Source organism: Marmota flaviventris, chromosome 6 (assembly GCF_047511675.1).
Source record: "Marmota flaviventris isolate mMarFla1 chromosome 6, mMarFla1.hap1, whole genome shotgun sequence".
Classification (NCBI taxonomy): Eukaryota; Metazoa; Chordata; class Mammalia; order Rodentia; family Sciuridae; genus Marmota; species Marmota flaviventris.
The window spans coordinates 144,852,028-144,913,370 of record NC_092503.1 but is presented as its reverse complement, the minus strand read 5'-3'; the positions used below and the strand labels follow the sequence as shown (position 1 = coordinate 144,913,370).

The following is a 61,343-nucleotide window of genomic DNA, read 5'->3' as shown; positions in this document are numbered from 1 at the left end:
CTACCACAGGCAAAGATGAAGTGGGCCAGCCGGTCCCCAAAGCAGCATTTGCCACTGACTCGGCTTTGACCTTCGTGTTCGCTCGACAGAGCAGATGGATTCAGTTGCCATAGCAGTGGTTTCACTTAGTACAGCTTTTTTTCTTAGTTTTATTCTCAAATTGGTATATAAAACAGACATTTTGAACTTAGGGGGCTATTCTATTTAAACCTGCCACCTTATGGACTGGACATTAGTACTGTATATTCCTTTTCAAAAATAATGTTATCAGCTGCTGACATTTTTATGTATTTTATGGCTTTGTAACAAATGTTAATGTAACTGGTTTAATATTGTGGGCATTATCCAAAGGCATTATAAAATAATGATATTTTTGTATAGAAGATTCAACTGTTCAGGTTTCATGCTGAAATTTAAAGGGCAACATACCTGTCAGTAATGGTTATATGTAAAGTTTTAATGTCCCAAAGCTAATAAAAATTATTTTGTTTCTGAAAAACTAAAACTCTGAATAGATATTTAAATAAATATGGCTAACTAGTATTTTCTTTACATTTTTAAATTTTATACCCTGAGACCTAAATGTTGTTGTTTTTATTAGTAGCCTTTGGGGGGGGGGGCAGTTTTGTTTATAGAAATATTCATCAGAAAGTACAAAGGAGTGCCCATGTATCCCCTCTTCCTCCTCCTGTCTCGGATATGCCCTAGTAACCTCTATGTCACTGTGGTACATGTTACACTGATGAGCCAATATTGACACAATAATTGAAATCCATATTTTGTGTCAGCTCTTCATGTTGTACATTCTTAAGTGTTTTGACAAAACGTATGTTATGTATCCACCATCATAGTACCATGCAGAATGGTTTACTGCCCTAAAACACTTCTACCCAATCATCCCTCCCTACCTCCCCCCAGATTCCTGGCAACCACTGATCTATTTACTGTCTCTAGTAACCATTCCATTTTCAGAAGGCCATATAGTTGGAATCATATGTTAACTTTTTTAGATCGGCTTCTTTCACATAGCAATATGCATTTAAAGTTCCTCCAATAAGCTTGAGAGCTTATTTCTGCTTATCACTGAATAATATTTCAATGAACAAATGTACCAGTTTATCCATTCACCTACTGGAGAATATCTTGGTTGTTTCCAGATTTGGGCAATTTTGGATAAAGATGTTATACACACTTACATGCATGCTTTTGTGTAGACATCCATTTTCAGCTCATTGGGGGAAATATCAAGGAGCATGAATGCTAGATTGTGTGGTAAGACTATGTTTAGTTTTGTAAGAAACTGCTAAACTGTCCTCCAGTATGACTATGACTTTCTGCATTCCCACCAGCAATGAGAGTTCCTGTTGCTCTTCATCCTCGACAGCATTTGGTGGTGTCATTTTTCTAGATTTTGGTCATTTTAATAGGTATACAGTGGTGTCTCATTGTTATTTTAATTCACAATTCCCTAATGACATGTTTTAGAGCATCTGTTCACATGCTTACATGCCATCTAAATATCTTCTTTGATGAAGTGTCTGTTCAGATCTTCTGGCTAGTTTTTAAATTGGGTTGTTCATTTTCTGTTCAAGTTCTCTTTATATTTTGGGAAATAGTCATTTATCAGGTATGTCTTTCGCAATTTTTTTCTCTTAAGTCTGTGGCTTTTCTTTCTTGACAGTGTCTTTTGTAAAGAGGAAGTTTTTATTTTTAGTAAAGTTCAATTTTTTTTCATGGATAAGTACTTTTGATGCTATATTTAAAATATCACCACCAGGGCTGGGGATATAGCTCAGCTGGTACAGTGCTTGTCTTGAATGCACAAAGCCCTGGGTTCAATCTCCAGCACCACCAAAAAAAAAAAAAAAAAAAATGTCATTCACCAAACCCAAGATCACCTATGATTTTCTGTGATGTTATCACCTGGTGTTTTTATAGATGTGTATTTTACATTTATATAAATAGATCTCTGATTCATTCTAAGTTAATTTTTATAAACAATGTAAGTTTCTGTGTCTTCTTTTTTATATCAATGTCTGGTTCCAGCATCTTTTGTTGAAAAGCCTATTCTTTCTGGATTGAATTAGTTTGCTCTGTTGTTAAAGAATAATTGGCTATAGGTATGTGGGTCTATTTCTGGCCCCCTTCACTCTGTTCTGATCTGCCTGTCTTTCTTCTCATTAATACCACACCATACTGTCAGTTCTCTGACTTTGTTTCTCTCCTTTGATATTGTGTTGATAATCATGAGCTTTTTGCCTCTCCGTATTACCTCTAGAATCAGTTTATCAACATCAAGAAGATAACTTACTTGGAATATTGACTGGCATTGGGTTGAGTCTATCAACTTGGCTAAGAACCGACATCTTCACCTTGTGTCTTCCTAGCCATGTACATGGAATCTCTCTCCGTTATTTGGGTCTTCTTTGATACCTTTCATCAGTTTTGTAGTATTTCTCATACGGATCTTGTACATGTTTTGTTAGATTTATACATAGGTGTGTATGTGGGAGTTCTTGGTGCTAATGTAAATGGTGTTGCATTTTTAAATTTGGATTTCAATTGTTCATTGCTGGGATGTAAGAGACCAACTGATTTCTTATATTCATCTTATATTCTAATAATTACTAGTTCCAGGAGTTTCTTTGTTGTTTCTTTGGAACTTTCTACAGATGATCATATCATCTACAAGAAAAAAGTGTTTTATTACTTCCACTCCAGTCAGTACACCTTTTATTTCCTTTTCTTGTCTTGTTGGATTAGCTAGGATTTCTGGTGTGAGTACTGAGAAGAAATGGTAAGACTGGACATCCTTGCCTTGTTTCTTATTTTAGCAGGAAAACATCTCATTTCTCCCTATTAAGTATGATGTTGGCTGTAGAATTTTTGCAGACATGTTCTATCAAATTGAGAAAGTTCTCCTCTATTCCTCATCTCTGGTAGTGGGGGAGGGGAGCTTGTTATGAATAAGGTGTGCAATTTTGCCAGATCCTTTTTTCTGCATCTATTGATGTGATCATGTGATTTTTCAGCTTTAATCTGTTGATATATGTTGGGTTACATTAATTTATTCTCAAATGTACCTCACATGCCTGGTAAAATCCCACTTGGTCATGGTATGCAATTCTTTTTATATACATATAGGTTCAGATTTGCTAATATTTTGTTGGAAGATCTGGTTTATAGATGCAGAGAGAGAGAGAGAGAGAGAGAATGTGGCAATGTTATTGGTGAGCTGGTGAAATAAGGGAAAGGCATAAGGGTGTTTATGAGAACTGCTGAGACTTTTCAGCCAGTTTGAAAATTTCCAAAATAAAATATTAAAGCAATACAAATATATAAGGCAAAGATCTCATAAGTTTGGGAAAAAAACTGTATGACCATGATCAGAATGGGGGGGGGGGGATTGTCCCAGAGAACAGAGCTGGTGGCCTAATCTCAGTCACCTGAACATGAACAACAGAGCGAAGCTTGTCCAAGGCATGCGGCACACAAACACTCACCCAGTCATGCTCTTCTCTCACACGTGAAGCATTCACAAAAATGTGGCCCTATAGTAAGCCACAAAAACTGAATTCTCCAAAGTGGCCACATTTTCTTTCCACAATATTACTAAACTAAAATGTAATAACATATCAATTGACTTAAAAGTCAATAATATTCTAAGCACTCAATTATTTAAAATGGAAAAATAAAAGATGGAATGAAAAACCCTTCAAAATGGACAATGACAGATCTCTATATTAAAACATGTAAGTGTAGCCAAACAGGTCTGAGATAAAAAAAATTACACACTTGATCCATTTGTGGAAAATCAGGCATACATACTGAATATGTTAAATTTGAGCTTTTTGCTCAAATAGAGTTAACAAACAGTAAAAAGCTAGGCTTGGGAGGCTGAGGCAGGAAGATCACAAGTTCAAACTTAGCAAGGTCCTGTCTCAAAAAATAAAAAGGGTTGACGATGAAGCTCACTGGCTAAGCACCTTGGGTTCAATCCCTGATACAAAAAAAAAAAAAGTATAAAGATTAAAGTCTAAAACAAAATTTTTTTTAAATATTTATTTTTTAGTTGTAGTTGCACAAAATACCTTTATTTTATTTATTTTTTATGTGGTGCTGAGGTTCAAACCCAGGGCCTTGCATGTGAGAGCGAGCGCTCTACCACTGAGCCACAACCCCAGCCCTAAAATAAAAAGACTTTAAAGGTAGATTTCAAAGCAGTAGTAAGTGTGTGTGCGCAGAGTCTGCGAAGGCCAAGAGGAGCCTAGGAAACAGAAACTAATACAACGTGGTGCCCTGAAGCAGATCCTGAGGAGAAGCAGGATATTAGGCCTGGGGTGTAGGTCAGCGGGAGAGCAATAGAGCAGGTGCTTAGTACGCACAAGGGAAACTATTAGTTTAAAACTAAGGAAATCTGAATGAAATATAGACTCTAGATAAAAAGGACTTGTCATTAACTGTAACATGCAACATACTATAATGTAAGATGTTCACAATGGGAAACTAGGTGCAAAGTACCCAGGAGTTCTGTATAAATTGTCTCAGGTATTCAGTAAATCTATAGCTATTCAAAAATTGTCATTTTAAAAAGATTTAAGCAATCTCTCCAGCAAATATTTACTGATGTGGCTTTCTCCTAATGTAGTATGTATGGAAATAACAAGAGGGTGGGTCTCCCTGTCCGCATGGAACATATCCTCAGGCAGGAATTAGACACACAGAAGCTGCATATTTTCAAATTATCAGAGTGCTAGGAAGAAAACAGGACCTTTTTTAATATTTACTTTTTAATTGTAGTTGGACACAATACCTTTATTTTACCTATTTATTTTTATGTGGTGCTGAGGATCGAAGCCAGGGTCTCGCACATGGGAGGCGAGCGCTCTACCACTGAGCCACAACCCCAGCCCCAAGAAAACAGGATGTTATAAAGAGACTAGAGGAGGGATATCACAGACTGAGAGGCTTCTGAATGGCTCTAAGTGCAGGAGTCTAACTACACTTCACGTACACCTCTGCCTGTGGAAAGAATGATCATAGGGCCAAAGCATGGAAATAAGGAATCCAATTAGAAGCTTAAGAAACAAGTAGAAAATCCCAACTACTATGTATAACTATAGAGCTCTAAGCAAACAAACAAAAACAAGTAAACCATAGAGAGGCTTGAACTTGGGTGCTACAGTGCTGTAGGAGTAGTCAGAGTAAGGCTTACGTTGTGGCTACTGAAGGAAAGCCATTAGTTTTTGGTGTTGCCATTGTTCCTTGCTGTTTTATAGAACTTTATTATTCTTATAGATTTTTAGCTGTTGGTCTTGGATTTTCTAGCAGATAATGAACAACCTACTTAAAAAAACAAAACATCTTTTTTCCTACTGTTCATTTGTACCTCTCAATTAGTACTCATTTTATTGCTTTTGTCTCATGTCTCAAGGACAATGGCAAATCTCGACAGTGACAGCAAAACCCCCATTATTTCTAAGTTTAATGTAAAGCCAGAGGACTCAGTAAAGTATAGCTAATAAAATCCTAAGCGAGCAGGATCAGCAAGGTGTTGAATGAACTAGGACGTCTCAGGCTCCCCATCACCTCTCAGAAGGTTCAAGTAGCAATCATCCAGAACGTCGTTTTGAAAACCCACTACATGTGAACATGCCTGAGACACCACAGGGCCTGCAGAACAGGACAAAATCCACAACAGAAGCCTTACCCTGCCTACTCCACAGCTCCCTGTGCCTCATGTCTGTGAGACCAGGGCAAAGGAGAGGTAGCTCATTATCAAAGAAAAGGCAACAGGTAGACAGCACTTCCCAAGGACCCTGTTAACAGCCTCCAGGGGAGGTAAAGGGTCGTGCACTTTCCAACACAAGCAACCACCCGCTAGAAGGCTCTCTTTCTGCCTTTTGATCACATAGGCATGAGAAGAAAGGAAACCTAAAATTTAGAAAGGGCAAAACACCCCCACTCCCTGGGGCACCAGCTCTGGCTCCCTCCTCTCCAGAGGAGAGAGTGTGTGTCTCTTTCTCCTGTTACTTTCTGCCCTTGCCTTGGCCTTCACCTTCAGCACTGGGGGAATGATCCTGACTTTGAAGACTGGTATCAACACACCACCAGGCAGATGTCCTTGGGCCACTGTTTCCACAGGGGAAAGGAGAAGCAAAGCCAGTCGTGCAGTGTCCCTGGCATTCTGAGATGCCTCCCAAGAAGCCCACTCCAGCCCCCCTCATTAGGAAATATTAGAGGAAAGGGCATGATTAGACCACCAGGGTTGCAGCGGGCAAGGCGACCTGGGTGTGCATCTTGCTCATGCCTACCAGTTCCTGCCAGCTGTGGTGCCAGTTAGAGAAACCGGGAACCTCACAGCCCAGCATCTCCTGTGAAGCTGAGCTGCAGAGCACAGTGGGAATTCCAACCTAGCTTAAGTGTCTAGACTGCTTGTCTCCTTGTCTAGCCTCAGAGCCCACTCCAATGACCCAGGCAAAGAGATGCCCATCCCTGTGCATTTCAAGAAAATGAAGGGGACAGACCAGCTGGATCCAGGAAGTCAAGCAACAGCTTCACTTAGCCAAAAAGCCTCCCCAGTGACCTCACCCAGGCAAGGAGACTTCTGCCACGATATATTTCAGAGAAAGAGGAGGCGAGGCCAGCTTGATCCAGGAGGTCAAACTGCCATTCAGCTCAGTCAAAAGCCTGTACACCAGGGCTCCACCCGGGAGGCAATCCTAGACTGCACAGTTCTAAGGAGCACAGCCTCTGGCCCTGCCCATCCAAAGAAACAACCTAACCTTGGAGTCCAGCCTGCAGCCCTGCCCAACTGCAGACCCCAACAGCAAGATGCCCAGCCAGGGAATCTATACTGACCCAGAGCCATCTCTGTACCCAGCTCTGCCTCAAAGCAAAGCCCAGCCAATGATCTCACCCAGCATCAGAGCGAAGTTAGTGGCTCAGCCAACTACAGAATTCACAATAGGCTTGTCACCAAGTGGTCCTTCCAGGCTCACTAAACAGTGAAGTCTATCCCTGCCACAGAGCACCTGTAAAGGCCAAGACAGGGCAAATGCACAGACAAAAATGCATGAACATAATAAGGATTATGAGCAATGAGGGAATTGCAATACCTCCTGAAGAAACCAATAAAACACCAAAATGAATGCGAAAGAAATGGAGGTCTATGATACGACTGAAATTCAGTAATCATTTAATATTGTAACAGATTTAAAATATCTACTGAAAATACAATTAAGTCATGCACAGTGGTGCACACCTGTAATTCCAGTAGCTCGGGAGGCTGAGGCAGGAGGATCTCAAATTCAAAGCCAGCCTAAGCTACTTAGTGAGGCCCTAAACAGCTTAGTGAGACCCTATAGCAAAATATAAAAAGGGCTGGGGATGTGGTTCAGTGGTTAAGCTCCCCTGGGTTTATCTCCAGTACAAGGCAAAAAAAAAAAAAGGGAATAAATTGTAAAGAAGTCATGATGAAGAACTGAATATGCTTTAAATGTCAGCAGCTATATATCATGTCCAATTAAATAAGCTTTCTTTCCATGTGAAAAATAAGTTTGGTGAACTACAAGAATATACAGGTAGAAACAGTCGTTTCTTGCAGTACTGGCAACTGCACTCAGGAACACTCTACCACATAGCCACGTCCCCAGCAATTTTCATTTCAAGACAGGGTCTTGCTAAGTTGCCCAAGCTGTCTCACCATCCAGAAGTTCCAGTCCAAAATCAAGTAGTTTCATTTCTCTGTGCCTTTGGTGAGAGAAGCACATCATGCAGGAGCATGTGGTGGAAGAGATCTCTCACCTCATGAACCAGGAAGAAGAGGAAGAGGTCAAGGTCCCATGATGCCACAGTCCCTTTTTAGGGCACTCCTCCAGTGACCTAAGGACTTCCACTGGACCTCACTTATTAAAAGTTCCATCGCCTCCTAATAGCACCACCACTAGGGCCAGGCCTTTAACACATGACCTTTGGGGACACATCCAAATTCTGGCAGAGGGCAGTAAGTCACAACTGAGTCACCTCCCCTTGGTCTGCACACAGTGGAAGTGTCTGGGGATACAGGTGTAAAGATGAAGGCCACCTTCCCACGCCGCCCCCTACACGCCCAGCCCATACCACTCAGAAACACCTGCACCACCTCCAGGTGTCCCCACCATTGTGATACTCAGGATCTCAACCAGTTGTTTCCTTCCTCCCAAATACATGTCCATAAACATCTATTTTTAAAATATCCAAAGGACAATGAGGCATTTGCCTGACTTCTTCTGCCCCTTTTCCTTTATTCTATACAGGACCAACATTTAGAGAAAAGGTGTATCTTGCCTGGCTCATGGATCTGGAAGTTCTAGTCTAAAATCAAATGGTTCCATTGCTTTGGGCAAAGAGCGACCTATCACATTACCCAAGTAATCTGACTCTCCAGGGCAGGAAGCTGAACTCACACCACTGAACTGTTTACAAATCAGTGTGTGTGTGTGTGTGTGTGTGTGTGTGTGTTGCTCGGGATCAAACACAGGCCCTTGCACATGTTAGGCAAGCCCTTCACCACTGAGTTACATTCCCAGCCCTTGTCTTTATTTAAACTGTTGTGTTCCTACGACTAAAACACTCAGGGTCACTCCAGAACTGAGCTGCACGAAATAACCACACAAGAAGCAGGGATACCTTTTTCTTTGGGGTCCTGTGGCGGCTCCTCTGACCTTAAGGGTCCACAGAAAGAGAGCAAGAGAGCACCACGTGCTGAACCCTTTTATTGAAAAGAAGCCATTCAAATGAGGCAAGGGGTCAGGTTTCAGGGGATTGGGTCTAGCTTCCTGATGTCTGCTGTCAACAGGTTGACTGACATCTAGGAAGGCCACACCCAAAGGCAGAGCAAGAGAAGGGGACACCCAATGGGCATTTCCATGGAAACTTCTATCCCAAACAGGGCAAAGGGGTAGTATTACAAAGGAACAGGTGAGTGTAGCTCAACTCCAAGGGTGACATTCCCACATCTAAAGACACACCCTCTACTTCCTGGACCAGGACAACATCCAGGTCACTACAAAAGGTAGTGACTGGTCAAAGCCTCTCGCTTCAGGATGGAAGGCGCAAATCATTCAGAATGGCTCCCACATTAAATCATGAATTTGGTACAACTAACTATATGATGAAAGGCAATTCAAATTAGAAACCGGGGAATCATTTCTAATTTAAAGTATTTGCAAGTGTTTGCCATCAACCATCAATCATTTCACTATAGTGACCACTGTCCATAGCACCTGGGTCCCAGGAGACCAAAAGCTTAATGAGTCAGTGTTGTGATGGGGCTGCCCAAATTCTCATTTTGTTCTTGGCTACATTAACAGAACTGTATATCCAGAATACAGTACCCTGGTCACATCCCTCACAAAGTTCTAGGCACTGTGGTTTAAGGGCGGCCTTGTCAAGCAGCATCCTGTCTGGAGAGCCGGAAGGTGAAGGTACACATTAAAAAAGGATGTCACATTAAAAAAGGATGAGGGAACTGGGGCCACTTTCAGGCTCGAGGTGGCTCAGCAATAGAACACTTGCCTAGCATGTCCAAATCCCTGGGTTCAGTATCACAAAAAAAGAAAAAAAGTTTAAGCAAATACCTAAGTGCCTGAATTAAACACTCAATTCAACCAATGTAAGAGAGAAGTAAGTACCCACCTCCCTTTTTTTGGTACTGAGGACTGAATCCATGGGCACTTTACCACTGAGCTACATCTCCAGCCCCTTTTTAAAATTTTTTGAGATGGTCTAAGATGCTGAGAGTCTTGCTTAATTGTTATAGCTGGCCTCAACCTTGTGATCCTCCTGCCTCAGCTTCCCAAGTTGCCAGGATTAGGTGTGTGCCTCCATGCCTGGCTAGCCTTTCCTTTTTTAAAGAGGGAAAAACCACCTGGTGGTGTGTGACTATAATCCCAGCTACTCAGGAGGCTGAGGCAGGAGGATTGCCAAGTTCAAGGCCAACCTGGGCAATTTAGCAAGACCCTGTCTCAAATGAAAAGAGCTGAGGAAGTAGCTCAAAGGTAGAATGTTCCTGGGTTCAATTCCCAGCACTGTAATTAAAAAAAAAAAAACTATAAAAAAAAAAAAAGAAAGAAAACCAAACAGGGGATAAGGTTAGTAGGTTAATTCTCAATAATGAACATATTCAAATAAAGTAAAATAAAATGTGCCAGTATCCAGTCACTGTGTCCAATGCTAGGTAATTCAAGCTCTGGATAGGTCTTTCAGTTTCACATTTACAGATGAACTACTTAAGCAAAATTTCTTTCTTTTTCTTTTTTTTCCTTCTGATAGTTCTTATCTTAGAAATCCTCAGAGATCATTATTAAAACAAACTCACAGGCAATGTATACCAAAATAACTATCCTTGGTCCTTATTCAAAATGGGCAATTAAAAAACTTTCACATTTACCTCCTTCTATATTTCCAATCTCCTTCTATATTTCTATCCAATCTCCAATCTCCTTCTATATTTCTGACAGCTCTGGTAAAGAAGACACCAAAGAAAATGTTATTTATAGTAAAATTTATTTTCACTGATATTTCATTTTACATAATTTCAGAGTAGGGCTGTGCTGTAAAATGAAAAAAGAACACACATCTGAAATCTCACCATGACACTTTTTCATACTGTTCTTCTGGGTTTCAGGACTCCCAATGTTGACACCTCACATTTAATACCCTGATTTCATCAATGAATTGAACCATACAAAGGAGCCAGTAAGCTCTTGTGCTATATCGTCGCCACCTTTGAAGGGCTGTGACAGTAATGACTAATTTTTCCCCCCAGCGAATTTGGTGTTGTTTTGGTTTGGTTTTTGAAGTAAAATGTCAGAGCGTGTAAATGTGCTGCACTTCTTTCCCTCAATACACTGAGAACAGTGGAAGTCTGGAGATTTCTAATTCTTCGTGAGTCGAAGCTGGGATGTGACCCTATGGTTCGGGTCTATTTAACATACTAATTCCAAGTTTGGCAACCATCAGCAAACTGTTCAAAAGAAACACAAACAAAAAACATCAGGAAAAGGACAGAACAGGTGACCATTTTTTAAGGGACTAGTACTCTGCAGGTCACAGCTCTCCCTTACAGCTGCACAGGAAGGGAGGTACCAAGGTGGAACAATCCTCCCTGGGAAGAAACCAGAAAAAGGAAACAGCACCACACAGCAACACTGCACTTAGGTCTGAGAACAGCATGTGGTTCCAATCCAACTGCCAATAACATGAAGAGATGAAGAAATTGAAGGCAAGAGAAATCAAGCTCTCCCAGGTCACAGAGCTAATTAGTGCAAAATATCCAGTCGGTTTACAGCCCTTGCTTGACAGACAGCGTACTACGACCAAAGATGGGGACCATGACTTTTTCTGAATCAGATTTTTTAAAATTCCCTTGCCTTCAGGATGTCTTTATTATAGGCAAGGACTACAATATTTAAGACAATTGTGTTTGTTTTTGATAATAAAAGTTGATTACAAAACAGAGGAGTCCATCAGAATTTCCTTTTAGCAGTATTTTCAGTATCAAAGAACAAGTATACAACCAAGAAATGTGGAGCCCGGGCTGAAAGCCACGTGGCAGCCACAGTCACAGCTTTACCCTGAGGCTTCTGCACCGTGGGAAGGCACCTGGACCACCAGAGAGCAATTTAAAAGCAAAACCATTTCCATAGTGAATGAAGATCCTTAGACCGTTGTGACATATAAATCAATAACTGCTCTTGAAGCCTGTCCTATTTATGTATGAATTAATTTGAGTTGACATCTAGGATCAGGTAAAATTTACTCAAACATGTAAATTTCTGAATGTATAAAGTAGCTCTGGCAATAAACTGAACGGCATCCTGGTAAGTAAGAGCAACAGAAGGCGACATACCTGGCCCCTGCGATTAAACCCGCAGGCATGAACTTCCCAGAATGGTAGAATCTCATCCCCATGATGCCAGCCAAGGTTCCAGATGTAGCTGGTGAAAGAGAGTCAAAAGTCTTTGCATCTTTTAGAAGAGCATTGGAGTGCCAAAAGTCCCACCCTGCTTTCAAGCCCTGACCCCATCCTGCACTTTCTCCTCCTGCCTCAGGCGGGGCCAGCTCCACAGCTGCCCACATTCTAAAGGTCTAGGCACAAATTCTGACCAAAGAAGACCCTTCACAACCTGGGCCCAGCCTGCCTTTCTGGCCTCAATTTCCCAAAACTCTTCTGCAAAACGCACACTTTAGCCATAAATGCCTTAGTTTTGTCCAAAATGTTACATGATTTTTTCATGCCTTGTGTTTCTTCCCTCTCCATCTTTCTGCTGGGGATCTATCCAAACACTGACGACTGCTAAGCAGAGCACTTGGTGCTTGAGAAGGCAACTGTATCAACAGGGTCTCTACCCTTTCAGAGAGTCTCGAGTCTGCAGGGGTAACCAGGGTAAAGAATCACACAAGCCAGCCATGTAACAGCCATCGCACACTTGGAACTCCTGCTACTAGGAAGGCTGAGGCACAGGGAGCACAACCTCGGCCACTTAACAAGACCTTGTCTCAAAAAAATAAAGGGCTGAGGACGTAGCTCAAAGGTAGAGGGACTCTGGGTTCAGCCCTCAGTACCCCCCCACACACACACACACACACACACTCAAGAATCATACAAAAAGTAAGTAAAATTTGTATTCTAGGTACAATTAATGCTACACACATAACATAATGGGGGACCAGGCTTTCAGGGAGCTCAGGCAAGGCAGAGGGAAGAGCGTGTCACAGGCACTGTGGGGAGGAGGAACGCGGTGCACTCAAGGAAACAAAAAGTGGCTGTGGCACCCATGAAGACATGGCTAGTGAGGAGGAGGGGCCTGACCACCTGCAGACCCGAAGGCCACACCAGACTGTGGTCCTCCTCCTAACAGCAAGCAGCCCTTCAAGGCTATTAAGCAGAGGGACATGTGAGCAGAGTTGTAGCCCCAAAATATAATTCTAGCTGTGTCCAGAGAACAAACCGTAGAGAAACCAGAAGGTAGACACGGGTATCAATGAAGCAATTTCTTCAGGAATACAGGCAAGAGGTGAGAAGAACTGGGGGTAAGAAGGTAGCCGTGGAGATAGAGAAGGGGACAATTTAGAGTACTACTGGTATTAACAGGACTTGCCAGTACATACCAGACAGACTGCAGGAAGAGAAGAACCAAGACCCAAATAAAGGAAGAGAAGACCTAGTGAGTGAGATCATGCAGCCAGGTGTAGGCAGATGCCCTGAGACAGTTAAAGACCACTCAGCCAGCTAGCTGCTGACATGGGAGCACAGCTAGGAGGGCATCATTGGTGACTCCCTGTGAGTCTTTGGTGTTTATGAACGATCTTCCATGACATTGTCAAGTCAAGAGAGTATAAAGAAGACAAAATGAGCCAGGTCTTAGGAATCAGTATTTAATGGATAGAAAGGAAGATGGGTACACAGGAGAATGAGAAGATCAAAAGGAAAAATCAGGAACAGAAAATGACAGGTCACACGTGCTGGGAACAGCCAACAGCCCATGTAAAACGAGGACTGACAGTAGAGTTTGCACAAATGCAGGTCACTGGCAGCCTCAGGGACACCTTTCCACGGACAAGGGGGATAAAAATGGGGACTGAAGCAGGTTGACAACGTGTGAGATGGAAAGAAATGAAGATGAAGAACAAATGGATTTTTAGAGAAGTTTCTGAAAAAGAAGGAAAAGCCAGCAACTGTAAAGGGAAGTAGGTCACCCCAGAGGTCCTTTTGCTTTTTTAAATGGGGGAGAGATGAGCACATTTGAGCACCAATAAGAGGGATCCACCAAAAAGGGGGAAAACAAATAACAGGAGGGACTCTTGATAGTGCACAGTCTGAGGAAAGTAGGGAGGAGATCAGAGCCCAGGTGGAGGGACTGCCCTGGAGAGGAGGGGAACAGGGCAAGGGAGGCCTGGAGGCTCATGGAGGCAGGGCAGTCTCCACCCGGAGGCCACTGGTTTTTCCCTTAAGTAGGTAGGAGGTGAGTGCTGGGAGTGGAGGATGAGATGGGGGAGAGCAGGCTCACAGTCAGTCCAGAGCATGAATGAGGAAGCTGTTCAGCAGAGCAGAGCCCAGGCACATCCTCCTTTCCCAGCCTGTCTCCAGCCAGCCATTGCTGGGAAGGGAGCTCCCCAGGGAGATGTGCACAGACCACTGTGTGAACATGCCTGTCCTCCCTCCCACCCTCATAAGGGCCAGAGCAGCACCTGATACACTGTGGGCTTGTGGAGGCACTCGCATCCTCGCAGTGTCTGACACCTGGGTGGAGCCCAACAAATAAGTGTCCAAAGCCACCCTGATAAGTAATCTTCCCTTTCCCCACACTCCTCCCTGCCTGGACTGCTCACAGTTCCACATTTCTACATCTGTGTCTGACTTCCTTAGATCCGAGAGCTTCCTGAAGGCAAGGCCTATGTCTTACACAATTAGCCGATCGCTAAAGAGCAAGGCGATTTTCAAATAGGAAAACGCAACATGGATGCAAAGCTACTTCAGACAATTCAATAATGCTCAAGCCGACTGTGGTTAATACCCAGCTGCAGTGAGTAATAGATACATACTACCTTGTGCAAGCTTAAAATTAGTCTTTCAGGGAAGATAGACATGAAACGCTCTCCATATTCCATACGTGAAAGATAAACAGAAACCAGCACAAATCCCCATTTTAAAATTTGCCTAGGCCTTGGCAGAGACAGGAAACTTGTGAGTGTAAAGAATCTGCCACATCCCACCAAACCAGGGCCTTCTGGTAAAACGAAGGATGGATACAGACATGCTCTATGGAGACATCAGGGCAGACATACCTAGGAAAACCCAAATGTTCCTGGGATCCTGAGACAGCTGATATGCACCCAGGCCTGCTAAACTTCCAAAGAAGAGCCCCGCTGCCAGGGACGGCACACTACCTGGAGGGAAGCAAACACATGGCTGTATTATGATGTCTGACATTTGGTTCATCTGCCAAATCAACCAGTCTCCCCTGGCCTCCAGGGGAGCAGAGCAAGAGAAGCTTTCTTCACATGGTTCTTAACCAAGGAGTCCTTAAGCAGGAAAACGTCCATCTTACCAGAGAAGTCAGGGTCTCAAGCCCCATTCTGCTCTCCTCTAACAGTAGGGCTCTTCCAATCTAAGGAGAAATGGTCATCTCCATCCAAGAAAGGAAGCAGCGCCCTTCCCTCCTAGGTGGATCTCTGGTTAGGCTTTTTCTTAAACAGCCATTACAGGCTGATCAACCCACTACAGGCTGTGCACAGGCGGGACTTTATGAGAATCACAAAAGGGAAATAGGGTCAATCAACTACAAACGAGAGAGAATAAGAATCCCAGTGCATGCTTGCCAAGTGGGGACACAGGCAAACAAGCATACTGATACCCCCCCATGTAGATTAATGAGGAGACTTCAAAAATGATTATGTGAGGGCTACAGCTCAGAGGCAGAGTATGTGCCTACCACGAGCAAAGAAAGCCCTGGGTTCTGGCCCCAGCACAAAACTTAAAAGAGTAAGTGAAGACCAGAGGTCTCATCCTACTCGAAAGGAGCAGAGATGGCATTCTGGGGTCAAGGCTGATGTATGGCAGGCAACGATAATAACAACCCATACCACCCCTGCCTTTATCGTTAGATAAAGAAGCAAAAACAAGAGGCCTGGCTCAGCTTGGCCAGATAAACAAAAGGCAAGTACAGAAGTCTGACTCTTTTGGTTGCACCCAAGCTCTGGGGCCTAAGGCAAAGTGGCCCCACAACATTGCTGCTTTGAGAGCCTAGGGGCTCACTCTCCAATGAAGCAACGTGAAGAATTTAAGCAGCTACGTGACAGTTCTTACCTGCTTTTGCATAGCCAATGATTCCACCAGTAGCAACCAGTGCTGCATAGCCAAAGCCAAAATAATGTAAAGGCACCCTGAAAATAAAAGAGGGAGAAATGAGTGTCAACTATGTTTAAAACAAACAAACAACAACAACAACAAAAAAAAACACGTAAATCATTAAAGTCATGGTTCCAGACAAATCTTACCACTATATAAGTCAAAGTAAAGCTCAGAGAGGTGAATGACTGAGTCAACACAACTAGTCAGTAGCAGTGCTGGGACTCAAATCCAGGCTCCCAGCCATGTGTTCAGTGACCCACTCATACCCCATACTGCTCCCAGGCAGTCCACTCTAGGGCTCTTTTCAGATGGAACTCTGGTTTTAGAAGGCCCTGGCTATTCCACTGTCGTTGACTGTGCACTTACATTGGGCCAGTGTTCTTCTGCATTGCACTCTCAAGGCAATCAGCCAAGACTACTCCAGGCCTGCACCTGTGAAGAAGGGGCTGGATCAGAGGTGGTTAAAAGCCTGGATCTCCAACAGTCAGAAGAAGGTACAAGTTCCAGCTCAAGACCTTGGTAGCTAACTGGGTCTCAGGCTACACCTCTCCAAGCCTCAGTTCCAATGAAGATAACAATGGCACTAAGTTCCTAAAGCTGTTGTGAGCACTGCAGGATGTCCGATGTCGACACACAGTAAACACTCCCTCAATGCCAACCATTTTTGCAACAAGCTCCTTTCTAACAGGCCCACAAGAAAGTGAGCAAGATTCTCTGGACAGATACCCGATTTAACCATTTTCATGAGTTAACCATTATGATTAACTCAGAAAGCAAATACTCTTTGAGCCTAAAGTTCAACTATTTTTTAATTTCTTTAGCGGACAAGTGGGATGCTACTTTTCGTCTCTGCCCCCAAGAACTTCAATACTCAAGGCTTGTAAAACTTGGAATCTTTGGATCTAACTCACTGCTCCTTAGACTGTGAGGAGGGGACGATAAAAGACGGAAATTCGAGCCATAATTACCTTTAACGCTGCGCCCTTAAAAAAGTTAACTCCTACCTTTCTTAAACTTTTGGCATTCATGGAGCCTAACGAGACTGAAAGCAACGCATACCCCTCTTGTCCTGTTTAAAGAATTAAGTTTCCACAGAAAGGGGAGGCCTAAAGGTCAGGCCGTGTCATGGGTTTGAAGTGGCACTCTTTTAAGAAATGCGGGAGCGGGGGGAATCTCCAGGAAACGAAACAATACAGCGCTACACAGGAGAGCATTTGCTCGGAGCTCAGGAGCCCGGAGGACTCCCAACCCATCTTAAGGAAAGCAGAAAATGCGCAAGGAGAAAAGCACCTAGACGCGGCCTAAAGCTCTCGCCAGGATGGTGGGGGCGAAAAGCAGCTGGCAGCAGAGCGTCTTCCCAAAACTTAAAACTGGAATAAAAAAGAATAATCCCCGAGTACCCGAGCAGCTCTCGCGAAGGTCTGCACCGGCGGACGAGGCGCACGAGCAGCAGGGACAGTAGACGCAGGTCCGAACCAAGGTCTCGGGACGTCGCGGCGCCCGCTGGGCGTCTGGGGGCGGGGTGGGGCGGGGCCTAGGGCGAGGCCCTGGAAGGGGCGGGGCTTGAGGCCAGAACTCTGCGCGCGCGCGCGCCACCTCCCGGAGGCGGGGCAGAGTTTGAAGCGTGAAGTGGCTGCGCGCGCAGTGTTCGGGGACCGCAGGGGGAGGAGTCAAGGGGGCGGGGCATGAGCGGGGCATTAAGGCTCTCGCTGTGCTGGGGAGTTGGATTGGAGATTCGGGAGTTGGGTCTGCGCCGGGCGGGTTAAGGCCAGTACCCAGCTCCAAACTATAGTGGACTAAAGCCGGAGACTGAGCGTTTAACACGCGTGTTGCGCCAGGTCAAGTGCGCTGGGCAGGGCTGAAGGTGGAGGCAGGAGAAGAGCATAGAGGCTGGACTCTGAAGGCCCCATTAACGGAGGTGTGAGCCAGATGCGGGTATCGGGGAGGACCGATAACCGTGAGGGGCCGCTTTCAACCATCAGAGAACGTGGTGGCCTTGGGCTGAGAAATGAGGCTCGCAGCAGTGTTTCTGTTTGTTTTAGGGAGTGAGGTCACGCAAGAAACCTAAGGGGGAGACCGAGTAAGTTAAATACATCTGTGGGTCACGAGTCCACAGCATGGCTTTCTCTTTATTCCTACTACAGATTTCCTTCTCTGCGTTTCCTGCACACTCATTCACTCGTTTACTGTACACACAAATTTAGTGTCGTCCATGACTTCTCCCTCCTTCATCCCTTACCATTATTGATATGCATAATCTCATAACCTTCAATTTAAGCATTATCATTTTTGAAGCTTTGAATATTTTGACTTTACAGATTAACAGCTCCCCCCCCCCAAAAAAAAAAAAAATCCAAAACAAGTCCCAAATTGCAATGTTTCAAATCGGTTCATGGCTATCAAGTATCTACAATTTCAATTTCTACAATTTTAGAAGTAGTTTATAGCTTTGTTTGAAAAGCAAAATGATCCATTCAATAAACTTTGCTCCAAGAAATTAGTAAAGAGTATGAAAAAAAATCACCTATTTTTTTCAATCTACCTGTCTGGCACATGCTTCTTGATCTAATGTTGAAGCCATGTAATATCAGCATATGCACATGCCATCCTAATCTATGCTTTATATAGATTAACTCATTTAATTTTAACACCAACCCTATGCAGTAAGGACTAGGATTAGCTCCTGCTTTTCTTCTTGGAGGAAATTGAGGCAGATAGTACAAAGTCACACTGTTAAATGACAGAGCAGTCCTAACTTCTTTAGTGTGTTTGCAGTAGTGTCCACAGCATTCGTGTTATAAGTCTGACTCTGTCATTCCTGAGCTTAAAACTCTTCAGTAGGTCCTTTATCTTATGCCATGGCCTAGGAAGCCCTGAGCATGACTCAGCCCTATCTTCTCTCTCCTTCTTGCTCCTGCTGCCCCAGCCTTCTGGCTCCTGGAGGATTCATCTGCCCAGAATCCTCTCCCCAGGTAACTTCCCTGCTCATTCCCTCATCCACTTTAAATCTTTACTGTCACCTTCTCAGCAGAGCCCCTTCCTGATCATCTATTAAAAAAAAAAAAAAAAAAATGCAACTTTGGAAATAAAAGAAAAAATAATAAAAATTAAAATGCTACTTAGGAAATAAAAGAATTTTTAAAAATACTAAAAATAAAAATGCAACTTGAGGGTTGGGGTTGTAGCTTAGTAGCAGAGCACGTGTCGAGCTGGCATATATCCCCAACAACATAAAAAACCTTCAACTCAATTACATTTCCCTCCACAGTATATTTTTCTTCGTGGCACAGACCTCCTAACATGCTGACTTACTCATGGCAAAGTTCACCTCCCCACTCCATGAGAGGGAAAACTGGTATGCAGCATTTAATGTAGGGCTTGGCACAGAATGGGTGTTCCATAAACATGCACCAGACAGACAAGGAGATGCAGAGTGAGAAGGGGTAGTCAGCAGAGGGAAGAACCAAGACAACCTGCAAAGTCAGGGACAAGAGGGAGAGATTACCCTGGCTGCACCCTCTCCCTGCCTTTTCCTGCTTTAAACTTTTGATACTAAGAAGTCTCTGAAAATAAATAAGTGAGCTACACAGAATGGTAGGCAAAAGGTTTTTGGACCTCCTGGAAAAACATTCCCTAACCCACCAGCAACATGTCCAAACAGCCTCTGGGAAAATGTTCACTGCACCTAAAGGGTTGGGGTGTTTTATGATAAAATTTTGAGAAGAAACGTAAATCATTTACATTGAACCCACATTGGCTATACATAAGAGGGACAGGATAACAAAGTGTGCCAAGTCCTAGGATAGAAGGTTGGTCCATAAAGAATAGTTTTGCTACTCCTTGGTTAGTTCCAAAAATAGAATGAGATGTGGCCTTGTTGGGCAATATTCAGCATACGGGGGAAAAAATGTGTAGCAGGTTTTTTTTTATTTGACTTGAAGCTGTGAGTTAAAATGACCTTATTTCTCTTCTCCCTGCATTCTCTGGCCTGCAACTTAATTGAGGACATCTCAGAATTCTTAGCACTTCCCTGGTCTTGGTCACACACCTATGGCTTCTACAGATCCACTGCCCCGCTTTGTTGAAGTCTAGGATAGCCAGAGGGCTTTAATTTCTTGAGCTGCGTCTTTCAGAACTGAGAAAAGCACTGTGCTCCTTCTATCAAAAATGCCCTTTCATCTGCCAGGCTCGGTGGCACAGGCCTGTAATCCCAGTGGCTGGGGAGGCTGAGGCAGAGGATCATGAGTTCAAAGCCAGCCTCAGCAAAAAACAAGGTGCTAAGCAACTCAGTGAGACCCTGTCTCTAAATAAAATACAAAAAGGGCTGGGGATGGGGCTGTGTAGTCAAGTGCCCCTGAGTTCAATCCCTGGTACCAAAAAAAAAAAAAAAAAAAATCAATCAAGCTGCTCCTGATCACCCCAGGCCATTGCACGGAATACATTAATGCAATTCCGTAGCTTTTGACCTTTGGGCAAGGATCTTATTTTTCCTTTCAGCTCCCAGGACCTAGGATAGTTCCTGGCACTCCTGGTGAATACTCAACACATGGCTACTGAATCAACACTGGAAGAGGAAGATGGAGATGGCATATGGGACATTATAATATCAGGAAGGAGAGGATTTATGATGAAAATTTGCTTCTACATAAATATCAAAGTAGATGGTTAGGAATAAATGCAGACCATACACGCCTGACAGAGACCTGACACCCCCAACATGAATTCTGTACTTTGACATGAATTGTCACATGGGAAATGCAACAGAAGTCTTCAAGTACACTACCAGGCAGGCTCCCCAGAGGACACTGAATACAAAGACTCACAGACTAGATTGAGAAGTTTAAATCACACAGTTTATTAAATCAATTTAAAACAAAAAGGGAGCCCAGGTGACTCAAAAGCCGAGGCAGGATTGCAAGTTCGAGGCCAGCCTGGGCAACATAGTGAGACATTATCTAAAAATAGAAAGGACTGGGGATGTAGCTCAGTGGTGAAGTTTCAATCACCAATACGGGGGGGGGGGGCCAGAAACCGGGAGAAGCAACTATGGAAAAACTGGTATAAGCAAATGCCATCAGTGTGTTTGCAAGCCTGGTGAAAGAGGCCTGCTATCTAAATCCTGAGTTCCACAATGTCTTTGGACCTCCATCCTCCTCACACCCCTTCCCCAGCATGGCTCTGTATCATCAGCTTTTCTGAAGACAGATCTGAAGACGAGGGGATTTGAGCAGAGACCCTCAGGTATCCCGAGCCAACCACACACACTTGCTATATCAGAGAATAAGACTGGCAAACGGCTGCCCTTTGTCTGATGGCCTGTGGAGCACCCATGGGCTTTATTGTTTTTTTTGTTTTTGTACACAGGACACATGGGGACAGAATGAGTGATCTAATTAAGACTTCAAGACTAATGTTACTCACCTTTTATGTATTTGACTATTCAGTGCCTCTTGAATAGTAATGTTATAAATCTTGAGGGCTTGGATATCTCACATATATTGAGTGTCTAGTAGGAGTACTGGGTACCTTAGACCTAGTCCTATTTATGTATACCACAGGCTCCATTTACTACTTATCTTAACCCATTTATCTATTTATGCTTAACACACCCTAAAAGCTTTCCTATGTATTTTACAAACATATTAAGCTTTAATAGAACCTAATTTTCTCAAAAGTAAATGCACTTTCTAACGTTTTTTTAAATGCAACATTAAAAAAACAAAAAACACCAAAATCCTGCTACCTGTCAAAGCCTAAGTTAAATAATGCAATCTGAGCCACATAATTAGATTATCAACCCCTATTCAGGAGCAAAGGAGAAGACCTAATGAATGCATTAAGGCAGAAGAGAGGAACACATATATTTAGTAACTAGGTTTTATGCTGGTGACTTGTAAAATAGCAAGACAAGCTGTCATCAAATATGAGGCCTGGGAGGAGAACCTAGTCCTGTCCTTCACAAGTCTACTGGCGTGACTTCAGTCTAGTTTCATTAGACTAGCTATGTACTAGTTACAAGGTGCATGAGAAAGCAATGACAGTGGGCTATCTTGCCAACAAGATGTTTAAAAAGAATGTGAACAATTATAGATGAGTTGCATTAAAAGACAGGTAATAGAGAAGAAAATATCTGTAAATCATAGATCTTAAAAGCAGTGTACAGAATAAAGAGCTTCTATAACTCAAAAATGAAAAGACAACAACCCAGGTTAAAAAAAAAATGGGCAAAGGACTTCAACAGATGATTCTTCCTTCAGAAAAGATATATAAATGGCCAACAAGCACATGAAAAGATGCTCAACATTATTAGGCATTAGGGAAATGCAAATCAAAACCACACTGAGATTCCAATTCACACCTAGTAAGATGGCTATAATAATTTTTTTAGGTGAAAAAAAGTGCCAGTGAGGATGTAGAGAAATTGTTAACTCTCAACACATAACTGGTCAAAGAGTAAAACTGTACTGCCACTCCAGAAAACTGGCAATTTCTCCAAACATTTTGACCTAAGATTGCCATGTGACCCAGCAATACCACTCTTCAGTATATATCCAACAGACTTGAAAGCTGGGACTCATGCACATATTTTTATGGCAATGTTCATTACATTATTCATAATTTCCAAAAGCCAAAAACATTCCAAGTGTCCATCTATTGATACACAAAGTAAGGTATCTACATACAATGGAATATAATTCAGCATAAAAAGAACCAAGATCTGAGACATGCTACAACATGGATAAACCTTGAAATAATGCTAATGACAAATACTGCATCATCCTATTTATATGAAGCAGTCACAAAAGGCAACTCCATAGAGACAGAAAGCAGGACAGAGGTTACTAGGAGACTGGGTGGAGAGGGGAATGGGAATGGTTACCTAATGGTTACAGAACTGCTGCCTGTGGTGATGAGAATTTGGAAATGGTAGTGGTAATTGTTGTGCAACACTGATGATTAACGTCAGTGGGTTGTACTCTTAATAGTTCAGGGTGCAGTGATGGTTCCCATTTCCAATGAGACCATCCCTCTATCATTATGGATATGATTATGGTTGAGACCACCAAGATTCTGGAAGACTGGAACAAAAGGGCCCCCTAAATAAACTGGGATCTGATGGTAGGTGCAACTCACTTCTATGCACCAGGAAAGGGCTTAAAGTTGTAATCAAATGGCAGGAAATTGGCGTTCAGAATTGCTACAAAATCTCTTGACACAACAGATTCCAATTTACATTGTTATTAACATACTAAAAATCCCTAAGTCTACAGAACCTCTTTCAAAATCATACTCACCTTTTATAACAATACCGAACTTTTATCATGTTATCTCTTTTTGATTTCTAATCATACCACCCCCATTGCAGCTCCTCACCCTTTGGTATCTCAGACATACAAGTACTTAACACCTACTGAGGAGTCATTTTTTCCAAATGACAAAATATACCATTACTATAATGATAATGGTAGTAAAAGGGCAGCCTTTGTTGAGTATCAACAATGTGCCAAGCCCTATTCTAAGGGCTTCACACATACTGATATATTTAATCCCAAGAACAATCCCACGAGGCAGAGAGGGATTATCATTGCCATAGTTGGTCAAACTGAGGCAAATAACAATAAGAAAACGAGCCCAGGGCTGAACCCAGGCTCCCTTGCTCCAGGACTCCTGCACCCAACTTTGCAACTTGTTCTATAGCCCATGTTCTGAATCAGAAATTGGGCATGAGAACATGGATTCCAAAGCAGCAACTCTCCAATTCTCAAAGAACTGTTTCCCCAAAAATGTAAAAAACAACCTCTTCCAATCCTATGTTTTCCCCAAGTCTTGAACCTATCTTGAAACTATCAGAAATTTTAAAGGCCAATGATTAACAGAATAATTAATTTGCAAAAATTAAGCTGACTTTACCATATAAACCAAAAGGCAAGTCAGTGCTGAAATTTGACTGCCACTGTGGTTGGTGGTGCTGGGAGATGTGGTTTTTAAAATGTGATTAAGTCTTTGTGAAATTGCCTTCACTCTCTGACCTGGGTTAGTTACCTCAAGAGTGGGCTACTTTAAAGCAAGGCAGCCTCCTGGTTTTCCTCAGCGCACACACTGGCTTCCTGCTTTCTACCAAGAGGCAGCATGAGCACCTCACTGTCATGCTCTTGGACCTCCGGGACTCCAGAATCAACAGATTTGGCCAATCTCTGTTCTTTAAAAATTACTCAGCAGGGTTCAATCCCCAGCATGGGATTGGGGGGCTGGAATTATGAGGTCTCAAGTATTTTGTTAAAGCAGCAACGAACACACTACCTATCTCCACCCTGTAGATCTAGGCATTTCAATTAACAAAGAGTTCATGGATCAACATCAACTTCTAGCAAAGGTGGGTGTGTGGGGCGGGGAGGGGAGGCTCTGGACTTCTACCCACGCATGTCAACAGGTGCCTGCCTGTTAACACTCCTGCTTGTGTCAGAAGACCAAGCAGAGAGCTGGTTCATCCTTCCATTCCCAGTAACTGATATCAAGACCCCCTCATGACTGTGGTATCAGTAGAAACCAAAGTGAAGCCCAAGCCCCAAGCCCCAATCAGAACTAAGTGAGGAATCTCTCTACCTCCAGGGGGCAGTGAAGGTTAGAGAAGAAAGCTCAGCTGTCACCAAAAGGTTCACTTCCACCTGCAGCTGGCAGTATGTCTCTTCTCCTTCCTAAGCAATGTCAGAGGAAATCAATTAACACAAAAAGTTTAAATAAGATATATAAAACACAATTAAAAAATGTCCAGGTTCCCACAGAAATCACTCAATATGCCTAGAACCAAAGACGATCAACAGATACCAATGTGAAAACCACATACTATCATTTCACAAAGACTTCAAAGCAGCCATGATAAATACATCAACAAGCAATTACGAGCATGCTCGAAACAACAGTAATAACAGACACATCAGCAGAGAAATACAAAGTCTTAGCAAAGAAACAGAACCATATAGAAATTTTAAAATTGAAAAATACAATAACCAAAATAAAAATCTCATTGGATGGGCTCAATAACAGTAAGGGGGGGGGGGGGGCGGTTACAAAGAACAGAATCAGCAATAGAGAAAACAGAACAACAGAAATCACCCAATCTGAACAACACAGAAAAGAGAGCCTGGGGGAAAAACATGAGCAGAGTCTTAAGAACCTGAGGGACCACAAGGAAAGGTCTATTTATTTATGTCAATGTCCCCAAAAGAACAAAGGCAGAGTAGAAAAGGTACTTAAACCAATGCCTAAAAACCTCCCAAATTCGGCAAGAGACACAAATCTATGGATCTAAGAAGATGAGCAAAACTGGTTAAAGGATAAAAGGGGCATGGTGCACACCTACAGTCCCAATTACCTAAGAGGCTGAAGCAGGAAAATCGCTTATCTCCCAAGTTTGAGACCAGCCTAGGCAACATAGTGAGACCTTGTCTTAAAAAAAATACAAAAGAGGTAAATCCAAAGAAATCCAGAGCAAAACACCAATTAATTAAACTTTTGAAAATTAAAGACAAGGGAAAGACCTTGAAAGCAGCAATAGGAGGAAAACACAGAAGAAAAACAATTAAAATGATTTTTTTTTTTCATCAGAAACCATGAAGGCAAGAGGGAACAGCTTAAGAACTGTCAACTCAGAATCCTACATGCAGCAAAAATGTCTCCAGTGATAAAAGGAAATCAAAGCATACTTAGATAAAGGAAAATTAAGGCAATTTCACATCAGCTGACTTACCCTAAGGATGGCTAAAGGGAGTTCTCCAAATACGAAGTGACAAAAGAAGGCATCTTGGAACATCAGGAAGGAAGAACATGCTAAAATCGTGTAAGTACAACAGGTCTTCCTTCTCCTCTCGAGCTTTTTAAAAGCAAAATTATGGCACTAATGCAATTCTAAACGTTTAAGACAATTTACGAGTAACATACAGGGTATAAAAGGAGGCAACGCCCTAATATCCAGAGTATACAAAGAACTCAAAAAATTAAACAATAAGGAAACAAATAACCCAATCAACAAATGGGCCAAGGACCTGAACAGACACTTTTCAGAGGAGGACATTCAATCAATCAACAAGTACACGAAAAAATGCTCACCATCTCTAGCAGTCAGAGAAATGCAAATTAAAACCACCCTAAGATACCATCTCACTCCAGTAAGAATGGCAGCCATTATGAAGTCAAACAACAACAAGTGCTGGCGAGGATGTGGGGAAAAGGGTACACTTGTACATTGCTGGTGGGACTGCAAATTGGTGCGGCCAATTTGGAAAGCAGTATGGAGATTCCTCGGAAAGCTGGGAATGGAACCACCATTTGACCCAGCTATTCCCCTTCTCGGACTATTCCCCAAAGACCTTAAAAGAGCTTATTATAGGGATACAGCTACATCGATGTTCATAGCAGCACAATTCACAATAGCTAGACTGTGGAACCAACCTAGATGCCCTTCAATAGATGAATGGATTAAAAAAATGTGACATTTATACACAATGGAGTATTACTCTGCACTAAAAAATGACAAAATCATGGCATTTGCAGGGAAATGGATGGCACTAGAGCAGATTATGCTAAGTGAAGCTAGCCAATCCCTAAAAAACAAATGCCAAATGTTTTCTCTGATATAAGGAGGGCAACTAAGAACAGAGCAGGGAGGAAGAGCATGAGAAGATTACCTTTAAACAGGGACGAGAGGTGGGAGGGAAAGGGAGAAGGGAAACTGCATGGAAATGGAAGGAGAACCTCATTGTTATACAAAATTACATATAAGAGGAAGTGAGGGGAAAGGAAAAAAAAATGAGAGAAATGAATTACAGTAGATGGGGTAGAGAGAGAAGATGGGAGGGGAGGGGAGGGGAGGGGAGGGAGGATAGTAGAGGATAGGAAGGGCAGCAGAATACAACATACACTAGTATGCCAGTATGTAAAAACGTGGATGTGTAACCGATGTGATTCTGCAATCTGTATACGGGGTAAAAATGGGAGTTCATAATCCAATTGAATCAAATATATGAAATATGATGTCAAGAGCTTTGTAATGTTTTGAACAACTAATAATAATTTTTTAAAAAGAGGCAACGTTTTTATATTCAACTGATAAAATGATAACACTAATATACTGTGATAAGTTAGCTGTGTACTATCCGTGAGTGTTAGGGGGACAAAAAACTCTAAAATGAGATATACTCAATACCACATTGGGTACTGGGTAAGGAGGTAGCTGAGTGGCAGAGTACATGCTTAGCATACACAAGACCCTGGGTTCAATTAGTACCCAGCACCCCCCACCAAAAAACCTCCCATATTGATAAACAAGAATGGAATTCTAAAAATTGCTCAAGTAACTTACTGGAAAGTAAAAACAGAGAAAAGGCCAGGTACAGTGGTACACATCTGTAATCCCATCAGATGTGGAGGCAGGAGTTATCACAAGCTGGAGGCCAGCCTCTGCTCAACTCAGCAACTGTGCCTCAAAACAAAATAAAAAAAGACTGCAGATATGACTCAGTGGAAGAGTGTTCCTGGGTATAATCCCCAGTTGGGGTGGTGCAGGCTGGGTGTGTGGGGGCGCAGTCAATTAAAAAAAAAAAAAAAAAAGAACAAAATTAAAATGGCAGTCTTAAGTCTAAACACATTATTAATAACACAAATATAAATGGTAAAAATATAACAATTAAAAGGCATACTATCAAAATGCATTAATAAATGACACAAACTGGGTGTGGTGGCATACAACTACAGTCCCAGCTACTCAGGAGTATGAGGCAAGAGAAATCATTCAAGCCCAGGAGTTCAAGGTCAGCCTGGATAACACCAAAACCATTTCTCCAAAAGGGAAGTGGGCAGAGGGAGACAACTATTTGCTGCCTATGAAACTTCAGATGTAAAAGTATAGGCCAGCTGAAAGTAAAGTTTGGAAAATATCAGCTGAAGTAGACATGAGAGCCAAGAAATATCAGACAGTGGTATTACATAATGAAAAAAGAATCAAAACGCCAACACAGTAAAAATTCTAAATGTGCTATGTATCCCAGTAGACATGCACAAAATGTGAAGCAAAAACCAGTGGAACTTGGCAGAAGAAATCAGCAAATCCACAACTGCTAAAGTTGGAGTCATTGACACGCCTCCCTTCGTAATGACAGAACAAATAGACAGAAAATCATCAAGGACATAGAAAAACCTAACCCCATCAACAGTACGATCTCATGACATTATAGAACACTTTGGCCAACAACAGCAGGATACAGGTTCAAAATATCTACCATGACAGATAACATCCTGGGCCATGAAACCAATTTAAAAGAACTGCAGTCATATCAAGTATGTTCTCAAACCACAATAGAATCAAATTAAATCAATAAACAGAAAAATAACAGGAAATTGAGAACTTTAAAATAATCTATGCATCATAGAGAAAAATTCAACAGAAAAAAAATACATTGAACTAAATGAAAATACAGCATATTAAAATGAGACAACTAGCACAAATGATCTGAAAATGAAATCACAAAAAAGATTCAATTTGCAATAGCATAAAAAAAAGAGTTTAACAAAAATACAAAACTTAGAAGCTGAAATCATTCTTGAAAGATAACAAGGAAGACTTAAATAAATGATATCCTTTGGCCAGGTTTTGACATGCAATATGCCCAAATTTGATCTATAGATTGAATACAATTCCTTTTGAAATGCTATCAAGATTGTTTACAGAAATGACAAGGTGATCTCAAAAGCCCTACAGAAATCCAATGGATGAAATAGGCACAAAATAATTTTCAAAAACAAAGTTGCAGGAATCACACTCCTGGATTCCAAAGTTTACTACAAAGTTAAAGTAACCAAGACTAATGTGACACTGGAGCTGGACTGAAATAAATCAGTGCCTTAGAATCTGAAAGTAAACCGCACATTTAGTTTTCTAAGACCACTTTGGTTAGATTAGCCAAGTCAAGTTTGATACCTGAAAGGGATGCAAAAATTATGGGAAATGTCATTTTCCTGCCCTTAAATTTTCTTGCCATTCACTGCTTGGAAGAATAGTTTGAAAAATAATCTTTATTTATCTCTAGTAAAGAATGTGTTCAGATGACTGGGGGTGCAGCAGCTTAAGAGGTACAGTGAGTGCTTGCCTAACATATTCAAGGCCCTGGATTGGATCTCCAACACTATGTTCAAGATTTCACATTATTTTAAATTGCCATATTTGGGGAAAGATCTTTATTTTATACACAATAAAAATTACATATTATAATTAACATATATACCTCTCTATATAATTAATAACATGTAGGCCAAAGGTGCCAAAAATAATTTTAGCACATTAAAAAAAAACACCTAAATGTGGTTTTCCAAGCTGTACATTTTCTCCAGAAAAAGAAATTCCTTGCCTTTACTCAGAAAAAAATAATATTTAGATATATTTAAAAGATGAGTCCATTAAAAAAAGGAGTTCTTTTGGGAATCAATCAATCTGGGATTCAGTGCATCAGTTATATTTTCTTTTTTCTCTTCTTCTTTTCTTGCATTTCTACCATCTTCCTTTTCCTGGCTGACAGGCTATTTCCTTTCACTGGCTTATTACTGTCACCACTTAAAACACATTTCTTTGAGTTAGGTTTTAATGTGTCTTCTTGCTGCACCACGTCACCAGAGTCCTTTTTGCTGATCTTGGACTGTTCTGTATTAACTAAAACACAAGAGACAGCACATTTAGACTGTTTTCCCCATTTATTAATGAATTAAACAGGCTCACAATAAAGTGACATTGTGTGGATATCCGCCACTTCAACAATTCAAAAGGTAACAGAATTTGAATTTTTTAAATGACCAATTTCACTTACCAGAAGAAGGCTCTGCTGCTGGAGGAGGCCTCTCTTTTGTGTCTGTTCCTCTGTCTAACCATACTCCAAGACACGTCAGCCTGGCATTTGTGTTCACTCCACAGAGTAAAGATGGGGGATCTTTCTAAAACAGAAGGGGGGGAAACTCATATCTAACAGAGGAATTCTGAATAATTATTTTAAAGAACCAAGTTACCTTAATTTAAAATTTATTGTACAATCATACACAGCAAAACAAGGTTTCAATCAATAACAGACTACATATACAATGGTACATGCCACAGGGCCTAGCTCTGGGGTTGGCTCTACCGTTCAGGTTTGTATATACTCCACGATGTTCACAAAATGCTAAAATCATCTACAACGCACTTTGTGGAATATAACCCCACCCTTACAAGATGCATGCCAGTATTTTCTTGAGCATAAAACATGCTATTTAGAAATAATCTATTGTTTTGATTCATGATTGGTTCAACTCTGTTGTTCACAGAGCCAATTTCTGAGAAGTATCCAGAAATTACAGATTCTAAGGAAATAGACTATGTCTTATTCATTTCTAGATTTAACAGGCTTGCACAGTGCTCACACTTGATAAACCATATCCACAGAATAGATATCAAAGAATGAAAAATAATAAACTAGATCTACAGAAGGAAATTGAATTTTTTAGTTATTTGGTTCTAAGCTTTTGTTAGTTCCATAATAGACTAAAACCTTCCCAATTGTTTTCAGTAGTGGTAGTCCTCCCACCTAATACCTTACAGAGGACCCTAATACATTAAAAAAAAAAAAAAAGACCAAGTAGATGGAATGCAGAGGGAGGTCTGAGATCCTGAGCTCAGATTCACAAATGCCAGCCCTAAGGCAGCTCTGTGGGAACCTAACTCTAAAAGTATAAATATCAATCATTTCTGGAAGAAATTTATAAAATTTACATCTATGGTCTTTATCCTTTAAAAAATTCCACCCCGCTCAACTTAAAATGACACTAGCAGCAAGACTTGCATTACAGTGTATTTTTGTTCTGTTGTACTAAGATACTGACCTTATCTTGCTTTAGCTTCCACATTTTGATGAAACCATCACTTGATGCTGTAACAAGAACATGATGCTCTGGAATTTCAAAACTGAAAATGTCTTTTACCCTAGGATAGAAATATTAATGCCATAAAAGATCTTTTCTCCAGAGTGTGATCATCATTATAAAACTTATAAGCTAGTCTCTTTTTTTCCAATGCTTCAGTATTTGCAAACTGCTCAATGAAGCCCTAAAATGTAATTTTGCCACACATTCCCTCTGGTCAGTGAGTTGTTTTCAGGCCAACTATAGGCTAAAATGGACTGCTTGATTAAGAATAAACCAAGGGCTAGGGATGTGGCTCAAGCGGTAGTGTGCTTGCCTGGCATGTGCAGGGTGCTGGGTTCAATCCTCAGAACCCCATAAAAAAATAAAATAAAGATGTTGTGTCCACCGAAAACTAAAAAATAAATATTAAAAAAAAAAAAAAAAGAATAAATCAAAATGATGATAACTGTAAACAATCTCAGGAAGTAATGATAACAAAACCCTCACCTCAAGCACCTCTGAGAAGTGCAGTGAGGAGACAATAGGAAGGATGATCAAGGTTCCCTTTGATGCACCCAATTCCTTCATCTCCAGTGCCACTACTTCCAAATTGCTTTTTTCTTCTACATTATGGAGGTCACCTATTTGGCCTTTCTGCTTCCATTTCTTCCCCCTAAGTTTTCTTTATTATTTTTTTCTTTTAATGAAATCAAATCTTATTACTCTCAGGCTTAAAGCCCCCCAAAACTAAAATCTGCTTTAGAAGAATATGGGAGAGGAGGAAGTAGCTGGTGATATGAAAGAAGCCATACAGGCCCTAAAGTGGCAACTGCTAAAGCTGGTAGTGGGTCTATGAGTTGGCTCTTTATAAACTAGTTTGTTTGCCTTTAATTTTCCTTAAGAAGTACACAAAACGGGCTGCAAAATAGCCCAGTGACTGAACATTTGCCTGCCTCACATGCAAGAGGCCCTGGGTTTGATCCCCAGCACTCCACACCCCCCCACAAAGTAAACAGAATAAAATCTGCAAAGACACAGCATAAAATTCAAATTCCTCACTCTGCCAATGAACCCAAGCACCATTTGATCCCCAAAATCCTCTCCCTTGCTCACTCTGATGGAGTCATGCAGGTCTTCTACTTGTTCCTAAAATACATTAAGTTCTTTCCTCCCTCAGTTCCTTGGAGCTGGGGAGTATATCTTAGCATCAGTATGCATGAGGCCCTGGGTTCCATTCTCGGGACCATGGAGAAAATAAACAAAAAACAAAAACATCTCACTCTTTTATAATCCTTAAGGACTTATTTAACCCTTGAAATTCTCCCCTCATCAGCCTATCTAAGTAAATTACCCTTGTTATAAAGATCTACTTGTTTGAAACTTATTGCCTCATACAATAGAAAAGCCATAAGAGTGTAAGGTCTTGTCATTTTTGTTCATTTTTAAATACCTAGTGCAGAACGGAGCTATAACTCAGTGGTAGAGTGCTTGCCTAACATGCATGAAACCCTTGTTTCCACCTCAAGCACCACAAAAAAAACAAACAAAACAATCCTAGTACAGTACTACAAATTGGATGTTCAATGAATACTTGTGGAAACAAATGAACAAACAAATGACTAAATATTCTTTTAGAAATACATTTGAAATGGCTTCCTTGAATGTGATTTATTTCCAGTACAGGGAAAAAGTAAGGCCTATACATTGACTGCAGGACTCTGAGTACTAAGACGGATTTCTAAAAACAATCAAAAATGAGAATTAAAACTTGAGAAGTAGAAGAACATGCAGAAATGCAGATGGACCACATTAATATATAACCATTGTCACCTTTTCACTTTTATCATCAATTTTTCAAAATTACAGTGGAAAAAGCAGGGACACAAGTCAGATGAACTGGGTTTGGACTAGCTCCTTACCTCTGGAGTAATCTCGGCAAGTTAATGAACTACTTACTCTGAGACTCAATATAATTGCATTAAGAGATAGAATTCAATGATAGTATTTCATTTTTTCCTTTAGGAGAAAAATATAGCATGGAAAGGAGAAATTGGACAAGGGGGACTAAGTAAAAGGACAAGAGTGGCCAGGGACAAAGTTCAAGACTACTTAGTTTATGATTTTTCAAATATGCTTATTTCAGGCTCCAAGTCTAACAGACTTATCTGAAATAAGTGCAAATGACTAGTTTTGATCACAACTTCTCCACTTTTGCATTACAAAATCCAGGAAGATAACATTTTCCACTATCTTTTTAAACTCCAGAAATTGTATATACATATGTCTGATTATCTCTGTGGTTGTTCATAGAAACATTCTGCTTCATAAAATGATTCCATGTATAACATTTACTGAGACTACACATATACACACAGGTTGGGGGAAAAAAATACCTGTTTTCATGTGCTTTAAATTCACAAAGGCACACTAGTGAATCACAGTCAAAAAATCTGACAACCTCTTCATCTCCAGCCACTGCAAGGACAGAGTCCTAGGACAGAAAATAATATCCAGAAAGTCATAAGCAGTTCTGACCATCTCCATAAACTTCCATCACTGATTTCTGATAACTTACTGAAAGAAAGGTAACAGAAGAAATCCTTTTTTCATTTGTGATGGTGCCACTAATGGATGCAGTGTCAAGCTGATAGACGTCTATTTTATTCAGTATAACAACTACATATTTCTCTCCCCTTGGGGACCATTCTACTATGTGAGCATCTGTAAGTTAAAGAAGCCAAATTTACTTATTTTAAAAATAATGAGAAATAGTAAAAATATTAAGTATTTGCACTGTATTTTCACACTCATTTTCCTTTTTGATCTTCCCAAGAAACTTAAGGAATACATTGTGAAAGTTAAATTTTAGACAATGAAGTGAATTCAAAGAATTATTGAGATAATACAGCTGGTGCATGACAGAGCTACAAGAACTCAGATCTAAAATGGTAGAAGTAACCTAAAACATTTGTTTTCAGAGGCAACTATAATAATGCAGGATATAAATGTATACACATGCGCATGTGTTCATACCTATCAAGTAACTGTAAAATATATTTCAAACAAAAATACTCACTTTGTTTTATATTTTTTATGAAGGCTGATCTTCCCTCCACAAGATTCCAAGTTCTGCAAAATAAGAAACTTGCTTATGGTATGAATATCAATTAACATACTAAATGGAAAAGCATAAGCATGATAAAGCTTTGATCAAATTTATTAAATACTGGCAATTTAAAGGGCCTGCCTTCTTTAGTTTAGCAACATCTTCAATTTTTTATTATCAAGCAGGATTAAAGTTCATTCCATTCTCATAGCTATTTACTATTTCATATCAATTGTTATTTTCAAAAGGTTTCACCTCCACAAACACTCCTCTTTGGGAGCACCTTGCTCTTCACTTCACAGCTATGGACAATTGAAGCATAACAGCATGTTTTAATATGGACCATTTTAATCCCATTATCATGAAACAGTTCGCTAACTTTCTACCTTTTCTTTGTATCTCAATATCTTTTAATGGGTGAAACTGTGGAACAATACAGAAACAACAGCCAACTGACATAGTAAAAGTTACATAAAGATGCTTTTGAGAATTACTTACCTTAATGTCTTATCTGTACCAACAGACAGGGCCAACTTGCCAGATGGATGAATAGAAAGGAAGGTCACATGTCCTCTAAAATGAAACCAACAAGTTAGGCCCCAACTTGACTGGCATAGTGAGAATGCCAATGGAAAAGAGCCAACTCACTTGTGAGCTCTGATTGACTTGAGGCATTCCCATTTCTTTGCATCCCAGACACAAATGAGTCCATCTTCTGCTCCACTGATTAAGTGCCTGCTGCCATAGAATTTCAGGCAAGTTATTGTACCTGTCGAAAAACCAAGATGGGCAAAATTATCTTCATTTTTAATACAAACTTTATTTCCAGTTAAGTACTACACTGGGCTGGGGATGTAGGTAAATGTAAGTGCTTACCTAACAGGGGCGGGGAGAACCATACAATGTCTTAGTATTATAAAGTAAACTTCATCTTATCTAAACTTAGTTAAGTAATACTTGAAGTATTAGTAATAATCTTCAAGTGTTAGATGAAATAGTTCAATTGTTTCATACCAGAAAATATAGTTTCTTTGTTTGTTGGCTTGTTTTGGTTTTCCTAGTGCTAGGGATTGAACCCAAGGCCTTACTTGTGCCAAGCAAGCATTCTACCACTGAGAAAACACCCCAGCTCAAGGACATACAGTTTTAAGTCTATGCAAATAATCTGAGATTCTTTCAGCTTTAGTTACAGATTTAAGCTAACTGGACTGGTTCATTTTCTTACTTTGTCTCCATAATCATATCATAGCCAGATGGCTAGCCAGGATAATTTTAGCAGAAATAAAACAAAACCAACTGAATTAACCAGCTAATTTAGAGGAAAGAACAAAGAAAAAAATTTACAGCCATGATTCGCACTTTCTAAATAACGAGTTATCTATATCAGCTATAATTCAATCATTATTGACCTAGAATTATCATGATTTGACTTTATACTCTGCTCATTCACTGCCATGAGAATATTTTAGAACAATTTTATAAAAAGATCATTTTCCAGCTATTCCTCTGGAAACTCCTTCCCAGGGTAAATAAATTTTCCATCACCATTTCAACCTGTTAACAATACTTCCTTCCCTCCACCAAAACTGAAGCCTGGATCTCCCACACATTTCCAACATCTTTTAAATTCCAGAAATCGTATGCACATGTTACATCAAATTCTAGTCCCAAAGTAGTCCATATCATTACAGCTTTACCCTCAAGTAAAATCCTCTATTCCTTTGACATTTGTGTCACCTCACCTTACTCTACTGCTCTCTATAGCTCAAGGGTCAAAAACTTGCTGCCTGTACGCCAACTGTGGCTGGTATTCTGGCTCTGCAAATGTAATTTTATTAGAAAACAGCCCCAGTTCATTCAGTTAGAGCATATGGGACTGCTTCTGCACAGCAGCAACACAAGCTGTATGGTCCACAAATATTTACTATACGGTTCTTTACAGAATTCAAATGAAAACCTGTGGGTCACATTTCCCATCTATATACCTGCCGGTCAATTCTTTATACACTTTATATTGAAAAGAACCAGAGACCTCCAATGAATAATTTTGCACGTGACAGAAGCACTAATATGTGGGTTCATGTACACCTTCTTCTAAAAGTAGAAGCCATTAACCACTTTCCTCTCTCCCTGTCATGCTATTTCTTCTTTGGAAATGCTGCTCTCCCACATCTTCTGCTCCTTCTGCCCATGACTCATATGCTCCCTAGAAAAGAGTTTATCTAATACTAAATGTTAGAAAAAGGAGTTTCCAGGAATTATGCAAGGAAGAGAGGAAACCAGGAATCCTACTTCATTCCTCCCCCATCTAACTGCAAGTAAATCTTTTTTTTATTCTGAATATTGATTTGAACAGATCAGATTTGTTTAGCATATTTCTTCTAAGCCTAAGAAAGAAGCCTTCCTTGTATGAACTGGGATTGGGAGACACAAGGAAAAAGGAATTTATGTTGAAATCACTCAAACCCTAGCTTCTGTTGAGGAGCATGACACCTGTCAAAGGGTGAGGAATGTGAAGAAGGCAAACATTTATCACTCCAAATTAAGTGCTAAAAATCAATGGCCAGTGACCTCTGAAATATATCAAAGTGAGGTGAGGAAAAGGGGAACACATTCTATCTTTCTTTGCAGGAAACCAACCTCATTGGCTGAGATTCCCCAAACTAATATGTAGCTAATCAATTCTAATATTTTGAGTTTCACCTTTACTTTTCCCTCCTGAACACACAATAAGTCCCTTATCTTTTTCCCCTGGAAAACTCAGTGACTACAACATAAAATGTTTGGAACTGAGGGAAAAAAAATTTACCTATTCAGTCTCTCTACCCTCTGATCTTGCCACTCTCCCAGGCATCTTCAGTCGGTGTGGTAAATCCAACCATGAATGGTTAAGTACTAATCCTTAACCTCAACTCCAGTGCAGGGAAGTCTGCCTCCTCTATTTTAGTTTCATACACCTACAACAGTCAATGGGAACAGTGTGGTGCTCTAGGTGTACAGGACTAAAATACAAAAGAGACCATCTACCTCCCAATAGGACAACTGTAACCTACTCCAATAGGACTGTGAGCAACCTTTTTGATCCCAATTCTGTATCTCCTAGAACAGAATCTGCTGACACATAACAAACAGTCCAACAGAAGTCTATACAGTAATAAAACCTCCACATTATCTTAAAGGATACAACTTCTCACCATTGTGATGTACTAAGGCTCCATGTTCTATCTTCTTTTTCATATCATAAATGTGAATTGTTTCATCTTTGCTCCCAGTGACAACAAAACGACTATTCACAGCCACTGCTGACAAGGAGGCCGTGTGAGCATGATGAGTGAAGTCAGCCACAGGAGTCCATTGCTGCTGCTGAGTAAAACAGGAGATCAATACTAGTCACATCACAGTTCTCTAGAAATACAGGTTCCTCCATCCATAAAAACTACCAATGGATCCTACAAATGGAGAAAAATTACACAATGACGTGGATTAAAACAAAGATCCTGAGAAGTGAATAAGGAATACAAGGAGGTGAGAAGCAATACTGAGTACTACGACTCCAGAACCCAATAATGGTGACAGGACTGGGTACTTTAAAATACCACCCAAATCTTAAACTCTTATTATATCTACACGTGAGCCTTCCATATGACTCATTTATTCAAATATTTAAAATTTTATTTGAACTTATTTATTCAAATAATGATTATCTACCATATGCTTGGTACTACTTTAGGTAGTTAACTTAGCAGTGAACAAAAGTCCCTACACTAAAGAGCTTCCACCTCAGTGGGAGAGACGTAAACACGTTAAGAGAAAAACAGTATGAGGACGTTTCCATTAATACCAGCCTAAGCCCTAGAGAATCGCCAGTGATGAGGTCTCAGGAACTTATTGCCTCCTGCCATGTATGTGTTGGGTTGAGAAGTGTGGCTGGTTGAGTCAAAGAATGACAGAATACATACGCTTCTTAAATTAAAGGAGTCACATCAGGGGTGGAAAAAAAGGTTATTAGCAAAACAAATCAAAGGGGGAGGGGGGAAGCCACCAAACTTCTTTGTACATGATTAAGATGTATTACTGCAAAATCAGTCCTAAAGACCTATAGGAACAGATACCCCTTCCATGAGTCAAGGTAAAGGGGCTTTTTCTGCTCCAGGAGGAGCTACTATGGCTTTAAATCAAATAACCTTTATTTATTTGCATCACACAAATTATACTAGTTATATAGGCTACTATCTAGATTTAGAATCATTAATGGCCAATGGTTAGGGGATTGATGCAGGATCGTACAATATAGAGGTCCCTGACATTTTGTGTCAACTCTGCCATACTAATAGCCCTGAGTAGTCACTTAACCTATCCCTAAGGAACTTTCCCTTTCCTCATCTTAAAATGAGAATGACTCTATCTGCCTCTGAGGGTTGCTGTGAGGACTATTGTGTATTTGGAACATAGTAAAAAAATTTACTACAAAGAAAACACAGGAAAGAAGTACTTGGTGATACGGGTTCCAGGAGATACCCGGAATTGCATCAGGAATAAAATAGTTCTGAACTAGAAGTTAGGACATCAGATTTCTAGTCCCAGGCATAGTCCTATCTACCTGTTTGACTACTATGTTAGCAATTCTATATTCCTACATCTATTAAAATATATCTGCTACAATTTCTCTCCATGTATTTGTCTCCCTCCTCTATCATTCCTTGTCAGGAAGGTCCCTAAAGCAGGATCTGGACCTCTGGCTTCTTTTCAACTGCCTCCTTACCTACATTAAGTACTGAGAAACTAACGTGACTCTATTTTTAAAAATGAAAAAATAACAGCAGCTTCTACCTCAAGGACTGTCCTAAGGAAGGGGGTGTGACCCTTGTCCTTGGAAAAACCCAGAGCACTCCTAAGCACATACCCACCCTGCTGAGTTGTTTGTAAATAACAGGAGAGATCCGTGGCACCAGGTGTCCCTAACTCAGTTAGGCTAGGTGAGGACCCATAGCAACCCCCCTAGCAACCTCCAATCAGCATGAGACAGGGAAAATACCTGGAATGCCAGATGACCCCCAAGTAGTTTATAGTGGTTGATAACACGTTGGGAAACCATGTAGTTTAGCACATACTAATAGTTTAGCACGTACACCCCTCGTGGCCTAAACCAATCAGTTCAAAGGAATCCCTCTCTTGTATTAACCAATCACCCCTACCCAAATTGTTCCTGCCATTGAATGTGCTAATCAATGTTAAGAGTTGTTGTTTGACTTTCCCGTGGTATGGAATGATTTGCTGTGTGATGTTGTGATGCACAGAGTATCCCCCCAAAACCTATAAAATCTCACTGAACAAAGGACGGGGACTCACTCCCTGGGACCGCTGCGTTGGGAACGATTGAGAGTCCGGGCACCAGCTTGCAATAAAGACTCTTGTGTGCTTGCATTGGATTTGGCTCCTGGAGGTCTATTGGGGTCCCACGAATCTGGCATAACAGTACCCAATAAATGAAGGAATTGGTATTACTTTTTTTTTTTTAAATCTACAAAGAGCTGATCCTGATCCAGCCCTAACTTTTTTTTTAAATTTCATTTACTTACTCATTTTAGATGTTGATAGACCTTTATTTTTTATTTACATATGGTGCTCACACATTGGAGGCAAGCGCTGTGAGCCCTCGAGCCACAACCCCAGCCCACAGACCTAACATTTTCTAAAATATCAGGACAGAAACTTCATGAAAGAGCAGAATATTCTTTCACTGGATCCTGAATACATACACTGGTTGTCAACTTAAATCTACAAACTACAACTCACCACGTACAGAAACACCAGCTTCCTTCCTTTGTGGATACTGTCTTTATTTTAAATTTAGAAAATTTAGTGTGACACTTCAATACTGTATACATTGTGTAATAAAATCAGGGTAAATGGCATACTCCAAATCAAGCATCACGTATTTGTGTTGGGAATATTCGAAATCCTCTCTACCAGTTGCTTTAAAGTACACAATTGTTGTCAATTATATTTATCCTGCTACACCAAAAAACATTGGAAGACATTTCTCCCGCCCAATCGCACCCCTGCACCGCCCCGATACCCTCCCTACCCATTCCCAGCCTCTGGTAACCACTGTCGGTTTCTTTGAAGTCAACTTTTTTACTTTCTCCCTTAGCCATCTTATCTACTATAATATGAAAATGCTATTTCATATTGCAAAATGTCTATTTTGTTTTAAAAGATGGGCTTTTATTCAAGCTTCCATCCGTGAACATCAGACAATCAACAGAAGCGCGGGCATGTTTACCTCGGCCGTGTGGGAACCTGGCCTTCCCCGTCCCCCCTCCCGCAGTCCCTCCACTCGCCGAATCTCACCTCTTTGTCGCCACTCGCCTGAGGCTCCGGATGTACTGTGAACCCGAAAAGGACTTGCTCATAGCTACCGGCGACCAGCTCCATTCAGCCGCGCACGTGCCTTTCCCGGGAACCCTGCGCGGCGTTAGAAAGCTGGCGGAACCGGAAGCGAAGCGAGGTCCTCCCTGCGCAGGCGCTCCAATTATACGTCACATGGTAGGGTGCCTGTTAAGCGCCTGTATCCGTGGACGTGTTTAGAAATCACGTGACCTTTCCAAGCGACGAATAAAGGAGGATGCCATGTGCTAATGTTCTCATTTCAAGGATAAAAAAATATTAGGAGCAAGCAGGCCAATTCTAAGAAGCTTTGAACCCGGCTTATCTTAGGGGAGTAGGGACGGGGCGTACCCTGCGCAAGCCCCTCACTTCCGCCACTCCCAGAAAGGGGCGGGGCCGGTTCCTGGCGGGCGGGAGGTCTAGTTGCATCGCGTGTTGTGTGTTGTGGTGTGATCAGTATCTCGATGCTTCGTCACGGGCAGTGATAAGAAGTTAGGTTTTGTTTTTGTGCAGGCAGCGGTGGAAGAAGGTTTTTGGTCGTTACAGGACGAGAAAGTGGGACTTGAGCTTCGCGGTTCCCGGAGCCGGCGGTGCCAGCGCCGGGGTCGTAACCACAGGCATGAGCGTTCAGGACTCAGTTTGGGGCCCTAGAAGTAGGCCTCCGGGGTTCTTGCCGGCCCTGGCCGGGTGCTGCCGCGCGGCACACCTTTCCTTCTAGCTTGGTTCGCGCGTCTTCACCCCGGGGTCAGATCGGCCAACGTTATGGCGCATCTTGAAGAGGGAGGATGACCCCGCACCTGAAGGGTACAAAGAACAGATGACTCGAGGGAGAAGGGCACGGTCATCGTTGGTGAAGAGTCTAGAAGGAAATCTGACGTTTATTTCAGTTACCACCTCCCTCTCCCACCTGTTTCCAGTTTAAGGGCAAACGTTTTACAAAAGCATTTTACATTTGAGGTTTTAAATCGTAAGGTTTAAGTAGAGATTTAGGGATGTGTTGGGAATTGCAGCTTTCTCACGAGCTCCCATTAGCGTAAATGTTAGATCCTACAGTTCTAACTCCCATAGCAGGTTCATTTGACAGGGGATCTTGCGTAAGTCCATTTCTAATCTTCAACCCCACCCCCTTTGAATGGTAATAAATCCTTCAGTGCTTAGAGGCTTTTGTTTCCTAATGTTTTTGTTTTCTTTGGTGTTCTGAATTGCCCATACCTATTTAACTCAGTACATATCTTAAGTGATGCATGTTTGGGTCTTGTGGGAACGATTTCGCTTTGATGCTTTGTCATGGCAGCGCCAGGAAGGGCCTGTATTCTGCCAACTTTGGCTACTCCACCTGTAATCACTCAAGACACTGAAATGCTATAAACAAACGAATCTATTCACTGTTACAGAGCATTTCCTTGAGTTGATACTAATGTTACTGTTACAAAAAGTCAAATTATTTGACTTTAGTTTCTATTTACTGTAATGACATCCTCCAGAACACTACTAGAATCCCAGGAATGGGAAAGTGTCTCTTTGACATGGGACAGATAATGACTAAGGATGTTTCTTTGAAGTCTCATTTTATCTTAAACATGACTTTTGGCATCTTACTCTATGGCAGTTAATGCAATAGTAGTAGTCTCTCATGCAAAAAGGGAAAAGAAACTTTTAATAAAATTTTCAATATCACATATTTTAAAGTGTTGCTTCTAGAATGTCCCTCACCCTGCCTTATTTCCCCCAAAGAAGTCTCAACTGCTTTTTGAGAAGTAATGGTACTCCTTAATATTTATTGAAACTAATTTTAAGTTAGCACACAGGATAATTACTGTTGTTAAAAGGAAAATTATTTAGACCAATAAGTGTAGTAGTTTTTGTGATTAGCAGATTGGGCAGGTCCCAAAACTAGAGCAAGTTCTGAGAATTCCAAGCAACGTGATCAGACAGCAATAATAGGAAAATGGTTGTGGGACATGAAAAATAATTAGTTATAGGTTAGTCCACTGATTGGCCTGTTTATCATAACTTAATCCGTTGATTGACTGTAAGGCCTCCAATTACCAAAACTTGGTTACTGTGATTAAACTCTATTGGTTTGGTCTGTGGGACTTAGTCAAGTACCCACTTCAAACCCATTGCCTCCCACAAATTTTAAGATTATAGCACCTTTTACTGTCAGATTTTTACCTGTAGAAATATTTGTTAAGTTTTAGAGTACGTTACAACTCAAAAAACATCTTTTGCTTCAACCAGGAATCTTAGAATATAGTTGGTTCTACAGTGGAAACTGTAGCATAGGCACCATAAACACAACAAAGTGATTTTCCTCTTTAAACTGTTAGAGAATCATGAACATAATCAGTTCAAAAAAACTTAGAATTGGGCTGGGTTTGTGGCTCAGCGGTAGAGTGCTCGCTCGCCTAGCACGTGGGAGGCCCTGGATTGGATCCTCAGCACCACATAGAAATAAATAAATAAGATAAAGATATGTGTCCAGTTAAAAACAAAAAATAAATATTTTAAAAAAGAAAACTTAGTGTTTAACACAATGCTAAAGATAGCAGGCAGGGAGAGGTTGTGGAAAAATTTCAGGGGTTTTGAATCCCTTGTAATTATATGCAAAATGTGCCTATAAATTTGAGGAGGAGAATATTGATAAAATTTCATCACATTTTCAAAAATATGCCTCCTGAAGGGTAAACACCCTAACTCAGTCTTTGGTTATAAATGCTGAAATGTGTCCAGAATCATTTTCAAGGCCATACAACTAAGTATCAGCCACTATTGCTTCTGCTGCTGCTTTTTACATTTCCTTCTCTTGAACATTCTCTTACACAGAGAACAAAGCAGCAGCATTTCATTTCATCCACAGCCATGGCAGTAGTATGTTCATAACTTGCTCAGGTTGAAATATTCACTGAAGAAGAACAATGCAAAATTACACATCTGTTCAACTGGATTTGAACTGAGCTTATTTCCTTTAAAACCTGTTTTCTTCCAAAAGGATGTTAAAAAAAAAAAATCTAATCTCATGAAAGCTGCCATTTGCCAAAAAATAACAAACTATAGAAAGTTCTGTAATCAACAGTAAAACAACAAAAATTTTTTTTTCCAAATTTTAAATTACTGATTGAAAAGGTTTTTTTGCAACTTGAGTCATGTAATGATTTGTTCGTTCATTCATTCAACAGGTAGATATTGAGCACCTGGCTTTGATTTGGCAAGGAACCAGCTAGTTTCCTTTTGTGGTGGTGGTGGTGGTGATAAGGTGGATATCTTAGGCTAAAAGCTGGATAGAGTGGAGAAAAATCAGCTCTTTTAGAAGTATCAAAAGTCTAATATTCCTGTCCAAATACCTTCCTTTCTTAATGTGAAAAGTAGTAATTTTAAATTGCAGGACTGCGGGGTTGCCTGTGGTTGTATTCCCGGAGGACTTTGATCTTTGTATTTTACAGCTAAAGGAAGCAGAGATGGTGGTGCCTATCAGCTTCTCATTGCTGTGACAATATACTTGTGGAAAACAGGAGAAAAGATTTTGGGAGGATTCAGAGTTTCGGTCAATAATCAGCAGGCTTCATTGCTGTTAATCCTATAGCAAGGCAGAAACTTGGCAGAAGGGTGTGGTGGAGGAAAGGTGCTGTCCTCCTGACAGCCAGGAAGCAGAGAGAGAGAAAAAAGGGTGAGGACTCCCCAAGAACCTCCCTTTAACTAGGTCTCACTTCCTATATTTCTGTCACTTCTCAATAGTCCATTCAGCTATGAGCCCATCAGTGGATTAATCCATTGATGAGGTCACAGCCCCATGATCCAGTCACTTCCCCAAAGTCCCACTTCTGAACATTACTGCATTGGGGACCAAATCTTCAACATAGGAGCCTCTAGGAACATTGCAGATCCTAACCATAACAGTAGCCAACTTTCCCTGGACACATCTTAGTGTCTATTGTCCACCCCTATATAACCTTATTTCACCTGCTTCATGGGAGTACACAGGGTTTGCAGTTGAGGATTTTAAGAGTAAAACATTTGTGAGTACTCTATCACTCACTTCCAGGGCCCCTAAATGCCTATTCTCATCATGGAACCTTGCTCACAGTCATCTATTCCCCAGCTCCTGTCATCTTGGGTGGTTTTAACATTGTACATTGGCTTCTACCTTCCTCAACCTCCTTACACCTTATCAATGTTCAACTTCCACATTCTAGCTGTGGCCTCAACTCTGACCCATTCATAGTCACATTTCTGATTTTCTTTCTATAAAATAAGACTAGTCCTAAAATGATAAGGAAAAAATAAATTTTTTACAGAAAGAACCTTTAATATGTTTTATTAGTTATCTAAGCTCTTGTAGTTAGGGATTTTGTTTATCGTTATGTTATAAAATAATAGTGGAAGAAACCAGTTTTAGTCGTTAGGGAGCCAGACCTGTATGTCTTCCAGACTGTTAAAAGATAATGTTCACTGATACTTGCAAAAGCACTGTTCAGGATTATGTGTTTAGTATAGGGACCCCTATAACCGCACCTAGCAGTGGAGGAGATTGGACTGAACTCTGAATTCAACATTGGCAAGTAGGAATTTATAGTTAAGAAGCAAGGTGAGGATCAGTGGGTGAAAAATCAACTAAGATGAAGCATTAGGGGTGAGGGGGCTTCTGGCTAAACCCATCTAACAGGATCCTTGTTGAAGACAAGCCAGGGTGATCAGACATCATCTGGGAGATGGAGGAGGGTGAGGAATCAGATCAGATAATGCACATGATCAGACATCCAGGATGAGGGGTTCTGGCTAAACTGCTTTAGTGGGGTTCTTTTGCTAGCACTGGATTTTATAATTGTGTGTACAAATAGGCCTAAGAGAAGGGCCAGAAGCCTGAGTAAAGTTTGACTAAGCCAAAAATAATAATAATAAACCTTTAGAACCCAATGTTCTTGTGTATAACTCCTCGTGTCACTTCAAGGCTCCAAGTTTCATATCTGTAATATCTGCATTAAGCCTGGGAATAGGATGGAGGACAAAGAGACTTCCCATCTAAGCAAATGTCCTTTGTCCACATAGCTTTCCTCAGTCCACCTGGCCATATCCAGCTTCAAGGCAGGAGCTAGGAAAGAATATGCATTGCTTGGATCTATTATGCCCCAAGTAAAACAAGATTTCTTTTATTAAGAAAGAAAAACTCATTGTATCTAGCAATGTCAGCCACAGGTGCTGATCAATAAAATTTATTGAAGACAGAGAGATCAGCTAGAATACAAACTCCAGTTACCACCATTGCCCTTAGTCCTGCCTTGCAGATGGTGGGAGCTAAGGAAATAATTGATGAATAGCTACATAATCTGAATTCATCATGTTTATTGTTTTTCACATAATAGGTCAATATAGACTACATTAAGCATTTGAATAGCTATTGACAAGCTTCAGGGAATGGCCCAACCATAAGTGCCTTATTTATACCCAAAGTTATGTCAAATTTTCACACCTTGCTACTCAAAGTGTTGGAAGTTGGCTAAAAATGTAGATGCTGAGGCTCCACTCCAAATCTGGATGGTTTAGGACCTGTGTTTTAAACAGCATGCACAGGTAATTTGTATGCACATTAAAGTTTGGAAATACCACTTGCTTTATCATGTTTTCACCTTTTAAAAATTGCTCGGGAGCTGGGCGCAGTGGCACACACTTGGAATCCCAGCTGCATGGGAGGCTGAGACAGGAGGATTTTGAGCCAGCCTCAGCAACAGTGAAGTGCTAAGCAACTTAGTGGGACCCTGTCTCTAAATAAAATACAAAATAGGGCTGGAGATGTGGCTCAGAGATTGAGTGCCCCTGAGTTCAATCCCGGAACCAAAATAAAAATAAAAAATTGCTGGAGTTTGGGGATTTAGTTCAGTGGCAAACACTTGCCTCATATGCACAAGACCTGAACTTCAGTCCTCAGCCCTAAAAAAACAAAAACTGAACAACAGAAATATTGCTCTAATTTTTTAAAACATTATTATTATTATTATTATTATTATTATTATTATTATTATTATTATTATTATTTGCAGCACTGGGGACTGAACTCAGAGGCTATCACCAAGCTACATCCCCAGACCCTTTTATTTTAATAGTTCTGGGATTGAACCCAGTGGTGTTCTACCACTGAACTATACCCTCTGCCCTTTTTATTTTTTCTTTTGAGACAGGGTCTCACTAAATTCCCTGACCTCAAGCTTTTGATCTTCCTGCCTCAGCCTCAGGGTTGCTGCTGGGATTATAGGTGTGCGCCACCATGACTGGCCTCTTTAAAATTTTATCCTGTCCCTGCATTAATGTAGGGTGTGTGTGTGTGATATACACTTCTCTGCCTCTTGATTTTGCAGCTGGTTAGGATAATGATTTCAACCTGTAGGGGATTAAAAAGATCATTCAATGCCAGTTCTAATCGAAGATAACTTGGGGAAAGAATATCAGATTCTGGTAGTTGTCTTAAGGTTTTAGTTATTAAAAGTGATTCTTACCTATGGCAAGGGTGCTGTGGAGACGTCTAGGTTCTCTATAGTTCTCTCTCTCTCTCTCTCTCTCTCTCTCTCTCTCTCTCTCACACACACACACACACACACACACACACACACACGCTTTTGCTGGCTTCCCAGGCCTGCCATTTGGGAAGGGGGCTGATTGCTGGAATTGAGGAAGTTTGCAGAAGTTTCCCCAGCTGACACCAGTGCACCCTGCCTCTACCCCACCCTTGCCCCCTTGCCAGGAAAGTCAAGCAATTAATTGCCTAGCAGGAATTGCCACTCAATGTAATGACGCATAGGTTGTAAAAACAGTTTGTAAGGATTAGCACATGCTGAAATTTTTGACACAGGAATCAAACTGTGGATTTCCGTCTTCCTTTGTCAAGTTTCTAGATAAATGGCCAGATGGGAGAATTTTGCAAGTTTTGCCATATCTCAACAAAATAACTATTACTGCTGCTGGAAAAGGTGTGTGAGTTTCTCCCCTCTCCTACTTTAAATGGAAATGAAAGCCATTACGTTCTAACTAATATAATACTTTTGGCAACTGATAGACTAATTGCTTTGAACATTAAGTGTTTTTGAACAATTGAAGTAGAAATCATTCTTACCTGAAACTTCCTTGAAAGAAAAAGGCATTGTGCGTGATTCTGCCTAGGTTGGCATGGTTGTCATTCCTCTGCTATTAGAGTGGGCAGCCAGAATCCCACACTGGCCAGGGTTACTGTAGTGGTGACCGATATGAGCAGCCACAGCTCTCTTATCCTCTTTCCTGCTACAGCTACAGCTGCGCAGTGAGGGGGAATGGACCCAGCCTTTTTCCTGCACCCAAGATTTCTGAACACCCAGCTGGAAATTCACTTATGCCTCAGGTAACCCTCCCTGAAATGGATCTTGTCATTTGTGTGCGCAATGGTGTAAACATCATTTTTCCTTCTTGACACATTCATGTCCTCTCAAAGTCTCACACCCATGACTTTGGCTCTCTGTTTTTGTTTTGTTCTGTTTTGGTTTGGTTTTGGTGCTAGGACTTGAACTTGAACCCAGGGACAATTTACCACTGAGCTACATCCCCAGTTCTTTTTATTTTTTTACTTTGGGATGGGGTCTCGCTAAGTTGCTGAGGCTGGCCTTAGATTTGCAATCCTCTTGCCTCAGCCTCCCCAATTTGCTGGAATTATAGACATGCTATGGTGCCTGACTGGCTCTCTGTTTTAATACCAGACAGTAAAACTGATGACCTAAGGAGAAAGAAATTAACAGGCTTGTTGAGGTATAATTGATATAAAAGGTCCCTGAAAACTTCTGCACATGTTGATCTGTATATGTTCCTCAAATTGTATATATTTGATATATTTGGCCATATGCATAACCTAAGAAATTTTGACTTACAAGTGATTTAAGAGAAAAGAAAGCTCTTTTCTGGAAACAAAATAATGAGCTTATGAACTCTTGACCTAAATTCTTGGTACTAAAGTGTGTGTGTTGCTGGAACCCAGGGCCTTGCACATGCCAGGCAAGTACTCCACCGTTGAACTACACCCCAAGCCCTCTAAATTGTATATTATCATCCCCAAATAGATTTTTACTCTTTTCACATTTAAACAAGGATAAGAAGTAGCTTTGGGATTTGTTTGACTATAACAGAAAATATGAGCACCCTTTAGAAACATTTTAATATTGCCATTACTAGAATAATTTTTTTTGGGGGGGGGGGGTACCAGGGATTGAACTCAGGGGCACTTCACCACTTACCACATCCCCAGCCCTTTCTATTTTAAATTTTGAGACGCGGTCTTACTAAGTTTCTTAGGGCCTCACTAAATTGCTGAGGCTGGTCTTCAACTCACAATCCTCTTGCCTCAGCCTCTTAAACTGCTGGAATTACAAGCATACTCCACTCTACCCAGCTAGAGTAACATATTTCTAGTAAGGAAAATCTTCTCCATACCCTCCCTCTTCTTCATTCCCTCCACTTCGGGGCGGGGCGGGGGGGGGGCAGCCCTGTTGGAGTAGATCTAAGTCTTTTAGATCTTTCCCCTTTACTCTTGCTGAATCAGTGAGGTTAGGCCCTGTTTCTTTTTGGGGGTCAGGTGGGGTGCTTTGGTTAAGAATATAGTATACATATGGCTTGTTTCTTGCTTCTGTTTATACGTTGTTTGCAGAGAGCTTTCTTTAAAATTTTCTAAAAATCCCCAATCGAGGGGCTGGGGTGCAGCTCAGTGGTAGAGCTTGTGCTTAGCATGCAGTTCAATCTACAGCACCAAGAAAAAACCCTAAAATCTCCCATTTAGATGTTCTGTGTTTTTATCTCATCCTTTATCTGACTTTTGAAATGTTTTCAGTGCTTCAAAAAATTTCCTTCAACCTATCTTCAAACATGTTCCTGAATGTTTTGTTTCGCTAAGAATAACTTCTCTGGAAGAGGAAGGGCTGGACTAAAGGATATAACATTCAAAATGTTAAACAGGAGATTAGCCATGAAAAAGCCTTCCCTTTCCCTTACCGTGGTGGGCTGTGCTTATTTCTCCTGGATCTGTGTATGATTAGCCAGTCTCACAGGCAAGGGAGGCAGGGCCTTCTGTTCAGGGCAAACATCTTTTGTAATGTTCACTGGTGTCTGTGTCCCATGACCTTGTTGCTGTCCTTTCTCTACTTTTTCTGGTTGAGGGGTGTCCCCTTTGCTTGATTGCATAAGTTACTTAGGGAAATTCACACTTTACACTCAAAAGGTTATGGACTTTCCTTCTGGGTTTGTGGTGGTTGGGTGATGGCCTTGGCCTTAACATCAAAATTGAATTTAACATCTATCTAGACCCTTGGTTTCTAAAATTTACATTTGGTTTGCATCTTTTTTGCCCAAACTCTCATTTTCAATTTTGTTTTTAGTCTGTTTTAGGCGCCTCTTATGTAAAAATTTCTCTTTAGATTTCTCATCTCTTTTTTTAAACTCAGTTTGGGTTTCTCCTTTTTAGCAGATGTTCAGTATTGCATCACTTTTTACAAAAAAACAAAAATCATAACTTTAAGTGTAGTGTGCTTTCTTTCACATCTTCCTTTCTTTTCCTCTTAGTGGTTACCTTTGTATCTTTAAATAGGGAGATCTGGGTATGAGTATATCATCAGCTTCAGAAATTGTTTTAAAAAATTTCTCTTCCAATCATGAGAACATTAAAAAAAATTAACATCCTTTTTTTCCCTCACCCTACTAACCCTTCCCTCCATTTTTCTAATCATTTTAGAGTTTTTTGATCCCCTTCTGGATTTTTTTGATCCCTTTGTCTAGTTGAATTATTACTTATAGAATGCACTTGTTCCTTTAATTATTATAAATATACTGTCAGTGACTAGTTACCACACTGCCATCTGCCAGTCATCCTCGTGGGTATTCCTGAAGGGGAAGCTGGAAGTCTCTGTGGTGGGTTTCTCACTCCCAAGACCTTATTTTGGTCTTGTCTGATGACATGTATTCTCCACGAGATGCTATAATTTTATTCCCCACCATGTTCTGCCTGGTCCTTAGCCCCCCAAATTCATGGGTTAGTCCAACACCCCAAAGAGGCCCCTCCTTTACATTTTGACATGGTGACTTGCCCAAGATCAGAGGAAATAATGTGTTCAGAATGATTCTCAGGTCTTTGGGGTCCATCAGCACAACTTCTCTAGGCTACCTCCAACCATTTATATAGGCACTTTTCTTTAAGGACAACCTGGATGGGAAAAATGCTCTGTCTCCAGGTAGTTTCTGCTTATCCCACCCTGGCCATTTAGGATTCATGTTTATCAGAGCACACATTGAAAAGGAGGACATGTGAGACCTGGACCTTATATTTTAGGAAAGACCTCCTTTAAGCAGATTTTGGTGATATTGGCCATTTCCAAATAGAAAAAAGACACAGATCATGTGATTAGATTTATGATAACTATATCTTTTATTTTCCAAACCAAGACATATTTCAGAGTGAAGAGGTGACATACTTTTAGATGCACTGAAGAGAGAGATCTTTGGCTCTCAATATCACCTTTTTCTTATTAGCAAGGGAGGTTTCATTAAGCATTGTTACAGGAGTTAATTTCTGGGTTAGGACAGTTCCTTGGAATAGCTGCACATGCCTGAAAATGAAAGTTCCCAGCAGGTGTGTAGAAGGGGTCAGTAACATGTGTGCTGCTCCAGAAGCGCCAGTAGAGTCTGAGTTAACCAACAGAGATTGACTTCAGGAGTGCTTCTGGAATATACTTCTCTTGGGTAAAAACCATGATTGATTGGTCTGCTCTTCTGCAGCCTCTGCATTTCCTTGAAAACTTTAATGTCCCCAAACTTAGCTGAACCATGGGTCTGGGTCATGAGGAAAATGTGTTTGTGGAGACTGCAGGTTGTGTTTTGGAACAAAAGTCGGGGTACAGGTGGAGAGAGTGCCATCTAGTTTAGGAATAAGAAGTCAGGATGCCCAGGGATCCAGCCAAAGACCTAAAAGGTCAATTTTCAGAAGCTCCAGACAGGCCAGAAGCCTCTGCCAGGCATGTCCCTCCTTAGTGACTTTTCTTCTGTTGGCTCAGTTCACTCATTTCATAATTGTAGTATTATAATATTTAAAGATTCTTCTGATCAAAATTCAACCTAAATGTGCTTAGTGGAGCTTAGACTTTTAAATTTTATTTTTGAGAGCTAAATATTTTTTTCCCAAGAAAGCATGTATTGATGTTCAATCTTTATAATTTTCTTTTTTTCTTAAGATACCCATTTTTCTTTGTAGGAAACCACAGCTGCATCTGAACACCAAGATGAGGACCCACTAGAAGGTAATGTGAACCTTGTGTCACCATGATTGAAAACAAAACTTAACCATGTTTCTTGCTTCTTCACCCACTCAGCTTGCTGGAAACTGAGATCTTCCTGGAACATTCCAGCACAAGTTGCTGATGCCTTTCTCTTCAGTAATTTGTCCTGTTTGGGGAATCTGTTTCTATAGAATCAGTGTCAGCTGATCAACCCCTGAGGGGGTTTCTGAAGGATGGAGGGAATGGAGACATTTCCAAAAACTAAGACAACAGTGTGTAGTTTAAGATCCGTTCCCTCCATACGTTTAGACTTTGCGTTCTGCTGAGTTCAAATGGTGTCTGCCAAAGTTTAGGCATTGGCAACCCAAACTCAAAAGCAACAGTGTTGGGAGGTGGGCCCTTTAAGAGGTGACCGGATCTTGAGGATTCTGCAAGGGTTGATGCAGTTACTGTGGGAGTGGATTCATGACATAAGGATGAGCCAATCCTTGTCACCTGTTGTCCTTCTGCCATGGGATGATGCTGCAAGCAGAGCCTGGCCAGGCGCTGCCCCTCAATCCTGCACTTTTCAGTCACCAGAAAATGAGCTAAATACATTTCTGTTTATTATAAATCACCCAGTCTCAGCATAAAATGGAGCATGACAGGTGGTTCTAAAATGACAGGCAGGTGGTGGTTTCTATTGTTCTACTTTGAAAAGAACAAAGTTTTTCTACTCAGGGAAGGACCCAGTTTTCTGAATATGTCCCTTTTGAGGAAGGAAAGAAAATATTTTGCTTGTATTTTAAGTAATGGGAAAGAGACATAGAGGAGAAATACAGAGAACGCTGTTGCCCGATTCTTGTCACATGTCTCTCTGGTCCCTTTCTCCTACATGAGCTGCTGCCTGACAAACCCACACACTGCCTTTGGGATCCCCATCAAAGATGGGAGCAAACAGAATTTTCAGATGAGTAGGTACTCAAAGTACTTATTTTAAGGACAGGAAATAGTTGTTTAAAATAAATCTTTACATGCTATTGGGCAGTTCTAGTTTTTAGTACTTTAATTTACATATTTACTTATTTAGCTTGCTGGGGGTTTCTTTGGGGTTAAAGTATGAGCTATTCTCCATGCCTTCGTTAGCTATGCAGACATTAAAAATAATAGCAGAAGAGCTTATAGGAAGAGTGAGCTTTCTGAATCCACAATGCCAGGACTCAGATCCCACTGATTAGCTCTGTAATCCCCCCAAATCTCCAGTGTATGGGTTTCCCCTACTTTAAAGCAGGGACATTCATACCCCTCTCATAGGGTAGCTAAGTGTGGTTTCTTTCTTTTTTTTTTTTTTTTTTTGTACCAGAGATTGAACCCAGGGGTACTTAACCACTGAGCCACATCCCTACTTCTTTTTATTTTTTATTTTGAGACAGAGTCTCATTAAGTTATCTAGGGCCTCACTAAATTGCTGAGGCTGGCTTTAACCTCTCCATCCTCCTGCCTCAGCATCCTGAGCAGCTGGGATTATAGGCATGCACTATGTGTGATATCTAAATTGCTCTTAAGTGTCTTAGCAGAAGCTGGCACCTAATGACCAACTGTTAGCTAGTCATAGATCTGAAGTAGCATGGCTCAGTGATGACATAAAAAAAAAAAAAGAAATGTCTCTAAAGAAAGGTCCAAAGAGTTCTCAGAAACAAGGTAGAGCTCAACTCAGAAATAGCAGTGTTCTTGTCATAGTTGATGGAAAAACATTTCAGCAAGTGCCAGTCAAAGGCATAGACAGAGGTTTTTTTAGGAAAGCAGATACATATAATTAAGAGAGAATAAGGGCAATGTCAAGAGAGAGAAAGACCTTTGGGTTAAAGCAAGGAATATATGTTCAAGTGAGATTATGGGCTATTTCAAGAGAGAGGAGAGGTTTTGGGGGTTCCCAGCTGTTCTTTAAAGGAAACTTGATGAGGAGTAGGTGTGGAAAGGTATGTGGGAGTGATATTAGTCCAGTGATCTCAAGACAGGTTCTCAGGGTCCCCAGGCTGAAGTGGTCTTTGTTATCGGATCAAAAGATATTACTGAAAAGTTCCCTAAGTTATAGGTTCCTCAAGATGTCACATCTATCTATTGGAGGGTTAATTAACAATGCCAAGATAGATTTACAGATTTCACAGAAATTTGGGAATAACAGAACTGTAAGAGAAACTGGCTTAGGAAGTGAGCCTAGGAAACCACGTGGAACTTCTGAATTAAAATCCTATTTGGGGCTGAGGTTGGCACTTGCCTAGCACATGTGAGGCACTGGGTTAACTACTCAGCACCACATAAAATTTAATAAACAAAATAAAGGTGTTGTGTCCATGTACAACTAAAAAAATATTTTAAAACATCCTATTTTCTTGTCCTTCCTTTATGTCTCCTTTATACCTGTTATTCTACCTCAGTAGAAATGTAACACAAAACATCAAGCCATCCAGATAGATAATTTAAAATTTCCTAGAGCTTTTAAGAACACTAAAGAGACAGGTAGAATTAATAATATTTCTTTTTTATTCTTTCCTTTTGTTATTTGGGATTGAATTCAGGGGTACTCTACCACCCAGCTGTGTCCCCAGTCTTTTTTTAAAAAAAACTTTTTTTACTTGAGACAGGGTCTTGTGAAGTTGCAGAGGCTGTCCTCGAACTTGCCATCTTCCTGCATCACCCTCCCAAATTGCTGGAATTCTAAATGTGTGCCACCACACCCAGTTTAATAATATTTCTTTTACTTAACTATGTCATGGAATGAATGTTTGTGTCTCTCCTCCCAATTATTATAGGGACCCCTAACCCTCCATGTGATGGTGCCTTCTAGGGGTGGTTAGGTTTGGATGGGGTCATGAGGTTAGTGCCCCTATAAGAGTCACTGGTGAGCCTGGTTCCTTGCTCTTTGCTCTCCACCATGGGAGGAAATGACATCTTGGCAGTCTGCCACTGAGAAGAGGACCCTCTCCATAACCTGACCATTCTGGCACCCTGATCTTGGCTTCCAGTCTCCAGAACTGTGAGAAATCAGTCATCCATATTTATGGTTCTTTTATAGCAGCTCAAACTGAGTAGGATAATATCCCAAATATTATTTCAATGTGTAGTCAAAATACAAAGAATTAAGGAGACTTTTACATTTTTCTGCCAAGTCTTTGAAATGTAATATATTTTTTTCCAATTTTTTATAGTGGTAAAACACACATAATATTACATTTTTCACCTTAAACATTCTTAAGCATTAAGTGGATTCATTATCTTGTGCAACCATTACTACTTTCCATCTTTAGAACTCTCATCATCTTGTAAAACTGAAAGCAAATCCAGTGATAATCTCTCTTTCCTCCTTCCCCTAACCCCTGGAAACTATCATCTTTCAATGAGGTGTATATTTTATCCTCATATCCCATGCATGGATAGCTGTGTCCCTTATTCCGTAGCCACCTGTTGTTAGTGGCTATTGTGTTGAACAGTGAAGGAGTTTGGCAAATATGCTGCTTTGTTGAGCTGGTTACTTCAAGCCAAGGGCACCTGGGGAGCAGCAGGTGCAGGGAAAGGCTTTCTTTGAACTTCCTTTATCTGCTTGGGGACAGATCCTCCAAAGGAAATTCCTCCCCAGGAATTTGATCAACCAAAGAAGCTTACCTACATCACAGGAAGGGAGGCTGAAGACAGACACCATACCCAGACATTCTTCTAAGGGCCCATTTATCTTTCCCAGTAATTATTTACTTTCCTCTAAGTTGTCTACTTCCTTTTTTCTCCCCTATAAAGAAGGTATATAGATGGGTGAGATGGTGCATGCCTGTAATCCCAGCAGCTTGGGAGGCTGAGGCAGGAAGATCATGAGTTCAAAGCCAGCCTCAGTAATTTAGTGAGGCCCTAAGCAACTCAGCAAGACCCTGTCTTAAAATAAAATATAAAAAAGGGCTGGTGATATGGCTCAGTGGTTAAGTGCCCCTGGGTTCAATCTCCAGCAAAAAAAAAAAAAAAAAAAAAAGTATAAAAAAGCTTCTAGATCTCACTGTGTTTTTAGGTATTCACTTTTCTTTGATATGATGCCCCACACATGCATGTGATCAGTTTGTATGCTTTTTCTCCTGTTAATCTGCCTACTGTGTTTTCCTTCATAGATTCAATTATCAAATTCTCAGAAGTAGAGGGAATTTTTTTTACTTCCCACCCCCCTCACAGCAGCATAGGTCTAGAAGGCCCACAGGTTTAGGGAAGATGTAAGCAGTTTGCTTTCATAGACTTCTGTTAGAGCTGTGGCCAACACCTAGACCACAGAATATGGGGTTTGTAGCTGACCACACTGTGTCTGTTTTCTTGTCCACAGGTTATAGGAGCGAGGGAGGGAGAGAGGGAGAGAGGAAGAGGGTGGGGACAGGGAGGGAGTGAGGGAGAGAGAAGTGCCTTTAACCTGAAGGATGGAACCTAAGGCATGACTTTTAGAAAGAAAATTTCAGAAAGTTCAGGTGTTAAAAATAGAAACATAATTTCACAACTAGGAACTCTCAAAGGTTACATGACTCAAAAATGTTAGGAAGCTCCCAAAATCAAGAATCAGACAACATAGCCACCAATGCCTATTTGATGATCTCTGTCATAAAATGATTAATAACTCAGGGTGCTGCATTATAGCTGAGGACAGCTCTAGGCTGGGTGGCTTAACCAACAGAAGTTCACTCTCTCACGGCTCTCCAAACTGGAAGTCCAGGTGCTGGCCAGTTTGGTTTCTGGTGAGGACTCTCTTCTGGCTTTCAGGTGACAATCCTCTTACTGTCCTCACATGACTTCTGCTTTGTGCAGGCTCTCTGGTGTCTTTTCATATAAAGGCACTATTGGCACTAGACCAGGATTCTACTCTTATGACCTGACCAAATGCTAATTATATCTCCAAGGCCCCATCTCCAAATTCTACCATATCAAGGATTAAATCTTCAATATATGAAGTTGGGAGGAAGTGGGGACACAGGCATTCAGTCCCTATCAGGCATACAAAGGATAAGTCCTGGAATGCATTTAGACTTTAAAACAGAAAGGGCTTCTTTAGTTACATTTAGTACAAGGACAAAAAAATAAAACAAGGATAATGTTAAAAAAAAAATCTGTAACATTGAAAGTCTTAGATACCTTTGGAAATCTGACAATCTGGACGGCAAACCCAGATCTAATGCCTTCGTGGTAACACCATGCCATCCCAAGTCTTCGTTTGCTTTTGAATTAGTTACTATACAAAATTTATTCACTTCATCTGTGAAATAAGCAGATAAAGTGGCATGTTTATTTTCTCAAAGCAGGATCCTAGGAACCCTCGGTTTGGCTCACTGTCCACCCAGGTGCTTAGGCCAGGAACTCGGGGTTTACCCGTGACCTTCTCTTTCCCTGTTTCCCCGAATGGAATTCATCTCTAGAATATCACTTGAATCTCCATTTTTCTCCTCCACCACTTATGTTGAGTTTGATGATATTGCTGCTTCTATAACTTAAATTTCTATCTTCACGTCGTACTGAAAGATCACACCGAATTTTAAAAAGTCAACCTTTAGTGTAATTCTTCCTGCTTGTGCTTTTTACAAACTCTCTAGTTTCCAGCCATTTCCAGTACGTGTTCTGTAAAACTCTATTTTCTTCGTGTCTATTATTGTCTTCTTGCAGATTCACATCTTCATTTGAATATTGAAGAATTAAACAAGGAGTTTATGTTGAGAAGTGAAGAACTCTATGATTCCCTCCTGAATTGTCACTGGCAGCCTCTGGATACAGTCTACTCGGACATCCCAGATGAGACCCCAGAGTGAAGCAAGGTGTTTAGTATCTATCCACATTAACTGCATTTGTTTTTGTTTTTATAGGAAAAAAAAAATCTTCCATGAATGTTCTGGATTCTGGATGTAAATAAAAACTTACAGTACCTCAATGTTATTGATATGATGGATTATGAGGTACACTTACTCATCAGCACCTCCATTCCTGGAAGTGTGTTACTTTAAATAAATGCCAGAAGAGATGCTATGACTATCTTGGTAGAACAAGTTGTTCTCCAAGACACAGGAAAACAGGTTTAATATAAGTTGGGCTTAAATTTAACTGATGGTGACATTAGCTACTCTGTTTTGTGGACTTTCTGTAACATTAAATTTTCATGCAAGGTTTCTCATTTGTATCTTGTCTAGAAAATGTCAATTAGAACTAGATGTTTGTTTTCCACTGACCCTTGGGTGCTCTGTAAGAAAGCTGGTGTGACGGTGGAAGACAGTGGACATGAACTTGTCTCAACTGAACAGAAAGATTCCTAAGCATGGAAAAAAATTTGCCTTTTTCAGACTGTTGATTTTCTAAGAGGAAATAATTAGGCCTTTGTAAAAGCCAGTTCTGAAAAATAAATAAATAAAAGCCAGTGCAGAAACTTCAGTGAGTCTTGACTGTGCTCCTTATTTAAAACGATGTGTTTTTTTTTTGTCCTGAAGTTGAGCATTGTGTCCTGTTTTATTGCTTTACCTTGCATGGAGATCCCTTGGACTGAGGTGGCTGACCTGAAGGCCAGAAGGTATGCTGTAGAAGGAGAGTTGATCTGACTATGGGCAAAGGGAATTCGAGATCCCTTCTACTCTGGAGGTGTTTAACAGATGCTAAGTCTTGTACCAACTAGGCTCAAGACCTGAATCCAGAATGGAAGGCCTGCTGGTCTGCGCCTGGGCTGAAGGCACTACCTCTCCCTGGGGCAGGGCTTCTCAACCTCAGTCCTGTTGCCACTTTGTCCTGGACACTTCTCTGCTAGGGGGACTGCCTTGTGCATTGTCCTGCCCTCTACCACTAGATGCCTGCAGCACCCTTGCACCCCACTTGGGACAACACAGATATCTCTGGATATTGTCAAATGTCTCCAGAAACAAAATTGCCCTGATTTAGAACCACTAGGAAAGGGCAATGTTTTTCCAATTGTGAGGTCTGTCAGAGTCACCTGTAAGGCTTTTTTAGATTCAAATTCTTGTATACTATCCCCAGTCTGCTTCAGTAGGTCTAGGGTGGAACTCTGTGTTAGTTAGCTTCTCATTGCTGCGACAAACACCTGAACAAAATGGAGGAGGAAAAGTGTTCTTGGCTCATGGTTTCAGTCTGTTGTTGGCTGGCTCCATTGTTCTGGGCTAGAGGACATCAAGGCAGAAGAAAGCAGCTCAGCTCAGAGAGGTAGGAGAGGGAGGGGCAGGGGACAAAGTATACCCTTCCAGGGTACAGCCCCAGTGACCTACTTCCTCCAACTAGGTCCTACCTCCAACATCTACCACTTCAAAATAATTATCCAAGTTATTGATCCACCAAATGGATTAATCCACTGATGAGGTTAGAGTCTCAGGATCCAATCAATCATTTCCTAAAAGCCCTGGCTCTGAACATTGCTATACTGGGGACCAAGCCTTCAACACGAGTCTTTAGGGATACTTCAAACCACATCAGTCCTGAAAATTTTGAATTCTCTAAGAAGTTGCTAGGTAAAACTTCTGGTGGTGGTACAGATACCACCTCTAAAAGCTACCAGCTCAGGAACTTTCCTAACCACTTCAGTTTAGTTCTGCCTGGAACCAAGGGTAAAGAATTCCTCTCACTCCCCTCCCAGCACAAGGGCCCTGATTTGTTTAGGCACCCACTCCCCCTCTCCAGCTGTGTGTTTTAGGGACCAGCACCAGGTCCATCTCCAGGCAGTGGCTCTTGCAAAGTCTGAGCCATGGGTAGTGATCCTGTTCCTCTTATAAGACCTTTGTTTAGGTGGAAACAGGATAAAACCTGCCATGAGCTCTGAGGACAAATTTTCCTCATTTTTAAAAAGGAAAAACAAGAGGCAGCTTCTATCTCTTTCTGAGCATCAGATTTAGATGTGATAACTGGCCCAGCTGCAGCCATCTTATAACCATTAGGGTACAACCTGAAGGTAGTGCTGGTATACTTAGGACGGTGATGACATCTATGTTCATAATAATGGCCTTGTGCTGTTGATTAGCCAACCCTAGTGTCTCTCTGCTTGGAACTTGTTGTGTATAATTTACAGATATTCCTTGACTTCCAGTGGAGATTGTGCCACCACAAATCCTGTCCATTAAAAAAGAAAAACTAAGTCAGAAATGTATTTAGCACAATGACCCTATTGAACATCATAGCTTAGCCTATCCTACCTTAGACATTCTCAGAACACTTGGCTTATAGCAGGGTAAAATTGTCTATCACAAAGCCCATTTTATAATAGTCCAATAGTTGTGTATACACACAGATGGGCATTTTGAAGATATGATGGGAAGCTGTGTTAGCTTTTCATTGCTCTGACTGATTTCATCTGACCAGAGCAACTTAAAAGAGGAAATGTTTATTTTGGGCTCATGGTTTCAGAGGTTCAGTGCATGGTTGGCCAGCTCCATTGCTGTGGGCCTGAGTAAGGCAGAGCATCATGGCAGAAGGGCATGGGGAGGAAAGTTGCTCAGCCCATGGCAGCTGGGAAGCCAGATGTGCAGGATCCAAGGGCAAGATCTAATCCCTGAGGGCACACCCCAGTGACTTGCTCCCACCTGTCTACAGTAACCTCCTGGAAATCCATTCAAATTACTAGTCCATCTAAAGAAAATATGGCATATATACACAATGAAGTGTTATTCAGTCATAAAGAATGGAATTATGTCATCTGCAGGAAAATGGATGGAACTTGAGAGCATTATGTTAAGTGAAATAAGTCAAACAGAAGGTTAAGGGCCATGTTTTCTTTCATATATAAAACAGAGGGAAAAAAGGAAAAGAAAGGTGAAGGGAGTAGCTCATGAAAATCTAAGGCAGATCAGTTTTAGAGTAAAGAAAAGGGACAGGGGAGTGAGGGAGTAGGGAAAGGGAGGTACCGGGGAACCAATATTGATCAAATTATATGGTTATATTATGTGCATATATAAATATGTAACAATGAATTGCACTACTATGTATAATTTAGATACACCAATAAAAATATGAGAAAAATGATTAACCCATCAAATGGATTAATCCTCTGATGATATTATAGCTCACACAATTACATCACTTCACCTTGGAACATTCCTGAATTCCTTAACACAGGAACTTTTTAGAGAAAAATATCATATCCAAACCATAACAGAGGCTAAAACACAACATCCAAAAAATGCTGGCAACATAGTTCGCTTTAAAATATTGGTGTTTACCTTCATGATTACGTGGCTGGCTGGGAGCTGTTGCTTGATGCCACTGCCCAGCATCACAAGAGAGGATTGTACCGAATTCCAAGTCCAGTTCTACTGAATGGGTATTGCTTTCACGCCACTGTAAAAGTCCAGTTAACTTGAACTGTTGTAAGTTGGGGCTGTCTGTATCTTCTCTTTAAGCCACTCTGAATTTTTGTTATTTGTAGCAAAAGTATCCTAATGGATACAGATAAAATGTGTAAAGAATTTGATGTCCTTAAGTCCAAAAGACCTTCATCAGTATGGACAGAGCGTGTTGTCTAACATGGCAGCTACTAACCACGTGGGCTGTTGTTGAAACTTTTTAAGTTTAAAATGAAAAATCTAACGTATGATATGTCAAGGTCATTGTACTGTCATGTGTAACTAATTAAAACAAAAATAAAATGAGAAATCTGCTCCCTCATTTACACTTGCCACATTTCAGTATTTTAATAGCCATATATTTGACCAAATTAGGCAGTACAGATTGTAGAATATTTCTTTCACAGGCCAGTGTCATACAATAAAAACTGTGCCCTTAGGAG

General features: G+C 40.9%; 3 protein-coding genes across 4 annotated transcripts; 1 reads left to right on the top strand and 2 right to left on the bottom strand.

Moving 5' to 3' along the window:
* Nucleotides 1-10,529: 10,529 nt before the first annotated feature.
* Nucleotides 10,530-17,415, bottom strand: LOC114102762 (transmembrane protein 14C). The gene is made up of 6 exons (XM_027948279.3): nucleotides 17,299-17,415; nucleotides 16,265-16,330; nucleotides 15,854-15,930; nucleotides 14,833-14,934; nucleotides 11,894-11,981; nucleotides 10,530-11,008 (listed from the first exon to the last, which is right to left on the bottom strand). The coding sequence occupies exons 2-6, from the start codon at nucleotides 16,285-16,287 to the stop codon at nucleotides 10,954-10,956; spliced, it is 345 nt and encodes a 114-aa protein (XP_027804080.1). The 5' UTR covers nucleotides 16,288-16,330; nucleotides 17,299-17,415; the 3' UTR covers nucleotides 10,530-10,953.
* An 11,533-nt stretch (nucleotides 17,416-28,948) lies between these two features.
* Pak1ip1 (PAK1 interacting protein 1) lies at nucleotides 28,949-40,455 on the bottom strand. Of its 2 annotated transcripts, none has more exons than XM_027948308.2 (10): nucleotides 40,278-40,455; nucleotides 37,118-37,286; nucleotides 34,572-34,692; nucleotides 34,422-34,496; nucleotides 33,894-33,946; nucleotides 33,393-33,538; nucleotides 33,211-33,308; nucleotides 30,797-30,896; nucleotides 29,752-29,875; nucleotides 28,949-29,597 (listed from the first exon to the last, which is right to left on the bottom strand). In XM_027948308.2, the coding sequence occupies exons 1-10, from the start codon at nucleotides 40,359-40,361 to the stop codon at nucleotides 29,401-29,403; spliced, it is 1,167 nt and encodes a 388-aa protein (XP_027804109.2). In that variant the 5' UTR covers nucleotides 40,362-40,455; the 3' UTR covers nucleotides 28,949-29,400. The 2 variants fall into 2 exon arrangements, with proteins under 2 accessions (XP_027804109.2, XP_027804110.2); XM_027948309.2 differs by having other exon boundaries at nucleotides 37,118-37,283.
* A 274-nt stretch (nucleotides 40,456-40,729) lies between these two features.
* C6H6orf52 (chromosome 6 C6orf52 homolog) lies at nucleotides 40,730-57,997 on the top strand. Its single transcript, XM_071613682.1, has 6 exons — nucleotides 40,730-41,407; nucleotides 43,757-43,980; nucleotides 47,191-47,272; nucleotides 47,586-47,676; nucleotides 51,559-51,604; nucleotides 57,242-57,997. Exons 3-6 carry the CDS (start codon nucleotides 47,202-47,204, stop codon nucleotides 57,382-57,384), a joined length of 351 nt encoding a protein of 116 aa, XP_071469783.1. The 5' UTR covers nucleotides 40,730-41,407; nucleotides 43,757-43,980; nucleotides 47,191-47,201; the 3' UTR covers nucleotides 57,385-57,997.
* Nucleotides 57,998-61,343: the final 3,346 nt, after the last annotated feature.

Coding starts and splice junctions, on each gene's coding strand:
- LOC114102762 (XM_027948279.3), bottom strand. CDS start 16,287: ATGCAGAAGAACACTGGCCCAAT. Junction 14,935..15,853: donor CATTGGCTATGCAAAAGCAG/GTAAGAACTGTC, acceptor GCTTCCCTCCAG/GTAGTGTGCCGTCCCTGGCA. Junction 11,009..11,893: donor GGTTTAATCGCAGGGGCCAG/GTATGTCGCCTT, acceptor TCTTTTGAACAG/TTTGCTGATGGTTGCCAAAC.
- Pak1ip1 (XM_027948308.2), bottom strand. CDS start 40,361: ATGGAGCTGGTCGCCGGTAGCTATGAGCAAGTCCTTTTCGGGTTCACA. Junction 37,287..40,277: donor AGGCGAGTGGCGACAAAGAG/GTGAGATTCGGC, acceptor TGTTTTACTCAG/CAGCAGCAATGGACTCCTGT. Junction 34,497..34,571: donor AAGTCAATCAGAGCTCACAA/GTGAGTTGGCTC, acceptor GTTTCATTTTAG/AGGACATGTGACCTTCCTTT.
- C6H6orf52 (XM_071613682.1), top strand. CDS start 47,202: ATGGCCAGATGGGAGAATTTTGCAAGTTTTGCCATATCTCAACAAAAT. Junction 47,273..47,585: donor TATTACTGCTGCTGGAAAAG/GTGTGTGAGTTT, acceptor TTCCTGCTACAG/CTACAGCTGCGCAGTGAGGG. Junction 51,605..57,241: donor AGATGAGGACCCACTAGAAG/GTAATGTGAACC, acceptor GTCTTCTTGCAG/ATTCACATCTTCATTTGAAT.